Source organism: Ipomoea nil, unplaced genomic scaffold, assembly GCF_001879475.1.
Source record: "Ipomoea nil cultivar Tokyo-kokei standard unplaced genomic scaffold, Asagao_1.1 scaffold2159, whole genome shotgun sequence".
Lineage (NCBI taxonomy): Eukaryota > Viridiplantae > Streptophyta > Magnoliopsida > Solanales > Convolvulaceae > Ipomoea > Ipomoea nil.
Genome location: NW_017618587.1, coordinates 4213199 through 4275848, shown reverse-complemented (window position 1 = coordinate 4275848; position 62650 = coordinate 4213199). Strand labels below are relative to the sequence as shown.

The window sequence follows — 62650 nt, the reverse complement described above, 5'->3', positions numbered from 1 at the left end:
CCCTAGCAGGCGCGCCTGACCATGTTTTTTTTTCTTCTTCCCTTCCCACATTCTCTTCTTCCCTTCCCACATTCTCTTTACATTATCTCCCAATCCCACATTCTCTTTACATTATCTCCCAATTCTCCCCAACCACTGTGGATGCTCTAAAAGTAAGCATTATGAGGTCGTTTGGTTCACGGAATGTCAGATTACCTTAGTGAATGTTAGATTACTAGGAATGTTAGATTCCTGTGTTTGGTTAAAATTGGGGTATGTAATATAATCATGTTTGGTTTAGGGTTATCTTTTATCCACACACTATAATATCCTTAACATATTTTTATATATTTTAATAAATTTGAAAATTAAAATAAATAAATAAGATAACAATATCACATATAATTACATAATTTTAAAATATTAACTAAAATCTTGAACTTGAGAAACAAAATTATTTTATATGCTAACCTAACATAATAAAAATAAAAAATATATAATTACAAAAATAAGTATATATATATATATATATATATATATATATATATATATATATATATATATATATATATATATATATATATGTTTGTGTGTGTGCGTGTGTATATATATAAAATAAACTAACATAACCAAGGTTATTTTACATAACCTTAGAAATTGAAGGGAATCACATTCCCTTCAAAATCCTATGCGGAGGGAATGTGACATTCCTTGGGAATGTTAGATTCCCTGAGATAATATGAACCGAACAGAGGATGTGAGCTTTGGAATGTCACATTCCCTTGGTTATGTTATATAACCTGAACCAAACGCCCTATAGAATAAAAGAGATAATTCCAGCATTAGTCCTCCGACTATCATGGTTTTTCACAATCCTTGACTTTTAATTTGGACAATTTAGACCCTTGACTATCAAAAAGTTTCCGATGTTAGTCCTTCCATTATTATGTGGTTAAGTGAACGTTAAAATGAAGGCTAAAACTGTCTTTTAACCCCCTAACGTATTTTCCAACAAAAAAACACTTCCTTCTTCTCCGGTCAATCTCCGTAGAATCTGTATTTCTGATTCGGTAGCTGATCTCAGTGTTAGCTATAGCAAACGCCACTACCTATGGTGACAGTGTTGGAGGTGGAGCCGCCGAGTCTGTTGAGGTACGTGATTGGAGCCGCCATCATGATGGCCGGCGTCGTTTTGCCTCTCGGCTACATGATGTTCCGCAACAAGTGTGTATCTTCCTCTTCTTACTCCAAACAGACGTAGGAACAAGGTTTTGATATAGAGGTGTGCAAGAGGAAACTCAGGAAAGTGTCAAAAGCTTCTTTTTTTATGCTTTGATGGGGGTAGCAAAGAGGTGGGAGGAGAGCTCTGCTGCATATTATTGTAAATGCATTAAAATCCATTTTGTAGTGTGTTCAATTGATTAGACATTTCAATGGATATGGGTGTTGATTCCTAGAGTTTTAGTTTGGTTATGTTTTCATGACTGGGGTCACATGATGGCTCTTACTGCTACTGATCAAATAAGAAAGAAAGAAATTATTGATGTTTAACCGTGAAAAAACAAAAACAAAAAAAAAACATCCATAGCGTATGATTTCTCCCGACCTCGCCGCCGGGGAAAAGGAAGCGGTTATGACCATGGCGGAAAAGGAGAGGGAAGAAAGGACGCGTGGGTGATGATTAGATGCGACTGCGAATACGGCGTCAGTGGCGATGTGAAAGAGCCGCCGTCGCCACCCCCAGTGAGGAGAGAGCCCAAGGCGGTGGACGAAGATCTAACATCCATAGCGTATACGCGATTGATGGAGGTCGCTGCTCACTGGAGATGGATGTCGTCGGACCTGCTGCCTTCGCCGGGAAGAGGGCCAACCGCCGTTGCTGTTGACGAGAGAGGGAGGGAGGAGCAAAAACGAAGGTTCAGCAGCCGCCGCCCACCTGCTACGCCGGAGCTTGCCTTCTGTTGACCGATCTCGCCGGAGGAGAAGAAGATGTTGCAGGATCTACTATCATCTCTGTTTCGCCGGATCCACTGCCATCTCTGTTTTTAAACTACTGTGGTTCTCTGTGATTGCTGGCAAGGAAAGAAAATTTAAGGCTAGGGGGAGAAGAAGCTGAGGGGGAGTGAAGAAGAGTGAGGATGGAGGTGGCGATGGCTTTGGTGGCCGTTGATGGGGTTGCCTCTTGCCGCCAAAGAGAGAGAGATGGTGATGGTGGGTGAAGCCGAGGGAGAGAGAGAGCAGATACAAAGGTTTTTTTTTTTTTTTTTTTTTACCGTATATGGAGTTTAATAGTGTATACGGAGGAGATACATATACATGATGTATTATATGCAAGGGACATAAAAAGACTTTTCTAACCCTCATTTTAATGTTTATTTAACAGCATTATAACAGCAGGATCAATATTGAAAACTTTTTGATAGTCAAGGGTCTAAATTGTCCAAATTAAAAGTCAAGGATTAATTGTGGAAAATCATGATAGTCAGAGGACTAATGTTGGAATTAACTCTAGAATAAAATGATTATTGGAAACCTAAAGGTCTCCTACGCATTACTCAATAGCAGCGCTGCTAATCTGCTATGGTACTTTAAGCACTATTGAATGATTTAAACCAAAAGAGTAGTGCAATTATGTGCCTATGTCTACCTAACCCAATCTTGGGAAATCAAAGGTTATAAACCCATGCGCTGCTATTAAGGTTGTAGAAAGACAAAAATTTAATAGTTTCTTCGGGCAAGAATTGTGAGAGAAATAATGTCGAAAAACGTCTCAAGTCAAGACCATACCTCTACTGGTGTTTGCTCTGTTTACTCTATTTTTCCATAATACTTTGTGTATACATTGTTGGAACTACTTATTTGATAACTTTTGTTTTGGCAGATGCAGTCAGTTGGGTAAGAGACATAGCACCCTCACATTATGTACTGAGGATTGAATCATTCTCCAATCTTACCAAGATGATGTCCGAAGGGGATGCCAAATTTTTCAAGTCCAAACCGTTCGAAGCTAGTGGTTATAAATGGTTGAGTTTAATTTTTATTAGTAGTCAAGTTTGTGGTTGTAATGATCTTTAATTTCATTGCTGAAGTGAGTTTCTTTGTGGTGGCAGGATATTCTCTATGTATCCCAATGGTGTTGGTGATAGTAAAGGGCACATTTCTGTGTTTTTGTGTATTAAAGATACAGATGCATTGCCTTTGGGTTGGAAGATATACGCAGATTTAAAGTTTTTTATATTTGATAAGAAGCATGACAAATATTCGGTTTTCCAAGGTTGTTTTTGTGTCTTTCTAATAAATTGGATTTGGTTCAGAGAGTCATTAGTATTGCTAATATTGTTCTTTTTGATATTCAGAAGGGGGTATAAACACGTTTCATTGTTTGAAACCAGAATGTGGTATATCAAAATTGGTACCTCGTGCTGTGTTTGATGATACTGCAAATGGGTATTTAGTTGATGGCATGTGTGTTTTTGGTGTTGAAGTTTTTGTGCTACATTCTAAGTTTGTAGAACAACATCTATGCCCTTCAGTCAAAGTAAGTAAAACCTACACTTGGAAGGTATCAAGTTTTAGTAATATGGACAGCAAAAGTTGTTATTCAGATAAATTTACTGCAGCTTCCTTCCAATGGTAGGTATTTTTATATAGTGTTCAAGATTGTTGTTTCGTAATTATTTTAATTTTAAGTTTTAACATGTTCTTTTATCTTTCAACAATTTTCGTAGGAAATTGAGACTCGATCCTCAGGGACAGAATAGTAACAAGTCTAATGGGCTGAGCCTGAGTTTGTTTCTGGAGCTTGTTGATCCCGGAATTACTTCTAACGGGCTGTTTGTACATTTCATATTACGCATTATAAATCAAAAGTCAGGGAAACATCGCGAGATGCAATGTATAAGTTACATATGTCATATAAGTGTGCCATTTTAGATGTTTGTTTACTTTTTAATGTTTTGTTTAATTTTGTAGATTGTTGTTGCTTTGCTTCTGGATCTTTAACATGGGGCTGGGATGCGTTTATGCCGCTGGCTGATCTTCAAGATTTATCTAATGGCTTCCTTGTTGATGATTGTATTATGATTGGAGCATGTATCAAGAATGTGTCTGCCCTTCTGTAGCTAAACTAATGGTAACTTATTATGCGTGCGGGTTGGGATTAAATTTGGATTGTACTTTGTTTCTAATTTTATGGATTTGGTTTTTTTTTTTTTTTGGTTGAAACTGGTAGTTAAGTTTTGTAACACCACATTGGAGCTTTTGCCATGATTTTGCTATTAAATGTGGTAGCTTTGTGTTAGTATTGTGCCTTGTTAGTGCTTTGGTTCATTATTTTGTGATGCGGTGATGTGCAATTTTGTTGAGAACCCTAATCTAATCTAAAAATTAATTAATAAATATAATTGGAGGTTATATCCTTCATTTATATTTGTTTTTTAGTGCCGTGGTTTAGTGAAATGGACTTGTTCATTTTTTTTTTATTATCAAAGATCAATAGTTCAATTCTTGACTTTGGATATGAAACAATTTTAAATCTGCAGGTCAATTGTCTCACCCAAAAGAGGTGCTTACAATGTGACGGATTAGGTATTTAGGTAATTCAGTTTTTTACTGCAAGCTAGTGAAGAATGAATAATTATTAAATGGTATTTATTTTGGCATTGCATTATTTGAAAACTAACTCTTAATGATATTTTAATTTTACTGTACTATGTAACCTTCCAAAAAAAAAAAGAGCAAAATCTCCTAAATATCGTATCTTCATTCGTGATACTAGTCTAATTTATATATATATATATATATATATATATATATATATATATATATATATATATTACACTTCCCTAATAAGTTTATAATATTTTCATTGTAAATAATCCTTTTTAGTACTAGTGACTTGTGTCTCTGTTATCTATATAGGTACAAAGAGGGAATAGAATTGATTACCTTTCATTTGTGAGAGTCACTTCATGTTACTAGACTCGACTACAATTTTATTGACGCTTTTAAAATATTATTATTCCACATGTCTCATTTTATCTGTCATACTTATTATTTATTGATCAAAACAACTATTTATTCTTTGTTTATTTTCTTTTGTATTATTTACTTATTTTTAATTTTAATTTTTTGTGTTTAATAGTATTTTTAATGTAGTTTCTAAATATATAAATTTTGTATACTAATACTAATTTGAATATTATAAAAATTGAATTAAAAATAACTTCAGTCGAACCTTATTAACCGAATGAGACAGATGTAGTATATTTTTCCTCAAAAGTAAGAGACAATTTATTACATTGGCCCCGACCAATCTCATAGACAAAAATCCATAGAACGGTCTCACACTCTCACATGATACCTCACCCATAATGAAATTAGACTAAATGCCGGTCCTTAGGGTTGGGGATTCAACCTTTTGGGAGAAAATAAGACTAAATGCCTAAAAGATTATTATGATCACTCATACTTCACTTTCATAAAATAAGAGTTTGGAGTGCGATTTAACATATAATTTTTCCTGTGGCAAATAGAAACAAGGATATAAACAAAACCAACACCACTTGCATAAACTAAACCACAAAATAACAAAGCTAAGGCATCACAAATCACAAATATTAACACAGATCAGAGCTAGTTGAAATAACAAAATCATGTCAAAAGCTCAAATATAGCATTAGTTCTTCCCCCTAAACTTAGCAGAAACTAGTACACCACAATATTTCTAAAAGCCTTCCAGAAGATCGAGGTTTAGCTTGTGATGGTGGACACATTCTTGATAAGTGCCTCAATGATAATACAATCGCCAACTAGGAAGCCATTCGATGAATCCCGGAGTTCAGTTAGCGACATAAAAACAGAACTGCCCCAGCCTAAAGATCCAGGAGCAAAGCATCTACAAACTACAATTTTAAACATACATATATGATTGAAGAGAAATCATTCATAAATTAACAAATAATTAGAATGGCACACATACACTACTTCACATACGTTGCATCTCTTTATGTTTTCCAGACTTCTGATTTCTCATGCGTAGCAAGAAATATACCAACAGTCGAGAACAGGTATTTTGTGGATCCAGCATCAGATACACAGCAAGGTTTTCCCCATAGGATTTGCTATCTCCAAGGGAGTCCAGTCTCAACTTCCTGATGAAAATTGTTGAAATTTTTGATAATCATAAATGGGATTACAAACAAAAATATATATAATTAAAAACTTAATTACCATATGAGGGAGCCTGCAGTAAATTTATCGGAATAACGAGTTTGACTGTTTAATTTACTGTACTCAGATACTTTCCAAGTGAAGGTTTTATCAACTTTCAAGGCTGGCTTCAAATATTCTCTGGTAAACTTAGAATCAAGCACGAAAACCTCAACTCCAAACACGCATTTGTTATTAACAAGATAACCGTTTGCTGCATCATCAAACACATCACGAGGGACCAATTTCGTGATGCCACACTCTGGTTTCAATCTATGAAACCTGTTAACTACACCACCTAAAACACAAAATGAACAGTACCATATTCTCCATTAGCAATAATAAAAATTTTGCATTCTGGGCAATATCCAATCCAAAAGACACCAAAAATTAACCTTGAAAGATTGAGTATTTGTCACGCTTATGATCAAATATTAAAAACTTCAAATCTGTGTATATCTCCCAACTCAAAGGCAATGCATCTGTGTCTTCAATACACAGGAAAACAGAGATGTGTCCCTTGCCATCACCCTCACCATTGGGATATAAAGAGAATGTCCTGTTATTAAAAAACACATCTCTTTAGCAGTGAAATTGAACAATATAACTCGTATATATAAACTTCACTACTAATTTAAGTCAGCAGCATTTTAGTTTATAGAATATCTTAATTGGTTCAACAACTACACTACTCAATAACACAATAAGTTAACCATAAATTAAAAGCTCGACTGGGGCAATTTAGGCTGGTTTAGTGGTTTACGTCATCTTTTGCTAGCTAAGATCAAGACAAGTCGGGTTTACTCGGTATACACTCACTAGTAGTGGTTTAGCTTTCCCTAGTCACTAAAAACTATGAATGGCAATGGGTGGGTTGGGTGGAGTTCTATGTTAATTTTGTACATATAGAACCTGAATCCAACCCGATAACCGTGAGTTTACTATTTTAAGACCCCCACTATCACCCAAAAAATTCGATCCATGTGATATGAATTCGGGTGGATATCCACGGGCCAATTGAAATTACTATCCCTACTAAAACAAACAAACAAACAAACAAGAGAGGGGGAGAGAGTTAAGAAGCCAAACCATTTGTAACCACTAGCTTCAAAGATTTTGGACTTGAAAAACTGGGTTCCATTGTCTGTCAGCATCTTAGTAAAACCGGAGAATGATTCAATCTCCAACATGTAATGGGACGGTGCTATATCTCTTGCCCAGCTAACTGCATCTGCATAAACAATAAGTAACCCCAACATTATTATTACATACGCAAAAGAAATGTAAAGGACTGCTCATATTTTCTATAGTAAAATACAGTAAACAGATTATTAAAAAAAAAAAAAAAAAAAAAAAAGAGGCATGTTCTTCACTTGAAACGTTGATTGACATTATTGCTCTTCCAACTTTTTTCAAAGAAGAAAGAAGAGGGCAAGAGGAACTCTCTTGAAACCCAGTGCTCGGATTTTTAAACTGAATACAGTGAAATAGTGAATGAAGTCCTTAAAGCTGCGCTACAGCCTTGAAATGTCAGAAAAAAAAAAAAAAAAAAAAAAAAACCAATAATAATAAAGTCAATAGCAAAAAATATTGTTTTCGTATATTTTTTGTTTTTTTCGAAACCGTTTTTGTACCATTTTATGTGCTTGATTTATTTATTAAAGGAATAAGGGTCAAATAGGCTACTCAACTGCACACTAAAGTGTAATTAGGCTATTGAACTCAAAAAGAATGCAATTAAGCCATTGAACAACACAAAAACATGCAATTTAGTCAAAAATGACTTGTTTACCTAGAGTAACAAGTTACCAATTTCAAAATTAATTTTTTAAAATAATTTTTAATAAATAAATAATTAAAAAAAAAAACAGAAACTGCCGGCCGGAGACGAATCGTCTTCGATCGCCTACGTCTCCGTCGCCGGAGACGGACCTCCATCTCCAGCCATGGAGACGAAGGACGTCGTCTCCATGGTCGGAGACGAATTCGTCTCCATGGCCGGAGACGATTCGTCTCCATAGCCATGGAGACGAAGGTCTTTGTCTCCATGGCTGGAGACGGAGGTTCGTCTCCGGCCATGGAGACAAAGCCTGCCGGAGACGATTCGTCTCCGGCCGGCAGTTTCTGTTTTTTTTTTTGTTTAATATATATTTTAATTATTTATTTATTAAAAGTTATTTTATTAAATTAATTTTGAAATTGGTAACTTGCTATTCTAGGTAAACAAGTCATTTTGGACAAAATTGTATGTTTTTGTATTGTTCAATGGCTTAATTGCATTCTTTTTTAGTTCAATGGCCTAATTGCACTTTGGTGTGCAGTTAAGTGGCCTATTTGACCCTTATTCCTTTATTAAATAGTGTTTTACTAGTACGATACTTAAAAACTTTATATTATTATAAACTAGTATTTTCACCCGTGCGATGCACGGAATGGAATTGTTGTAATATACTAAGAATATTTAAATTGATATATAATTATTTAAGAGTTAATTTTACCAGATGTCGCTTATAGGATTTCTATTACCATCATTAATTATCCCTAATTTACCATAATTAAATAATTTGACCAATTATAAAGAGAGATTATTAAAAAAAATGCACGGGACAATTTTTTAATTAAAAAATTTAAAAATTCATTAATAAAACATAAGGTTCTCATAGTTTTTTCTTAGAAACTATTTAATAAAGCATTTTTTTAGAAAGTGGTGGGCCAAACTGCCTACGGCAGTTTGCGGTGGATATATCTCGAAAAAATACACAATTTCAAAAAAACATTTGTCCAAAACGGACAACCGAGTCAAAAGTTATGCATTGCCGAACTTTTGACACTTCACAGCTTTTACCCAGAATTATTATACGAATGGGAAAGTAGAAATCAATATATTTTATTGGAAAGAGAGATTTTTTAGGAATTGGGCGGGAAGTTAAAATTTCAGGATTTTGTTATTATATATAGTATAGATTAGATGTGCAAAGAGAATTGTATTACACTATTTTATAATTTTAGAATAGAATTTTTACCCAGAATTATTGTACGAATGGAAAAGAAGAAATCAATATATTTTATTGGGAAGAGAGATTTTTTAGGAATTGGGCGGAAAGTTAAAACTTCAGGATTTCATTTTTGTATATAGTATAGATTAGATGTGCAAAGAGAATTGTATTACACTATTTTATAATTTTAGAATAGAATTTTTACCCAGAATTATTGTACGAATGGGAAAGTAGAAATCAATATATTCTATTGGGAAGAGAGATTTTTAGGATTTGGGCGGGATGTTAAAATTTCAGGGTTTTGTTTTTATATATAGTATATATTAGATGTGCAAAGAGAATTGTATTACACTATTTTATAATTTTAGAATAGAATTTTTACCCAGAATTATTGTACGAATAAAAAAGTAGAAATCAATATATTTTATTGGAGAAAATTTCAATTTTGGTCATACGACTATAGGGGCCTTGTTAATTTCAACACCTAACTTTCAAAAGTATCAATTCAGTACCTTGAGTATATAATTTTTCTCAATTTTGATCATTCCGACCAATTTACCGGTCAAATTCGACCGGAAAAAATAATAGGCACAAAACTGAGGGACAAATGAGTCTTTTCCTCCTCCTCTCGGCTGCTTCATCTCGGCTTCATATTCTCCTCCGTCGTCGCCGACCACGACCGCCCTGATCAGCCGCGACAGGTGTGAATGAGAGAATTAATCCAATAGCCCGAATGCAATCGAACACCAAACAAAGTTCTAAGAAAAATGAAAAAAAAAAAAAACATATTAAGAACTTAGTTCACATACAAAAACAGAAAAGATTTTTAAAAAAATGTATACTGAAAGGGTTAAATGAGCGAACACCCAGAACAAGTTTCAATATGCAATCAACCACAAATCCAGAAAACCTCACACCTAGAATCTACTTTAAGAGTGCATAGCATACATAATGACAGTACTAAATGTTGAATATAAAGAGCAATACCCAATGGTTTTGCATAAAGATAGAGAGAAAAAAGTAGTTACCAAGATCTGGTTTGGATTCAGGGTGAGAAGGGTCTTGGTCCGGGGACAGATTATTGGCAGTTTTGGACTGTAAACAGCCCATTTCTTCTTCTTTACATAGACCACACTCACAGCAGCAAACCCACTACACCCTCGCTTAGTGTATACGTTTCTTGCTCCCCTCTTCTCAGCTCTGTATATTTTTTTTTTCTCGAGTGTGAAAAAGGGAAGCGGAAAGGTTGATTCTTTTTGTGGGCTATTGAAGTCAACGGCGGAGGAGAAGATGATCAGGGCGGTCGTGGTCGGCGACGGCGGAGGAGAAGATGAAGCCGAGATGAAGCAGCCGAGAGGAGGAGGAGGAAAAGACTCATTTGCCCGTCAGTTTTGTGCCTATTATTTTTTCCGGTCGAATCTGACCGGTAAATTGGTCGGAATGATCAAAATTGAGAAAAATTATATACTCAAGGTACTGAATTGATACTTTTGAAAGTTAGGTGTTGAAATTAACAAGGCCCCTATAGTCGTATGACCAAAATTGAAATTTTCTCTATTTTATTGGGAAGAGAGATTTTTTAGGAATTGGGCGGAAAGTTAAAATTTCAGGATTTTGTTTTTATATATATAGTATAAATTAGATGTGCAAAGAGAATTGTATTACACTATTTTATAATTTTAGAGTAGAATTTTTACCCAGAATTATTGTACGAATGGGAAAGTAGAAATCAATATATTTTATTGGGAAAAGAGATTTTTTAGGAATTGGGCGGGAAGTTAAAAACAAACTTTATATTATTATAGATTTAAATAAAAATTAGAAAAAAAAAATGTTAAAATGTATAATATATTAATACAATTAAACTTCCATATATTTGAGAGAAAAATTATATATTTTATTAGCATACAAAATTAAAATTTTGTATAGTTAATAGTCTTTTTTTTTTTTTTGTTACAGAGAGAGGGGTCCTAGTTAATATAGTCTTTAATCTTACATATTTAGATAGATTTGTAGATAATATTTAGATAATTAAATTAATTTATTCCTAATTATATTGCATATATATTATAATTCCTACAATATAAATAATACTCTGTAACTAAGAGAATTATATTTAGAAATAAAAAAGTGGAAATTTTAAATTTGTATGAGTGAATTTTAAACTATAATATAATGTATTTCCTTATATGATTGTATAATACGTTGTATATGCACATAATATTTGTTAATATTATTGTTTTACCCGTGCGATGTACGGAATAAATTATATTATTATGAATGAGATCATCATTTTGGTCTTTCAATTATTTTTCAACTGTCAATGTAGTCTATATTTTTCAATTTCAACTAATTTGATGTTCGAATTGTTTAAGATTTCATCAGTTAAACATTTCGATTATCAAATTGAGAAATTTTTACATTGAGAAAATCAAGATTTTGGTCCCTCGAAAAGATTTAATTGACAAAATTTTAAACAATTCGAAGATAAAAATTAGTTGAAATTTAAAATTATTTACTACATTGACAGTTATGAAACAATTGAGAGACCAAAATGGTGATTTTACCTTATTATGAATTGAAATGAATATTTAGAAAAAAAAATGTAAAGATATTAAAAAGTATAATATAATAATATATGCAGTTGAACTTCCATATATTTGATCAAGCATCTATTTTCATGACTTACAAAATTAAAATTAAAATTTTGTATCGTTAATATAATCTAAAATCATGACGATATTTAGATAAATTTATAGATAAAATTTACATTATTAAATTGATTTATTTCTAATTATATTTCATATATGTTATAATTCAACAATATGAATAATAAGTAAAAATAATATTATATTTAAAAATCTAAAAAGATGTAAATTTTAAATTTTGTATGAATAGATTTAAACTATAATATGATGCATTTTCTTATATGATTATATAGTAAAATGAATTCCCTATTATGTAGCGGGAGCGGATTGGTGCACTCTATTCCCTCATGCAACGGTCCATAACCATGACGTCATTACTTCCGACCATTCTGCTATATTTGTTGAAGTCCACAATGTTCGGATGGCGAAGCAGCGACGTACTTTCTTATTTGAAAATGCCTGGCTCTCAGAGGTAGGATGCAAAGAAGTAGTGTTAGGTGCATGGAATGCATCGATGGCAGAAACAATACCAAAGAGGCTTTCTCACTGTGGTGTCTTATTAAACGCTTGGGGTGGTAATTTTGCAAAACAAGCCGAGAAACAAATAGTCCAGGTTCAAGCCAGAATAAACATGCTTCGTAATAGGACTGATTCAGCAGGTTTGACGGAGGTCCGTGAACTAGATGCCAAGCTTCATTCTCTAAATGATCAATTAAACACCTTTTGGCGTCAACGAGCAAAACAGTTCTGGCTAGTTGGGGGTGACAGAAATACCAAGTATTTTCACCTGTATGCCTCGACACGAAAACGAAAGAACCTAATTACTAAGCTCAAGGATGAGAATGATAGATGGGTTGAGGGTGATGCGCTGTTATCACTGGCTAAGAGGTATTTTCAGACAGTTTTTACCTCGAAGGGTTCTACCATTGATAATAATCTGGATAACTTCAGTGCCAAAATATCTTCGGATGATAATGTGAGGTTACTACGCCCGTACACGCATGCAGATGTCCGTGATGCCCTCTTTGCTATGGCTCCAGATAAATCCCCGGGACCCGATGGGTTTAATCCCGCCTTTTTTCAACACTTCTGGGGTGAAATAGGACCAGACGTCTCCCACTTCATCCTACAACTAGTTACGGCCGATGAGTTCCCGAGTGGCCTAAATGACGCTTTTGTGACACTGGTGCCGAAAAAGTTTGCTCCTGCTAACATGGGGGAGTTGCGCCCAATTGCCTTGTGCAATGTTTTATATAAGATTCTCTCAAAAATGTTAGCTAATCGGCTAAAGGAAGTTCTGGACAAGGTAATTTCTTTTTCCCAAAGTGCTTTTCTTCCAGGTCGATTGATCACAGATAATGTCTTGATTGCTTCTGAGTTAATTCACTACTTGAACCGTAAGAGACAAGGCAATGAAGGGTGGTGTGCACTGAAACTTGATGTGGCTAAGGCATATGATAAAATGGAGTGGTCTTTTTTACGGGAGATTATGCTACGAATGGGTTTTGATCCGCGGTGGGTTAATTTGGTTATGCGGTGTGTAACTACAGTGCAGTACAGAATCAATGTTAATGGTGGACTTACTGATCAGATACAGCCAACTTGTGGACTACGCCAAGGAGATCCATTGTCCCCTTATTTGTTCATTATATGCGCAGAAGCTTTATCACACCTGATTATGGAAGCTGCTAGTAATGGTTCAATATCTCCATGTATTATATCTAGAGGAGCCCCGGGAGTGTCTCACATTTTCTTTGCAGATGACAGTTTGCTCTTCTTTAAGGCAACGGTGAGGGAAGCTGAAGCTGTAAAAGAATGTCTAGTTAATTATGCTCGCATGTCAGGCCAAGCCGTCAACTATAATAAATCGTGCATTGTTTACAGTCGCAACACTTGTGAAAACTTGAGAATTGCTGTAGCCAATGTCTTCATGGTCCCTCAAGCAGCAAGTCTAGGGAAATACCTTGGCTTACCTTTGGGAATTGGAAAAAATAAGAAGGAAGTGTTCAGTTATCTGGAGACAAAATTACTGCACCGGCTGAGTGGATGGAAAAAGAAAGTGCTATCCAGAGCTGGCAAGGAGATCTTACTAAAGAGCATTGCCCAAGCTTTACCCACATACTCGATGAGTATTTATTACCTTCCAGTCACGTTTTGTGAAAGAATAGAACGCCTTATGAACAAGTTTTGGTGGGTAAGCAACAACAACAGTGGTGGGGGAGTAAGATGGATGGCGTGGAGCAGACTTTGTGCCCCAAAAATGGATGGTGGTCTTGGCTTCAAAAATTTGAGCAAATTTAACGTAGCACTCCTAGCAAAACAAGGTTGGAGACTTTTGACTAATCCACACTCTTTGGCTGCAAAATTGTATAAAGCTCGCTATTTCCCGCATTCAGATTTCCTTTCAGCGAAAATTGGAGCCAACCCCTCTTACTGCTGGAGGTCTGTACTTGCAGGTCAAGGTTTGTTAAAGCAAGGTTGTGTTCGTCGCGTGGGAAATGGAGCGACTACTAGTGTGTGGAATCATCCGTGGTTACCAAGTATAGAGGACCCTTATATTCATACCACGTGTTCACCTGATGATGAGGATAGAACTGTGAACACGTTGATTGACACCACAACACACGACTGGAACAGACAGTTGATTCATGATACCTTTGATCAAAGAGATGCGGAGCTCATCCTGAAAATTCCAGTTGCTGATCATTTTGAAGATTCTTGGTGTTGGAGGGGTGACATACGGGGTGTTTACTCTGTAAAACTGGGGTACAGACTCCAGACCGACGTTAGCACAATTGCAATGGAAACTCGTGAAGCATGGCGTCGATTATGGAAACTAAAAATACCACCTAGTGTTCAAAACTTTTTATGGCGCTGTTTGCATGGTGTCATTCCTACAATGGTGGCGTTGAGGAGTCGAGGTATTGAAGCTGATATGTCTTGCCCGTTGTGTAGGCAGTCCAATGAATCACTTATGCATCTGTTCTGCGAATGTGGGCTCGTGATTCCTTTGTGGCAGGATATAATGCAGTGCAATTTGCCAGGTACTATTACAGACTTTGCGGCTTGGATGGCTGGTAATATTGCACTCTCTGATAATGCCTCCAACCTTAATTGTATTGCTCTATGGTGGTGTATATGGCGGAGTCGCAATGAGATTGTTTGGAACAATAAATCTTGGCAGCCAGCACACATCAAGTTGGAAGTAGCACGTCTTGTACATGAATGGCAGGAGAGAATGGAAGCTTTGAAAGGTGGTGGCGCAAGGCTGGAAAATACTTCTGCATCAAACACGGTGTCGGCTGATATGTTTATGCTATATGTCGATGCAGCGGTTTTTACAGCCACACATGAAGCTAGCTACGGTGTGGTGATTACACAAGCAAATGGTAACTTTGTCGCAGCGAAGAATGGCCAGGTACAATGCATGGATGATGTTCATTTAGCTGAGGCCATAGCTATCAAGGAAGCTCTCTCTTGGGCTAAGGAGAGAGGTATTTTAAAAGCTAGAGTACACTCTGATTGCCAGATGATATGTAAGTTGCTCAATGGCTCTTTACCAGACTATACCTACGCCGGCTGTATCCTAAGTGAATGCCGAGATCTTCAACGACACTTTGATATAGTGTCTATTCAGTATGTTTCGAGATCAGTGAATATGGCGGCTCATGCTTTGGCTAGAGCGGCACGTTCGCAACCTGATCCTATGATTTGGTCTATTTCTTTACCGCGTTGTATTGAACATTTGTTTTAATGAATTTGAGTTATGTGGTTTTCAAAAAAAAAAATATAGTAAAATGAATATGCACATAATATTTATTAATGTATTTAGGCTAATTCTATGTGAAAGGTGGTGGGTCAAGTCTCGGTGGAGGTCATTATAGAAACATTTTATTATACGTGCGTATCCCTCTTCCTTAAAAAAAAAATGTATTTAGGCTAATTCTATAATATAATTTCCCTATTAATAATTTATATTGCTAGATTTATAATTAAGGTAATTACATTTATAAATTAACACACACACACACACACACACACACACATATATATATATTTATATATATATATATATATATATATATATATATATATATATATATATATATATATATATACACGGATAAAATGCGATGACTTCCTCGTGTAAAAAATATAGTGAGATCTCAACAATTGATTAAATTCATATCAACTGCCCATAATTAGTGAAATTTGAAAAAGACAAAATACAGGGGTTGTTTGGTAAATTTATGTTAGTAAATGTACTTCTTTTTTTTTCGAGCGCACATTTTATTTTCTTTAAGTGCACATTTTTCCTTCTTCGAGTGCACATTTTCTTCTTCTTCGAGTGTATAGTTTCATTCTTTCAGTGCACATTGACACCCCTAGCTTCCAACGCACATTATTCTCCCTTCGAATGCACATTGTTCCCCCTACATTGTCACCCTTTCTATCGAATAACCAATGTTCATCTTGGACACAGCCACACAGGAACCAAACATCCATCGAAATATAATTTAATTTGATTACATTAGAAACTGGTATTGTAATCCAACTCCAAATATTATTCTTTAATCATTATAGTTTATGCAAGATATGCAATACATATAATATATTCCTCTCTCTCTCTCTCTCTCTCTCTATATATATATATATATATATATATATATATATATATATATATATATATATATATATAACTGTTCAGATGTGTATTTTCACTATCATGTGCATTTGTGCACTATTTCCAGTCGTGCACTTTGTTTGATCAGTGGTCAAAGATGCAGTAAATGTTAAAGTGTATATTGTTCTTTCTTTCAGTGCACATCGTTCCTTCTTGTAGTGCACATTGTATCTTATTCTAGTACACATTATTCTCTCTTTCAGTACACATTGTTCAAAACCTCATTTGATTAGCTCAGGATCCCTTATGAACACCATACACATTGGACCCATCCATGCAAAATAGTGTTTACCTACAAAAGACCATCAAATTGAATTGAATTATGGAATATGATGGAATTCACATCAAAATTGAAGGGGAATATGCTGGGAATGATCACGCAACATCATAACTGAAGGATCACACATAGATTGAAGCGCGTTTTTGTATATAAAATTGTGAGTTTACTTTTTTAAGACACACCATCCAAAAAAAGTATGACCGCGAGGGTTAATTTGTAGATATTCGCTTTGCGAATTTAAATTGTCATCTCTAGTCCAGGGGCGGAGCCAGGATTTATGGGTGCGGGGGGCCAATCACAAAAGAGAGGATCCAGTCGTCGCTGCTCGTAGCCTGAGTTCACCGCAATTGACATCATCAACTGAGAAAACAAAAGAGAGAATTTAACTACCATTTAATTACAACATCTAAACTTTTTGATGTGGTGAGGATTGATGAATCCATCTCCAATAAAGAATAGTTCATTTAAAATATCTAAAGCTTTAAAGAATAAAAAAAAATGAAAAATTACCTATAGACTTCAGCTTTGAAATTGAATAGAAATTATATGTGTATCTGTTGTCTGCCTGTTTGGTTTGGATAGTTTGAATATAAAGCATACTCTAGAAGTAAATTATTGTGTGGGCCATGGTCCACACAGTGTTATGTGGACCATAACAGAAAATACATTTTTAATATACTAAATGTACATTATTTTTGTACTGAATTTACATTATTTTACACTATACAAAATATGGTCCACACAATAATAATTGTACTCTAGAAATTTTTTTGAATGGAGAAAATATTTTGATGAGAGAAGCCACAAAATAATTATTATATATTAATATATATATTTTTTGGAGGCCAAGGCCCCCTTGTTGCTCTATACTAATAAAAAAAGAAGAAAATTTTGGGGAGGGGGGGGGGGGGGGGGGGGGGCGGGGGGCAAGGCCCCCTGGAGCACACATGTGACTCCGCCATTGCTCTAGTCTGAACTTAAAGTATATTTTATTCTCACAATGAGGCTCAAACCCATAATGTCCATTTGGGAGGGTCACTTTATGCCACTCGATCACAAGATCATTGACAGAATTTAAAACCACTTGATTATAGGGATGGCAACGAGGCGGGGCGGGGGTGGGGAGTATACTCCCCTCCCCGTCCCCGCTACCCCGACCCCATCCCCATCCCCGTCCCCGTCCCCGTCCTCGGCGGGGACTTGAAAAAATTCCACATTCCCGTCCCCGCGGGAAATTTGGCGGGGACGGGGAATCCCCATCCCCGGTCAACTCATAGTCAAAGTGTGAAACTAGTAGAAATAAAAAGAAAAAAATTGAAATGACAATTAAAATTCAACTTTTTTTAATAACATACGAACTAATAAAGTTCAAATTCCAATCCGAAAGAGCAAATATATACTAAAAATAGTTTAACATTCAAACATTATGAATTATATTGACTTATTGTTGTTATATATACAGTAGTACAGTAGACGTATTATTCCAATGTATACACATTCAAATATTCTATTTCCTAATCCTAAAATAATATTCTATATATATTATTTATTTATTTATTTATTTTTTATTTTCGGGGACGGGGCGGGACGGGGAGCCGTATCCCCGTCCCTGTCCCCGTCCCCGCCGGGGAGTTTGTGAAATTTCCCATTCCCGTTCCCGATCCCCGAAAATTTTCCCCTTCCTCGTCCCTATCCCCTACAGGGGCGGGGATGTCCAACGGAGACGGGGCACATTGCCATCCCAACACTTGAAAAGCTTAATTTGAATAATTTCAAAAATAGAAATTGAAAAGTACAAAAAAACTATAAGAATTAAAAATTTAAATCAGAACTAAACCTTTCATAAATAAAATGCTATAGTTTCAATTCCTTGAAACATAGAAGAATGAATTGACTGTTCTAAATCGGAATCAAACCGCAATCAACGATCATCAATCTATATACTAGGCATTCTTTGGATCGTAATCGTAATTACGAAAAAAAAAAGGAAAAAGAGAAAAAAGAAAATGGGTATCAAATAATTTTCTGTCCGTTCACATATTTTGAAATTCCGGCGTGTTCAAAAATCCCATACGTGAGTGTGACTCTCCTCAAACGCATACACCACTGCTACAACTACTACTCAACTCGTTCAAAAAAAAAAAAAAAACTCGTTCTCTTTTTCAAATCTAATCTACGCTCAGGTTCTGTGCTCGAGGCTCTTCTCCCTGCCGGTACGTTTTCAGTTTAAATTTCTGTATTAGGTATATATATCATTGATTAATCGTTGTTGTCTCTTTGTTTCTGCTAAATATTCGGTTTAGACAGTTGCTTGGATTAATGGGTTTGGTTTTTATTTAACCCGTTATTTGTTGCTGAGAACATTGGAATGTTCAAAAGAATTATTTCGATTTTACTTCTGTTTTAGCAATTCCGTTGGAACAAAAAAAAAAACGAAAATTCCAATAAAGGTCCGAGCTTTCAGCTGGAAATTTAGATTCCCCTGTCTTAAATTTATATTTGTCAATATTTCTGTTGCTGTGGAGAAATTCAAGTTTATTTTCGTCGCGATTGTTCAAGTAATTTCTGAGTGGCACTTTGAATTAAAATTTAGCTCTCCGAGCTTCATTTCTGTAATTATACTTGTTTCTTGTTAATTCTGAAGTTTTTCAATTTTAATGCAATCTAAATTGAAAGGTTTCTAATAGTAATTAGATTACTTCTAGTCCTTTTTGTTTTCATTTTGCTCTGTTATATTTTGCAGGTTTGTAGATCTGTTGCGTATATAATTGGAAGTATTTTCTGTTAAATAGTGATGTCCCTGCTAAGTAGATTTTTCTACAGAAGACCCCCGGATGGCTTGCTTGAACTTGATGACAGAGTATATGGTAAATTAATCTTATGTTACAGTTCTTACTTTTCTTATGCACTTTGTTTTTATGTATTTACCTGAATGTGGACATTTAATTAATTCCTTGATGCTGTGTTTCTGCAGTTTTAGATTCTTGCTTTTCCACTGAAGTATTACCTGAGGAAATTTATCAACTGTATTTGCATGAGATAATTACTGAGCTGCATGAAGAGTTCCCTGAATCATCTTTTCTTGCATTCAATTTTAGAGATGGTGAGAAAAGGAGTCAGTTTGCTGAAATTTTATGTGAATATGATGTTACTGTTATGGATTATCCAAAACAATATGAGGGTTGTCCTCTGTTGCCATTGTCTTTGATCCATCATTTTCTTCGTGGTTGTGAGAATTGGCTTAATCTTGGGAATCATCATAATGTTATTTTACTTCATTGTGAGAGAGGGGGTTGGCCCGTTTTAGCATTTGTTTTGGCTAGTTTCCTGGTTTTTAAAAAATTGCATAGTGGAGAGCGAAAGACTCTTGAAATGGTTTATCGAGAGGCCCCTAAAGGCTTATTACAGTTGCTATCACCATTGAACCCATTTCCATCTCAGCTTCGCTACTTGCAATATCTATCTAGAAGAAATATCTCCCCTGAGTGGCCTCCTCCTGAGCGGGCTCTTTCTTTGGATTGTCTCATTCTTCGAGCTATTCCAAGATTTGATAGTCAAAAAGGGTGTAGGCCTATTGTTCGTATTTTTGGTCGAAATCTACTTAGCAAGGATGGACTCTCAACTCAGATGTTATACTCTATGCCCAAGAAAGGCAGAGGTGTTCGACATTACCGTCAGGTATAAATTACTTTAGCTGAAGTATGCTCCATTCATTTTGTACTTTGCAGGGTCCCAACACTGATGTTCTATGATCTTGCAGAAGGACAGTGATGTGATCAAGATTGACATTCAGTGTTTAGTGCAAGGGGATGTTGTTCTGGAGTGTGTTCATTTAGACCTGGATCCAGAAAGAGAAGTCATGATGTTTCGTATAATGTTCAACACAGCTTTTATTCGATCCAACATTTTGATGCTAAGCAGTGATAACTTGGACATTCTTTGGGATTCAAAGGGGCGCTATCCAAAAGGCTTTCGAGCTGAGGTGGCTTCATATCATATTGTCATTGTTATCTGGTTGCTACTTGAGTAATCTAACCAGTAAATTATCTTTCCTATATTTCACATCTAAGGTGATATATCATATATTTATGTACAGGTTTTGTTTGGTGATGTGGAGAGCATCCCTCCTCCAAGAGCTCCAACTTCTGTTTTAAATTTAGAGGAGAAAGGCGGACTTCCTATTGAAGCCTTTTCAATGGTCCAAGAACTTTTTGGTGGAGTGGAATGGGTTGATCCAAGTGATGATGCTGCTTTATGGTTTCTTAAACAGCTCTCAGTATTGAATGATGTGAAAGATTTATCGTTGCTACAAAGTAGGATGAGTGAATACTCATCACCTTTTGATTCTGAGGAGGAAACCACTGCACATAGTATTGCTGATAGCTTGGATTTTCTGGACTCAGAGAAGGCTAGTAATCTTACGTATGCTAATTCACCTGATGTGAATTTCATAGATGATCCTTTTTCTGAAGATTTTGCTTCAGATGCAACCTCAATGGCCAAAACTTCTGAGGATCCTACAGAGGTTTCTACTGAACCTTTTTGTTCACATCCTGAAAGTAATAATCAATCTGATTTGAGCATGACTTCTGATCAATTGGAAGTAGGGCAAGACCATGATAGGCAATCTTGTTCTCCTCCTTTTGCTTCACCACCTCCCTCCGTTTCTAATACAATTACACCTCGACCATTGGCACCACCACCACCACCACCTCCTCCGCCTCTTTTTGGTTTTCCTAGTAAAGAACTCTCATTCTCACCACCAATACCCCCTAATCATATTAATTACAGTAAAGCACCTCCACCCCACCACCCCCACCACCCCCACCTTCTTATACTTCAATCCAAGGAACTATACCAGTAACTCAACCTCCTGTACCTTCATCTATAAACTCTGTTAAAGGACCTCCACTACCTCCACCACCTCCACCACTACCACCTTCATCAGCTTCCCCTCCTCCTCCAGTCCCCATGCTTTCTACTACAAGTTTCCCTACCCCTCCGCCTCCTCCTCCTCTACCCCCTTCTATATCTTCTAAATGTTGCACTTCAGCTCCCCCTCCCCCACCACCTCCACCTTCCATTTCTTCTAAACAGCCTCCATCCCCACCTCCACCTTCCATTTCTTCTAAACAGCCTCCATCCCCACCTCCACCTCCTCCTGTACCTTTGAAAGGCCCTCTACCACCTCCACCGCCCCCTCCCCCTCCTCCTCCTGTCTCTTCTAAGGGCCCTTTGCCGCCTCCACCTCCACCTCCCCCACTTGTCTCTTCAAAGGGCACTCTGCCGCCTCCACCTCCACCTCCACCTCCCCCTCCTGTTTCTTCAAAGGGCACTCTGCCGCCTCCACCTCCACCTCCCCCTCCTGTTTCTTCAAAGGGCACTCTGCCGCCTCCACCTCCCCCTCCCCCTCCTGTCTCTTCAAAGGGCCCTCCTCCTCCTCCTCCCCCACCTATCTCTTCTAAGGGGCCTCCACCTCCTCCGCCCCCTCCTAAGTCGACTCCATTGCCGCCAGCACCACCTCCACCTCCTTCAGGAGGTCCTCGTCAAGGTTCAAACCCCTCGGCTCCTCCACCACCACCAAAACTTCCTGGTGCCCCACCACCACCACCACCTCCAGGGAGGGGTTCGACACCAGTTCCACCTCCACCTCCTGGTGGGAGGGGCTCTAGTGTGCCACCTCCACCACTTCCATCTACTGGTAGGGGAAGAAGCTCTTTAGGATCAACTACTCATGGAAAAAGTCGACCTACAGGTGGTTCTACTATTCCTCCCAAAAAAGCATCATTGAAGCCTTTGCACTGGGTCAAAGTTACAAGAGCAATGCAAGGAAGTCTGTGGGCTGATACTCAAAAACAGGAAAGCCAATCAAGGTATGCAAAATTAAATTTAGTATGGAAAGTTAGAAATTAGGGAGGTTAAAACTTAGAGGAGTTTTTTTATCAAAATCACCCAACATGGTGATTGAAATATAATGCAAGTGTGAGTTCTGGAGACTGGCTACTTTTTTCACAGTTCTCATATGTAATAAGTTTAGACTGTTTAGTAGACTAATTCAGTAATTCTATAGATAGTGCTGAAACCTTAGCCTACTATTTTCACATAATTCTTGGGAATTTCCCCTTTTGTCACAGCAAAATTCTGATCAGACTCTACAATTATTTGGTAGGGCACCTGAGATTGATATAACAGAGCTTGAAACTCTGTTTTCAGTAGCTTCTGCAACAGATAGCATCAACAAGGCCGGAGGTCGGCGTGGTTCAAAAATTAACAAACCTGAAAAGGTGCAATTGGTAAGTGAATTTTTAGCTGAACTTTTGAAAATTTTCAAAATATGCCACTATCTGTATTAGTGATGGCAAGCTAGTGTTGCACATAAGAGAGCCACACATGAGACTTATAAGCCAAAATGTTTATTATGACAATGATGAGGATATTTGACTTGTATATGTGCATTGCTCATGAAAAAAAATAAATAAGGATTGTAGATTAGTTCTAGTTGGTTTGCACATAATGTTTTTTAATTTCTTCCCGTCCGTCGCAGTTTTCCTCTTTTAGTCTTTTTGGTTGATATTGATTACACTTGTGTCTAAAGATTATTAAGGATCTAAAATCACTTCGATACAATCGGGAGTCAAAGATACAAATCCTGCTGCCAATATGCTAAAATTGATTGGGAATCAATTTAGTTATCTTATTTCCTAGTTTATTTTTAGTTGCCCTTTTTACTTTAAGTAAGCATATTTTAGAATATTGTTTCCTTATGTCTTAAGCTTTAACTCCTATATATAGGGAGAACATTAGATTGTCTTAGGGAGTTGGAATTTGAATAAAATCAAAAGGGAAGTTTCTTCCTCCAACTTCTCTCTCTCTCTCTCTCTCTCTCATTCTGCCTTCCCTTCACCATAGGGAAACCAACTTGTTCTTCTTCTATTAACCACCGACCAGTGATGCGTAGCCAAACATCTGACACATATCAGACGGTATCATATCCATAATAAGAGGCAGTTTTTGATGGCAGAAGTAAAGCTCTGCCTTCTTTAGTTTTGTTGGAGCTGGAAGTATAGCCTTTGGTCAAGATTTGTGTGGTTCAGACGTTCAGTGGCTTTGGAAGCAGTATTGATATAAGAAAATAGAATTAATCAACAAACACAATAGTTATTGGCATCAATGAGTGCTGTGCAAATATGTGATGGAGAGAACTTAAACTAATGGCTAAGGGAGAGTGGTGTTTAAAATCTAACAGTTTTCACTTAGGGTGTGTTTGGAAAGCAGGAAAATAACTTCTGGAAAATGAGTCATTTTCCAGAAAACATTTTCCTTTCCAGTGTTTGGTTGCATTCCAGAAAACTGTCTTGGTGTGTTTGATTCATTTTCTGGAAAATGAGCATAATTATTTTTAATTTTAAATATTTAAAATATACAATGATGGTGGTGGTGGTGGTGGCGGCGGCGGCGGGTGATTGGATGCTCCACTGCTGCAAACGGAAAATGACTTCCCCCCAAAAAAGGGGAAGAAAATCCCCTTTATTTTCCATTGACCACACCCTTATTTTCCATTGACTTCCATTTTCCCCCTCTAGCCAAACACTGGAAACCCGGAAAATGATTTTCAGAAATCATTTTCCGGGTTTCCAAACGCACCCTTATTTGAATTTGATGTCAAGGGCTTCTATGCCAGTCAGGAGAAAAGTTTCAGTTATTTTATTGGCTGCTGGTGACTAGACTGGTCAGTGATAACTTCCCATTTTTCTTTTCTCAGGTTGAACATCGGAGGGCCTACAATTGTGAAATCATGCTTACAAAAATTAAAATTCCTCTGCCTGATATGATTGTGAGTTCATTTTCAAGTCCTCTATTATTTCTTTATATCTGATAGCCTTTTTAGATATACTTAATACTTAATTTAAACTCATTGCAACCAAAATAAAATTTTCTAATTTATGTGAAATTGCAGCATATCAACAATTGACAGGAATTCATATACTAATATTGATTTGTTGGATATCTTTACATGGCTTAAATTCTTTTATTATGCTTTGCCTGGTGCATTGTCAATTGCAAAGAAATGACAATTAAAAGCAAGAGTAAAGCATGATATACAAGCAATAAAAATAACTGATTGTTGCTGATGGCATAATGCCAGTATCTAAAGTTATTTTCTGGGTTTATTGTGAGATCTTTAATGTTTGATTGTTTGAATAGTGTTCACATTGCAATTTGACTGTTGAATTTTTATTTATTTTTTCCATTTAAAGGATATTTTAAATGCCATGCTGTTATCTTCAGAATGCCATTTTGGCTTTGGATTCTTCAACGCTGGATATTGATCAAGTTGAAAATCTGATTAAGTTCTGTCCTACAAAAGAAGAAATGGAGACCTTGAGGGTATCTATTCTTTTCTCTTTCTCATGGCTTTGCATTCTTCTTTCTGGAGACTCAAGTTCTAGAGTTATTTGGTTGGTGCTGTTAATGTCACGTTTTGTGTTTTTGTTTGAAAACAGTGTTCCTGCTTGCTTCTTGTTTTGATCCAAGAAAATGTTTCAATATATGATACTACATTACATATTTTTTAAAAGGGCACGTTCTGTGCCTGAAGTTAGGGCCGTTGCTTTCTTTTTCTTAAATAATCTGGATCCCTCCATGAACAGAGGAGAAACCATGTTACAGTCATTTGGGCATTGATTCACAAAACCTGAACTAACTTATTTTGCACTTCCATGTGTATTTATGCACTGGTGAAATTGTTTGTTTTCTAAAACATACATGCATCGATATTTGCAAAAATTACACCACCAACCTCCTCAACTGTTTTCCAATAAATTCTCAAACTGGGTAGTTCTATATTTAGTATTTCTTTGTCTTGATTTATATATCAATACATGTCCACGTGCATGTAGAGTTTAATTTTACATGATCATCTTCACCCTAACTAGTCACTCTTTAGTCCTTCAGTGAAACTACAGATATTGTGGATTTGTGGGTCTCAACTCTCAATCATCATATTTGTTCGTTCCTTTATTTTGTGTGTGTGCAATTTTCATAGTTATTCTTAAATTGTCATCTCTTCATTTGTCTTTAATTTTCAGAACTACACTGGGAACAAGGAAATGCTTGGCAAATGTGAACAGGTTTTTTTTCCCTCTATGTGAACTTTGGTGTGGTTAATAAAGAAATGCTGTAATTATTAATATTTTACTGTGTATGTCATTCTCAGTTTTTCTCGGAGCTCATGAAGGTTCCTCGAGTTGAATCCAAGTTGAGAGTTTTTGCTTTTACAATTACTTTTTCAAATCAGGTATGTGTTTTGGCATTTTATATCAAATACAAATAACTATAAATTCTGTAATATGGGTTAAGGGTCTAAGTCTAATCTGTTTGATCTGCTAATTGCAACAATTAAATTACCTTTTCAGGTTAATGACTTGAGAAATAACTTGAATACAATAAATGATGCTACCAGAGAGGTACTATTACTAGCACTATGAATTGTTAATGCTAAAACATGTTTCTAGTTCATCCTAACTCTGTTTCAAGTTTTGTTAGGTAAAAGAATCTGCGAAGTTGCGTCAAATAATGCAGACCATTCTAACCCTGGGTAATGCACTGAATCAGGGCACTGCACGAGGTAAAAGTTGTTATGATTAGATTTCATATTCTTTTTTTTTTTTTTTTTTTTTTTTTTTTTGGGTGGGGTGGGGGTGTCTAGTATATCGGATAATTTCTCTATTTTATTTTGTTTTGTGGTGACGACATTGCAGGATCTGCTGTGGGGTTTAAATTGGATAGTCTTCTTAAACTTTCTGATACCCGTGCGAGAAACAACAAAATGACTTTAATGCACTATCTATGCAAGGTAGAAATTTTATAGTTATATGATGCCTTTTTTTATTTCTCTTACATCTTGTGATACTTCTCCGATTTGTGGGTTTGAGATAGTGAATTATAATTTTATTGCTTGTGCTAACAAATGTTGTCTGAATTTCTGTGATGGTAATCTGGTACTATGGTCTTAAGGGTTATATTTTTTGTTTTTAAATTGGGGTGCTACTGTCAATTTGTCCACCAGCTCCTTGCTGAGAAAATGCCAGAGCTGCTTGATTTTGGCAAGGATCTTGTTCATTTGGAAGCAGCCTCTAAGGTTTGTTAACTTTAAAAACTTGTGGTTTTTCTTTGCTAAGCCCTGCTTCCACTTGGGATGTTTCATTCTATGGTTAGTATCTATTTTTGCTAATGCCACACTAAATGATCAGATCCAATTGAAGTCTTTGGCTGAAGAAATGCAAGCAGTGACTAAAGGTCTTGAGAAGGTTGAACAAGAACTTGCTGCATCAGACAATGATGGTGCTATATCCTCTGGCTTTCATAAGGTTAGACTTGATAATACTTTTCTTACTTTCTTTTACGTGCTTGGAATTACAAGGTGAACGAGGTTCTACCTCTGGTTTTTAGCTTGATGTTTCATATGATATGCATAGTTTATTGAAGGTTGCAAAAAAGTCGTTAACAGCGAGCATCTCTTTCTAGGATTACTGGTGTACTAATAATGTTTTCCTTGAAGTCAACGTTTGATTTTCTAAATATGGATGCAACTTGTAAATAATTAAATATATTCTTTGATAGTTATCGAAAATTTTATTTTACTTTTATGTTGGATATTGCAATGCATATCTAGTTTTTTGAACCTGTTTTTTCAGGTCTTGAAGAGTTTCCTTGATACTGCTGAAGCTGATGTTAGGTCTCTAATTACCCTGTATAGTGAAGTGGTGAGCCACCTGCTATGTTTCACCTTTTCTGTTTCTCCTGGTTTTCTTTTGCATATCGTTTTTCTTTATTTGTGTTCACACTATGGTATTTGCAGGGGAGAAATGCAGACTCTCTATCCCTGTATTTTGGTGAGGATCCTGCTCGGTGCCCCTTTGAGCAAGGTTAGAAATATTTAGTATATCTTAAAATTGCACTTTCCCTTGTTCAATGCAAATTCTGGTTACTTTCCAATTTCTCAATTCTATACATCACGGAATAATTTCCTGAAAAATATGACCCTAGACTAGATGATTTCTTTATTTCTTGTACTGATCTCTAGTGTCAAGTCCAACATTTCTGTTCTGCATGCAGTGACACAAACGTTGGCCATCTTCACCAAAATGTTTAACAAATCACGTGATGAGAATGTACAACTGGCCGATGCTGAAAGGAAAAAGTTGGAGAAGGAAGCCTTGAAGGAACAAACAGCTTCCAATTCCTCTGCTAAGAAAGAAGCTGATGCTGAGAAAGATCTTCTTCGTCAAATTAATAATCAGATTCAGAGATCTGCTTCATAATCTTAATCTCGTTGCACTGGTTAAGACATCATAATGCTGGACGCCAGCACAGAAGGCAGATTGCGAACTAGTTTAAGCATCGACTTTTGATGGAGAGCATTAGATTATGTTGTTTCGCTCCTTAATTGATAACAAATGTACATATATTTATAGATTTACTGGCATTTTCATTGCCTTGTAGCTTAGTATTTTTCTTCCATTTACCTCAATTTTTGCATCACAATGGGATACCCAAAATTTTGAGGGTGATCCAAATAGCTCATATTCGAATTCGTATATAGAAATGAAGATTATAGGTCTGCTAAATCCAGAAGGATTTTTTCATAGTTCAGTGTTTTGGTGAAACTATGGATTCAAGTTACTGAATCTTCACACATACTTTGTTTATTAGTAATGTTGCTAAATACATACTTTCTTTGTTGCAGCTGAATTACAATATTGGTACCTACTTGCATCATATGAAAAGAAGTATGATGAATTCCTTCAACTCTTACTTCTAATGTCCAGATGGCTTCTGGGTTTTCAGTGAAAACCAATGCCTTTGTTGTTGTTGCAGATGTATGCGATTTCAAGCCAGATAAAGTGTGATTATGCAGGAGATATTTGGTCTCTCTCTGATGCTTCTTTCCTCTTATCCTTCTCTTTCTCAAGTAAGTATATTCTCTCTGCTTCTGGAATTGCTGAAATGATTGCCTGCAGCTTTGAGTTCAAGTCTTCGACTTTTTCCATAAGCCTATCGTTTGTAAACATGCCAAGAATAACGCTCCGGATAGTTTTCCAGCTCTCCATCAATGGCAGAGCGATAATCACTGCTGAGGCGATGGTACCCCATGCAATGACTATGACTGCCCAGAATGTGAAATACCCTTTACTGAATTGCCCTGCATCGTGTTACAATCCTTTTGTGTTAGCCTTATTTGCTTGTTTATCGTATAGTTAGTTGAAAAGTGAGATTCTGGGTATGAATGACTTACCAGCAGGAAGTGTGAGGGCGGGCCACAACACGACAATCACAAGAGTGAAACCGATGCCCCATTTGATTATCCATCTTTTAGCGCTGACCAGTTTCTCTTCCTTGAACTCTGCAGATGGTAATTCGGTCCTTTCCTTTTCGACGACAGTTATCTGCTTAGTGGTTTCCCAGTCGTAGTTTTGAGGCCTCAGGAAGCTACAGACAGCATGAACAGCTCCACCGGTAAGTATGGAGACTAGATTCCCTGCAAGCATGGGGGCATTTCTCCCCGTTGTGTCGAGATTTACCCTTCCATATTCGATTTTTGTGACTGACAACCAAGTAATGATTCCTAGGAAGCACCCTACTGTTGTTCCAAGAATTGCCCCAAAAGCATTTGCTTTTTGCCATAAAAGCATGAAAGCTATAGGTAGAACTGCTGATCCTATGAAAACCCCCATTGCCAAATACATCCAGCCCAGAGAAACACCAGCCTTGTTCAAGATCACTGCTAGAATACCCATAAAACATCCAAATCCTAGGACAACTGCCCTTGAAACTTTTAAGATCTGCTTCCCAGTTGCATCTGGGTTTATATATGTACGATAAATGTCATACGTACATAACGAGGATACTGCAATAAGCTCTGAAGAACCCGCAGATGTTACAGCCCTGCTCATCACCAAAAAAAAAGGAAATTAGGCCAAGAAAAGTGCGAGAAATGAGGTTGGGGGCAGGGATAGGATGACTCACATAAAAAGCATGGTTAGGAGAAGAACCGATCCTCCTTTGCCCATTAACGCTATAGCTGTTGCAGGTGGAACGAGTCCATGACTTGCTTCGCTTGCTGTTATTGGTAGATCAAGCGCTAGTGCCCCTAAACCGAGTGATGTTGCCAAGGAGAATGGCACAGCAAACCAGACCAACCCACCCAATAAGTAGCCCTTGTGCGTCGAGGATGGTCTTGCAGCAATGGCACTTACCCAGTATCCCTATCAATCCAACAACTTCGTTACTCAGAAAGTAAGTTTTTCGATTTTCACAACTTTCCTGCATTTTCTTCAGTTTATGAATTTATGAATGAACTCACATTGTCAACAAAAACTGTTCCAAAATTGCCAATGATGTTGATGATACCAAACACAAGACCACCAGAACTCAGCATGGTCACATATGACCCCTTGAAGTTCCCGCTAACAGGACCACAAGATTGATCAACATGAGAGAGCGGGTATTGACAGCTTCTTGATTTGCTTGCAACCTCTAGTAGGCGTCTGTACACTACGCTTGGACTACCAAGCTCACTGCTTCCCACGTACACGAGGTAAACAAAGATGACTAAAACAACATGAACTGCACACACAAAAAAACCCAAAAAATTTTTGGTCAGACCACGAGGTGTCCTGAGCAGACCCTAAGTGTAGGAGGCACCTTTAAGCCCGTACTATACTCAGACTAATTCCTGTTTGCACCGGCCCGACCCAATTAGGGGGCAAAGTGCTGGCCAGATTGGTTTTTTCATACGAGAGGGGGTTCAAACTCCCGACCTCTCTCAAGGGACAAGAGTGCACGGCCACTCACGCCAACCAAGCTGGTTAACAACCGTTATTGTACTATGAAAATGAACTGTATCAAGTATAGGACAGCAGACCTATAACAGAATGTATATAGCTGGCCAAGAAAGTGGCCTTTAGCCCTCCAGCTAAAGTATAGACAACTACTCCAAGAGGTATGAGAAAGCTTGCAGCATAGATGTTGACTCCAGTGAGCGCATTGACAACAGCAGAACCGCCGAGGAGAAGCATGGCGGTTACAATAATGTTTGTCAAGAAGCAGAAACATAGGAACACGAGGTGAGCAGAGGTTCCCCATCTGAAGGAACAATAGGATTGCAATAAACTTGTAAGTTTCCAAGGTCTCGTGTTGAGGTTTTAGTTACTAGTGGAGAATGAAACAGACCTTGCTTTCACAATTTCACAAACAGTGTGAGCATTTGGAGCTTTCCTTTTGATCTCTATGGCCATTACACCAAAGAGGAGTACCTGTTCATTAGCAACATTGATGAACATTGATACGAACCCAAACCTTAACTACACCACAAATGCTAGCTCAAAATGTACGTAGCCAAACCTGAATGGTGGCGCCGCTTGCATACCAGAAAGGACCACTGATTCCATATTCCCAGGCAACATTCGAGCTCTGTAAGATCGTAGCTGCCCATGTCCACTGCACAATCAAATGTTTGAGCTTTTGCCTCAGTACTTTGATACCGAATGAAAAAATGTGTTTCGTGACTTTCATCTCATCTAAATCGATAGTTGCAGTTTATCTCAAGAATTGAAAATAATGGCAGAAAGTAAAGAATACAAGATTTACATAGTTCTGCAATGCGCCTACATCTAAACAAGACATACATAACAATAAATTATATGCTCAACAGACAGGGAGGCTAAACATGGTACCTGAGAAACAATCACACTGGCAATAAGACCTGTTTTCACATTCCTCCCAGCTGTGTTGAACCATTCTGAAGTGTGGCGTGAACCCACATATCTCTTTTCCAGCCACACCTTATGATCCCCAGACAAGTAAACATCAAAATTGCATTATTGCATTATTGCAAATTACAAGAAATCCCAGAAACTACCCAAAACTCCAACAAAAAAAATGGGAAATTTATGAAGAACAAGAATTGTAAAATTAGACAGTACGAGAAAAGAAGTGAAGACAGCAAAGAATGCTCCAAATCCAAGAATGACAGAGTAACCAACTCCCTGATTAAGCGCTACTTTGTCCCCAAAAAAGCTGCTCTGCCTCACACAAGTGTTCCCAGAAGCATGGTAATACTGAGCAGAGAACTCAAAAGGTGGGCACTTGGAAGCCATGGATTGGATTATGTGTTTCTTCTACCTTCACACTTTCTTCACACCATTTATGAGTTATGAGGAGCAAAAACTGGGCAAGTTGTAAACTCAGAGCCTAGTTTATTGTGACGGTAAAGTCAAAGCCGCAAGATGGTGCATAAAAGTCTTTGGAATCAAAGGAATCTCCAAGGCTGCAAAGGTAGATTCATGGGTCCCAGGTCACTGTCGTGGCCTTTGAATTTTATACTCTTAACCAGACCCGCAATGGCTTCTCTTTCAGAAATCAAACGATTCCATCAACTTGGGACAAAATGAAAATTTTAATTCCTCGTCCCGAATTGGTTGTCTCATTTTCTTTTTGCATGCTTTTTAAGGAATTAAAGTAAATGCTATATATTTTCCAATTATGTCTTTCACTTTTGGAAATAAAAGAAAAAATCATAAGGGTAATTTAGAAAAAAATAAAATGATGGTGATGTTCAATTTTGGAAAGATGACAACATTTTGGGACAAACAAAAAAGGAAAATAAAACATGCAAAATGGGACGGAGTAATAATTACTATACTTTTTTATTTTTCATTATTTATTTTGTACTAAATTTATTAATTTTTTTTTTAAAGGAGGAGCCTACCTCTCATATATATTTTGTGTCACATTCTTTGTGCAATCGTTATGCTGTGCATGGTGCACACGGTTGCAAACGATGCCGTTTCACTATGGTGGATTAACGATGCCGTTAGTGGCACAGTTTAACACCATCAATCAATTTTATTTTTTTAACTCCAATCGACGGGATTTTCACCATTTTCGGTGTGGATATATAGTTCATTAGTTCTAGATATATAATTCACTAGTTCTGGATATATAGTTCATTAATTCTGGATACATAGTTCACTAATTCTGGATATATAGTTCATTAATTCTGGATATATAATTCACTAATTTTGATTTATAGCTCATTCATTCTAAATATATAGTTCATTCATTCTGAATACACAGACGCAGCGAACTGCCATAAGCCAAAACAAAGTATCAGTAACCGGTGTGGATATATAGTTCACTAATTCTGGATATATAGTTCATTAATTCTAGATATAACACAACATAATACCGTTAACGGCAATCGAAAATAATTTTTTTTTTAAAGTCGAACGCGTCGTTTTTTAATTAAAATGACGTCATTTTTGCAATCGTGTGCACAATGCACCGAATAATTTGCGTTGTTTGTGCAACAAGTAGTTGTCTTTAGCCGCTCAAACGATTGGGTTTATCAGTTTCGCACTATTAAGTTGATTTCCTAATCATTTTCACTTTTTTTTTTTTTATTAAATATCTTAACCCATAATTTTTATTTTTTTTTGTTTAATTAAGAATGACATCCCTAGTTTAATTTCTAGATGATAGCTAAACTCTTTTTTAAAATACTTTTAAAATATAAGTAGAGACATGTAAATTATAGATAAGTTACTAGTGGTGACAGTTATGAACAGTTATACAATGGACTCGAGTGGACTCGAGTGGTGGACCTGGATGGTAGTGGATCTGGTCCAATACACAATTACATATTAAATGTTCACAATTTGAATTGTAAACATATAGTATGTAAATTGTGTATATTTAATATGTAAAATTGTACCAGGACTATGTGGTCCAATGGTATCCGGGTTGGACTTTCATTTGGAAGGTTGTGAGTTCAAGCCTTAGTAGAGGCGTTATTAGCTCTTTGTGTTTCAGTAGGTTGAGAAAGTATATGAACAGATACTACAATGTAATAGAGCTAGTAGCATTCAAAAAAAAAAAAAAATATGTAAAATTGTGAATATTCAATATGTAAATGGTGTATTTTTAGACTTGGGTCCACCTTGCAAGGTGGACCCCAGTCTACAGAATAATTTTGTCGTGGAAGACTCGGATATGAGGCAAATTATTGTGTGGATCATGGTACACACAATGTTGTATGAAACATAACAAAAGTACATTTTTAATATACTAAAAGTACATTATTTGTATACTGAATGTACATTATACAAAATAATGAATTTTCAATACTTAAATAATGTACTTTTCTGGGATACAATGTATATTTTTAATATATTAAAAATATATTATTTGTGTAAAAATAATAATGTTCATTATTTGATAGTATAGTCCACACACCATGGTGCACACAATAATAATTGGTTTTCTACTACATTTTCCGTCGTCTTCAATTATGAACTAAGTAGCTTGTGGTCCACTGGTATCGAATCGTTCCTCTTTGTGAGAGGGGTTTTAGATTTCGAGCCTCAGTAGAGGCATAAATTGTAAAAAAAAAAAAAAAAAAAAAAAAAAAAAACAAATAATGAACCAACTGCTGTTTTGGACGATATTCAACATACTTGTCGTGTGTTCCAAACCATTCCACGTGAAAGACAGTTAGTTGGACACGCTTCCAAACCAACCTCAGGATAATCCCAATTTCCAACTTGTCAACAGCGTTTTATTCCTACTTGAGCACTATTACCTTAGCTTGGCCCCCAAGAAATGCTTTATTAGGATACTAATCCCTTATTCAATTTAATTATCAATTAATTACCTCAATACTTGCTTTCTATATTCATAATTATCTATTACACTACACTGGAAATTAGAAAATACATTTGTTTAATTCCCAAAACGTCCCCACCAAACTAAACCCTTAACAACAGTACACTTGTGTGTATATTATTGAAAGAATTTTGCATCAAGGAATCTCCTTACCAATTAATTAAATGAAGCTAATTAAGCACGGTAAGTGCATGCATGTTTGTAGATTTAATTTGCATACAAATCAAATTTTGTACCATTTGAGCTTCTATGTCGTTATTTAATCAATTTTTGTTAAATCACGTTTCTAGACAGATTAATTTATATGCTCATATTTTAACTTCGTTAATTTTTATTTAGGATTATTCTAATGTATTCCTGACTCTATTTCTGCGTTGATTCATTAATACAATCGTCTGATTCGCTTTAAAAAAAAAATTGTACCATTTGAAATATGTACTATGTCGTACATTAATGGAAGTACGTTTTGTGTGAAGTGAATCGTATATGTACTACCAAACTCGAGAAACTTCTATCCACATGCATGACGTAATTCTGCTTGGCTTTCACGGGAACGGCGAGTTTGACCTGTTGACTGCCTTGCGCAATATATTCTATTTTTATGAACCACAAGATGCGGCCCAGTTTGGTCATTTCATAAAAGTTTAGAATTTTATTTTTTTTAGGGGAAAAAATAAAACTAATTTTCCACCGCCTCATTGCCTTGGGAAGTATATAAAAGCGGCGTTTAAACCCCTTAATACGCACACGAAGAGAGAGAAACATAATTTCTTGTCCCTCAAGCTAAGCTTTCCAAACTTCTTGCAAAACCAAGAAAAACCCTTTCATTCTTAATTTTGTGATTTACAGTTTCGAAATTTCTTTGGTTTGATCGTTTGTTGAAGATGATGAGCCGTGGCGGAACGAAGCTGGCCCGATCGTTGACGGGCCATGTTGCCCCGCGCTATTTTTCGACGGCGGTTCTCCGTCGTCCGGCGACTGCTGCAGCCAGCGAGGCAGGGATGATCGGAGGAGTTTTCCGCGGCGGTGCGGCGGCTTTCTTGCATGGGAATCCATCCAAGGCTTCCGAGGAAGTGCTGGTTGCTTGGACGAGGAGAATGAGCACGGTGGCTGTGGGTGACAAGCAGAAAGAGAAGGACGAGAAAAACGGCGGCGCCGCCACTACCGGCGGCCGAACTGATTCGGCCGTTGCTAGTTACTGGGGCGTTGCTCCTCCTAAGGTTGCCAAAGAGGATGGCACCGAATGGAAATGGCAGTGTTTTAGGGTACGTTACGTTATTTAATATATAATCTGCAGAAAAACATAAAATTCTCTCTTTGATATTATTATTGATTTGATGAATGAAAATCTTGAATGAATTGAAGCCATGGGAGACGTACAAAGCAGATTTGAGTATAGATCTGAAGAAACACCACGTGCCGGTCACATTCTTGGATAAGATAGCATATTGGACTGTAAAGGCGCTCAGATTTCCCACTGATGTTTTCTTTCAGGTATATATATATATTCAAATACAAACTTACAAACTATGTGCATGTAATTGTGTTAATGTGTGCACAAGCTAATCATAGATATTGTTGACAGTATACTCAGTGTGCATGTAAGTATGTTAATGTGTGCACGAGTTTTGATAGATGATTGTGATTTTTCCTCATGCGCTGTGTGCATGTAAGTATGTTAATATGTGCACGAGTTTTGATGGATGGTTGTGATTTTTCTCCCTACGCACTGTGTGCATGTATGTTAATGTGTGCACGAGTTAATCTCAAAAATTGTCGCTAGTACGCCTTGTGTGCATGTAAGTATGTTAATGTGTGCAGAAGCTCAAGTTTGTATTTTAAGGGGTTTGTATTTGAATGCAACCCTATATAGGATTATATATATATATTCCTTAATTGTGACAATTAACATTAATTATGGTCTGAAGATCAGAGCAAGAAATTGATGGTTAAAAATTGATGTTACAGAGGAGGTATGGTTGTCGTGCAATGATGTTGGAGACGGTGGCGGCGGTTCCGGGGATGGTGGGAGGGATGCTGCTGCACTGCAAATCCCTCCGGCGATTCGAGCACAGCGGGGGGTGGATCAAAGCGCTGCTGGAAGAAGCGGAGAACGAGAGAATGCATCTGATGACGTTCATGGAGGTTGCTCAGCCGCGGTGGTACGAACGCGCCCTCGTCTTCGCCGTCCAGGGCGTCTTCTTCAACGCTTACTTCGCCGCCTACCTCGTCTCCCCCAAGCTGGCTCACCGCATCGTCGGATACTTGGAGGAAGAGGCTATCCATTCCTACACCGAGTTCCTCAAGGAGCTTGACAAGGGTAATATCGAGAACGTGCCGGCTCCGGCCATCGCTCTCGACTACTGGCGCCTCCCGCCGGGATCTACTCTCCGGGATGTTGTCTTGGTTGTTAGGGCTGACGAGGCTCATCACCGTGACGTCAACCACTTTGCTTCGGTAAGAATTATTTATTATTATTGTAAAATGCGAAATATTTATTATATATTATATTCGATGCTGATGAATTTGTTGTGGTTGCAGGATATTCATTACCAGGGACAACAATTGAAGGACTCTCCAGCCCCTCTTGGATATCACTAAAAGGAAGAGAAAGTGACGTGGCTTGCAATGGCACTGCAGAGATTTTTTTTTTTTTTTTTTTTTAAATTTTAGTGGAAACTTGAAAAGTATACAGATATGGTATGAGTGGTTGTCTTGTGAGCTTTAACGTGACGTTTAATAAATGGTCAAGAGTCAAGATTGGGTTGCATTGTGGTTTAAACACCTAAGGAGGCTTGCATTATTGTTTCATTTTATATGTATATAAAATTTAATCTCTACACGTTACGTTCCTGTTGTCTCTCCGGCCATATTTGGTTATTGGCGTATCCGCCATTTTTGGCGGTTTGACCATGTCAAACCGCCAAAAAAATCGTTTGGTTAGCCGCAGTTTGGAGTAGTGGTTAGCAAACCGCTGCTTTTACAAACGCTAATACAATATACTATTTGATAACCGCTAATCACGGATAACCAAACAAGCCAGTTAACTTAGTAATTACTTACCAATAGAACTGTCGATACGGGCTAATTACCAAATACTCAATTTAGCTATTTGATAGGTCTCAACCATCACATTTTGATAATTCCTTGGTTTGTGTGTGTGTGTAACAATCTGAAAAATCACTTGTTGAAAAATCAGCATTCAAATAAACAGATATATATTTTGCATGACTTTCTTGCTTGCCTATAATCCCCCAAAGGATCACCCATGTTTAGTTTACATTTGCTCACCATCATTAGTGTCATCTATTGTTAAGAGAGGAGAAGATATGTTGGATTCATCGTTCGAAATGCAAGAACATGGTTCTGTGCATACTTTTCTGCAGGATGCCTGGTAGTTGTGTATTGAGGAAGGTATAGACTGAAGAAAGTTGAAGTAAGCATATTTGATATCGAACCGCATATCATACCCTGTATGTTTCAAAAAACAACCATCTTAGCTCATTTAGGCACAAAGAAATACACACCATGAGAATCTAATACATGAATGGAAGGGAATTTAAGGAGTATTACAGTAGTTTACTGCAATGGTGAGTCCTCTGCTGTCCGGGCTTTGTCTAACATGATGAAACCACATACTTGGCCTGCAGATTTTGAAGCAACTTAGAAAATCCACAATTAATCAATCTCGCAATAACTCCATCTTGATGGAGCCTTAAGGATCCAGAATACACAATTCTATCTATAATTTCTTTAAAAACATAATTCTAACTGGTATGCATTTGTATTCATAACCCTTTCTTTAGCAAAACAAGTTTTGAATCTAATTCTATCCTTTATTACCACAGCACAGCATGGAGGATTTTCAAGCATGTCTATGTTAAGAGATCACCGAGAAAAGCAAGCTAATACAGCAGCAAAGTTAGAGACAACAGATGATTATATATGGTGTTAAGAACATGTAACTAAACAAACCTACGGATAGGAAAGAAACAAGCAAAGATGAGAATTTATGAAATGCTTACAAATAAAGAACCTCTCCAGCCTTTACTGTAACTTCAAATGGCTTAGGCCCATTGAAATATAGAGGAAACTCTGCTTTTTCTTTCTCTTCTGAAGGGTAAGGATTCACACTGCACCATGGCACATGCCTAATTGGTTTCTCAACTTCCAACTCGAACTCCCTCTTCTCCTATATATAATCCAATATTAAAGTAGGACATTACAGAAAATTTACAAATGTATACTATTCTCCTCTTCAATTTCTCTCAACACCATTGCAATGCCTACATATTAGCAGAAAACAAAAATTTATGATATGATAATGATGAGAAGAAACTTAAACCTGGGAATAATGGTATTGAGCAGCCGGATACTCTCTAATATACATCCTGTGGAAATCCGTGGGAGGAAGAAGCAGAAAATGCTTCTCCCCAGTGATCACGGCGTATAGATTTTCATAATGGTCTTTATGGAACGATGTCTCCGACAAATCATTCCCAATCCAGAGGTTCACGGCATCAGGAAGGCATCCCAGGGCCTCGGATGCCCAGGAAAAATGGGGCTCACAGTCCGAACCGAGAGCCTCATACTCCGAACGGAAGCAATCATTCTGTTGCTGCAGGTAAGCGATGGTGGAACCGTTGTCGGATTGGAGAACCTTGGACAGAGCGTCAGGGAAAGGGAGCTGCTCGACATGGGCTGAGGCGAAGCAGAGGGAAGAAGGGGAGGTGGGAAGGGAGGTAACGGAGTCAGCTCGGCCGGTTGGGGTAAGGTGGAGGGAAACGGTGGAGGAGGAGAGGGCGTCGAGGAGGTACTGGGTAGAGTGCCAGCGAGTGGTGGCGGGCCAGTGGTTGATGGCGGAGGAGATGAGGCAAGGCTTGTTGGGGGAAACGTAGTCGCGGAGGAAATGAAGAGGCGTAGGTGGAAAGAGGAGACGGTCGACTTGAGAGGTTGTGCCTAGGCTTAGATCCCGAACTTCTTCCCACAGCTTCTGTAGAGTTTGAGTTTCCTCCATGGGCGCCCGCGGCGGAGAAGCTTCAAACTCGAAAGCGCCCGCCTGGTGTTTGACGTTTTGACCGTGAGAACTGGGCCGGTGTTGAAATTCAGCAGCTCAGTTTGAAATTTTGATTTTTTTCTTTCTTTTGTTTTCCCTATTATAAGTAAATACATAACCAAACCTCAATATTCTCAATATTAATAAAATACCGATTATCATTACCAAATATTTAATTTTGATTCTCATGTATGAACCAAAAACACCATGAATTTGCAAAGCCGAAATTAAAGCTAATCATGAGTTCATATGAGGTATACATCAAATCTTGATTTCCAGTACATTCAACTAATCACAATAAGTGTTCAGACTACAACAATATGACCATTGTCACACTAAAAGATTAATCAAGATCCATTGAGCCTCAAAGAATTAAGGAATGTTGGTTGATGGTGCAATGAACATTCATTTTAGTAGCATATACAGTAAGGACACAAAGCTGTTCAGACAAGGGCAACCATTCAACCACTTTGTAAAACTAGCATTCTGCTAGTGCATTATCCCCTTCATTGTAGCCTTCTCCATCTTGAGGGTTCAACCAAATCAGTGTTATCTTGAAACTGCAGTTTACCATCATTCAACTTCAACCACATCCTCTTGTGCCATAGCCAACAGCTTACAAGGTTTAACGCAAAGTGTTGCAAATCAATCAGCCGGCCATGACAGGAGAAGTAATTGGATAACCAGGACGGATTCTATTTGGTAAAGGCCTTGCAATGAGACTATCAGCCATCCAACCTACTATTTCACTATCGTTCTTGACGTGGCAGAATTCCCTCTCAACATATTCTAAAGACATTTGGAGTCTCCCCTCCGGTCTACAATCACTTCGCACACCACTTGATAGAATTCCCGCATTTCTCTCCAACCAGTAGAGATAGTTAACATGAAACACCGACTTCAGCATGTCTTGTGGTGACGAGTTCTCTTTGAGTACAACCTGCTCAATGCCCAATATTAAAACAAAGCAGAACATTATGAGCAAGAAAATTGGGAAATAAAGCAAAACGGGCAAGTTTTCTTACACAGAATCTGCCTTCATGTTCTGCGAGTATATAACCTTCATTTTTGTAGAGGTCAAGCAGTGCAAGCGCATCTTCCCTACGTTTAACAATGTCAGATAGTTTAGCACCCAGTTGTAACCTATCCACAATATGAGCAGCTGCATTCTTGGCTTCTTGGGAAAGATCCTCTGCTTGTGCCTAAGACTCGTACCAGAAAAACTACCATCAGAGAGTTGGTATCCAAGCTCTGAGAAATAAAATCTTCCATGTATACCAAGCTCTGAGAAATAAAATCTTCCATGTAGCTGACACAAACTATGCATATAGATTACCCTTAGGCAAGTGCAGCTGAGTTTAAACGAAAAATAACTTACTTACCTCATATGCTGGCTTCAAACATAAAGCCGGAAAGACAGGAAAAAGTGGCTCCTCATTGTTCACCTCCTTAACAGAAGGAACTAAGCCACTAAGCAGGTATTCACTAAAAACTAAACCTGCAAGACCACATAAAAGTACTAATAAGCGATCCTCCTTGAGAGCAATTAACAGTATTGAAAGCAACAAATCAAGGGCACCCGGGTTGGACTCCCATATGGGAGGTTGTGAGTTCGAGCCTCAGTGGAGGCATTATTGGCTCTTTGTGTTTCAGTAGGTTGAGAAAGTAGTTATGAACAGATACTACACTGTAATAGAGTCAGTAGCTTTCAAAAAATAAAATTAAAAAAAAAAATCAAGGGCACACTTTAACAATATAAAGGGAACCACCCACACCACCGTAAAATCAGTTGAAAGTCAGTACAAAACTACAATGTCATTTGCTGGATTTGTATGCAGGAATTTTTCTATAGCATGTTACTAATGGATGATACAATATCAAACACAATAAAAGTAAAGGAAAAAGATTTTACTTGCGCGGTAAGGATTTAAAGTCCTTAGCTGAATGGACTGATATGATTTGAGATTACAGAACATGTGAATCCAAGTTATCACGCCAAAAGAAGCAAGAGCAAGAGGCGTAGAAGAACTTGTGTAGTTGGCAAGTGCTATTCCGAGCATAATTCCAATGCCCTTGCTCACCATACCCTGTGCTTCACCCTTAGCAATTACCTGCCATTAGAGAAACCTTAGAAAAAGCATGTTCACACAACTACCTTATATCTCAGAACTACAAGAAATGTGGAAAATAATCAACTGAAATAAAAATCTTTAGAAAGGTATTGTGGACCAGACAAATTGCTTTAAAAACCAAAAGATAGTAACCAAACAGAGGATTCACCTCAGCAAAATTCCTTTGAGCAGCAAAGCCAGCATAAAAACAGCTCCTCGTAGCAGCCTATCACAAGAAAGATATCGAGTGCATTATTGAACAAAACTTGCATTTCTCCAGTGACAATACCCATTTGGTGGAATATATGTGCAGAGAAATACACTTATACCAGAAATACATGACAACTAATGCATGAGGATCCCAACCCATAGCTTTACATAATCCTTAAAACATGGATGAATACATACAAACTCAAAATGAAGGTGCTCCATCTCAACTAAAAGCCTAAACTGATAGTTGGATTGCACATTAATGGCTATAGGCTCTGATACCAAATGAAGCATGTGCTCCATCTAGGCTATATGCTTAACACTCAAGTACAAAAGCCAGATGGAAATGTTTAATAAACCCCAAGCTCTCCTACATTATAGAAAACTTTTCTGACTTGATAGTTTTCAGAAAACAAGTCACGATTTTTAACACTTGGGTTGAACAATTTACCTGTATTAATGCAGCAGCTGATCTCCCCGCTCCAGCAACCGCACCAATATGTACAAACAGATGGGGAAATGCTGGAGTCATTATCTCCAGTCCAAAAGCAGCATTCTCCAAGAGGTCAGCAAATAGCCTCCAACCTTTTGGATGGACATCAAAATGTCTGCCATAGTTTGACAACAAAATCTTGCTAAGATATCCAATTCCATCCTTGAGCACCCAATTCACAGCTGCAGCAGTAGGAATGGCCCCTTTCCCCAATCCAACAGCATAAAGCAAAGCCTATCAAGAATGAAGAATTCCCAGAACCAAAATCAGGTTCTCAACAAACCAAAATGATGGCACTGTCTTGTTTGAGAAGAATTTGTGATGCTACTTTTTCTCTATATAAATGAAAAATGCATGTTTCTCAACAATGGGTACCTGAGTGGCCAGAACGCCGCTCATTTGGGCGGCAACACCTTGAACAGCTCTCCAAAGAGAGTATTCCAAGTAATCACTAGTAACACTCTCGGGAAACCCCTCTGGCAACATCAAATTCATGGCTAAGTTCCTACATTGCATCCACAAATCAACGGTAAAGTCCCTGAAAGAGGACGGTTTTGAATTGGAGCCCACTGTTCTTGGAACAATAAATTCATCTTTGAAGTGATCCGCTACGAGCTCAACCCGCTTTCCTCCTCGAATTTCATACAAAACCTCTGCATCATTCTCTTCACCATTAGTCTTCGCCTGTACTAATGAAGCTAATAGCAAGCCGCAGGTGACGGAAGACGAGACGGAAACGAGTAATAGGAGTAGCGGCTTACACGAAGCGACAGACGCAACAATATTATTTTCATTTGTGAACATACAAGAAAAAGGGAGCAGAAAGAAATGCTTCTTGTCAAAATTGAAGAAATCATCCCACCAATCACCGCCGCCGCCTCCATTTCTACCTCCGCCGTTGTTGTTATTGTCTCCATTGTGGTTGGCGGCGGCGGCGAAAGGTCGGAGAAGAGTGGGACTGCGGCTTGAGAGGGACGAGGGAAACGACCGGAATACTGATTGAACAGAAGATATGGGAAGAAACGGTTTTTGCGGCCAGTGGAAATGGTTCAAATTGGCGGGAAAGAAAGTGGCGGCGGCGGCGGCGGAGGTGGGATTTGGCGATGTAGGATAACGGTGGAGCGAAAAGGGAGGGGAAGCGCAGCCCATGGTGTTGGTGTTGGAAATTCAAGAATTAGGGTGGCGCTCTGAAACTAACGACACTTGGACAAAGCCGTCAACGCCTCAACGGGGGCTTCGGTGCCGCTCTCTCACTTTCTATTTTTCTTTTAATTTTCATATACGAATCGCATATATTTAATAATATACTTTGTTTAGTTTTCAATTTCAGACATGTATGATATCATGTTAGTTAGAGGGATATAGTGTTTTTTTTTTTTTTTTTTTTTTTGTGACATATGACAAAAATACATAAAATATTATGTATGATGGGTTAAACTAAAATAGTATTGGTAAAAAATTTTAATTTGTAATTTTTAAATATAAGAGTTATAGTTTTCAATTCGATCACCTCTTTTGAGATAAAAAATATATATATATGATGTAGAGGTAAGTACTAGTGATAGGGATATACACCCTGTACCCGTAGCTCTTTGCTCGGTATCAGTCGGTGGCGCCGTCCCGACCGACTGGACCATGGGACCGACCGGTCCCGTCGTCCTGGCAACTTCCCGACCGCCATCCTTCGGACCGCTCGTGCCGCAATGGGACCTACCGCGGACCGACCGTCCACCACACGGGCCCCGGTCGGCATGTCTCCGACCTCGTGCCCCTGAGTTGACCAGGGGGGCATCGCCGCGTGGCGAGGTATTACACGACTTCGGTGGCGACCGGTGCATGCTCGCCACGTGCTGGCCATGCCGGAGCCTGTCTCCTCCTCCTCCTATAAATAGAGCATTTATTGCAGCTGAAATGGGACATTTGGCATTGAATTGAACTGGAGCTTCCCAGCCCACTATGGGGACTCCCGAGCTTTAATACTTAGCCAGTAACACCCGCGGGGCACTCTACGTATACCCCTATTTACCATATCAACTAGTTTCATAGTTGAATTTTGAAATTTCTATAATAGTCATAAAGAAGGAATTAAATCTATAGAACTTAAAATCAATTCTTTCGCTATTAATGGTTAATGACCTTGTGATTTCGTGCCATGAAGTGTACCTTCCAAAGAGGAGGTCATAGGTTTGAGCTTTAGTAGAGACGGTATTGACTATTTGTACTTCAGTAGGTTGAAAAAGTAACTATAAACAATAAACAGTATGTAAAACTTAAGTGACCTCATTTTTATCTGAGCCAGTCAATTACTTACCTAATAATATAGACCTCATTATTGACTAAGGTTGTAAGACATACTTAATCCAAAACGCACATTCAGATAATTATGATGATAATTTTTTTTAAGATCCACTCGGAGGGATGGACTCACTGCTTACAAATGACACGATAAAAGTTGTTTTGACTTAAATTTTTACTAAGAAACTGAAAACTTTCCTTTTGATATGATTAAATAAGGTAGTATTATTTGATCTGCTAATTAAATAAAACATGGTTTTGAAAAATGAGAACATGCCTGCTGCAAGCATTTGAAGCTTGCATATCTCCTCGTACATGTCTCTTCTCCAAAACCTTAAAATCAAACATGGCTTAAACAGAAATTTACAGAAGCCAGGTTACAGCCAAAGTTACAATGCTTTCAATGTCAGAACTACTGAAAAGCTTCATTCTCCACCCGCTTTTGCAGAAACAAGTCAAGGAACTGTTAGCCGGCCTTCTTTATGCCCCAACGATTTCCACGAAGATTCAACCTGCATCAGGTGCAGCTTCTCGACGAATGGCTCCAGAACTTCTGCCTCTTCTTCCGGGGCAAACGCCATGCAAATGCTAAGCTCCTGGACTGCAGCCGCATATTCCCTGCCATCATTCATACCCAAATCTGTTTTTACTAATACGCTTCTGGAAAAAAAAACATATCACGTATGGGGTCTTTGTGCTTACCTGCTGTAGTAGAGCATGAGGCCGTGGTCTCTTCTCAGAATCCAGTTGTGTGGCTGCAGAATCAGCAGTCTTTCTGAAGCCATAATAGCCAGCCTAGAAAGTAATGTCATGGTTAAGCGACATTCAAACTAGACAGTCTAAATCCCAAGAACAGGTGTCAGAAAACCCGTGGATATTATCAAACAATCAAGGCAATCTGATACCATAGATTAGCGTTACATATAAACTAGCTAGCAGTTCAGGCTGCAGATCAGACAATAGTCAAATAAAGTAACCAAATATCTCCTGCTTGTTAGATAAAAGCGCAATGCACATATACAAGTAATGTTATGGGAACTTCAACTTTTGAACATCAAAGCGGGGGTAATTAACTGCTCGATTGTAAAATGACAGAGGCTTGTACAAGAATTGAACAGCGGAAATTCCATCGAAGGACTAATAGAATAGTTCCAATGAAGACCAGACGTTATCATTCTCAACAAATTTCTTTCACAATGACCCCCCCCCCGCCCCCCCCCCCCCCCCCCCCCCAAAAAAAAAGAGGAAAATTATCCTTTAGATTTGCCTGTATGAATAATGACACGGAAATATTTAGTTAAAGATAAACATATTTCACCACTTTCATACTAAGAAAATTAACACTTAAATGCAGGGACGCCTATTCTTAAGAGGGGTTCTTGTAGGCTTTGGGGAAAGAGGGAAAAAAGCAGGAAAGTTCAAGCACACCACTAGAAAATTTACGAGTGCTCCAAAAAAGTCTGTTAAGTACTATTGACTCTAGTATCTGCCCCACTGGGGCTCAAACCCATGAGACTTCCCATTTGAGAGAGTCACTTCATCCCACTAGACCACAAGGTCATTGGGAAAAAGGTATATAAATATATACAAATATATAAACTATATATATATATATATAGCATGTAAAAAATATTTAGTTTCAAATTTTATAGTTGAATAGCCTAAAGATGGGAAAAGGGTTACTTTCAGAGTCAAAACTGAGCCATAAGTTGGGGGAAATTATTTATGTTTGTTGTGAATGCTTAAAGCGAGTATGTTAAAAGTGTGGGATGCATGTCTTTTTTTTTTTTTAATTTTAAATCCTTGAGAAAAATGTTATGCTTCCGAAATTCATAAATCTCCATTCTCATGCCAATGTTGCAACTTAGCATCTTGAACCTGTAAGGGACAACAGAAAGTGGCGCCTGTTTAATCAGGAACGGGGAGCAATTCTAGTTGGAATTACGCACAAGAGAGTATAATTAAGATGGGTACCTCAAATCCTGAGGCCGTAACAAGGGGACATTTGAGGCATCAATCTTGCTACATTTCTCATCAGCAATATTAACAGATCTAAGTGGAGAAGTAAGCATCAATCCATGGTTTGCTCTTGAAGCACGTTTCCAGTGAAGCCTCTGCAATAAAAGCGCCCATTTCATTTTAGGCATCGAATACAATCAATGGAGTAGACTGAAGAACCAGCTTGGTTGGGGTGAGTGGTCGTGCACTCTTATCCCTTAAGAGAAGTCGGGAGTTCGAACCCCCTCTCGTATGGAAAAACCAATCTGGCCAACACTTTGCCCCTTATTTGGGTCTGGCCGGTGCGAACAGGGATTAGTCTGAGTATGGTACGGGCTTAAAGGTGTATCTTACAGTTAGGACCTGTTCAGGACACCTCGTGATCTGACCAAAAAAAATAGAGTAGAATGAAGCTTACAATCAAATTGGCCAAAGCAATCCCGATGATATCCCAGTTTGTTGCGATCTCGAGCCCGGGAAGTGAATGGCTGTTGATGTCTGAGGCCTTCGATCGGGGGTCCTCCACACACTTCCCATTGACAGTACCAAATAAACTGTGCCCAGAAGTAATCCTGAATAACTCCTGAAACGTGGCAAACAAACATAGAACGCTTGAATTCAATAGGGTTAGGACTCGGGAGATCTCGAAGGATCGAAATATTCAGTAGCAATGCCAGCCTAGACGTGGCGGTGAAAGAAACACAGAGAGCTGAAACATTATTGTAACGAGTTTAAAAGAAGCAGACCTCGGGGTTTCCTGTTTGGGGCCATATTAAAAAATCTTCCCCAACTCGGGACCCCACAATTGTCAGATTAAGTCGTCGGCAAACTTCAATGTAAATTACACTAAGCAAAATTGCTGTTCATAACGTAACCAAGGCATTAGATGCGTCAAAATTAAAGCAGTCATTAGTAAAATATAAAATGACGGGAATTGAAGAAAATATACCACTACAAGATCCAAAGCATAACCCCGAGTGCAGGTATGAGCACTTCGAATCTACCAATACATGCGACCTTTTGAAACCTCTCGAGTTGAAAAGAACAACGTTCACTGCATCCAAAACCTCGACCAAATCACATCCTATTTCTCTCGAAACGAGCTCCGCCTCAACCTCCCTCGCAATAGCATCCAACTCCTCCAACCAATTTTTCATACTTTTTCCCGCTAGAGGCATCGATTCCACGTGCTTCCAATCCGGAGCATTATCAGATGGTAACAGAGCAGTTCTTCTTTCGCTTTGGAGAGAATAAGAATCCTTCTCTCGATTGAAAGCCATAAATGCCTCATCTTCAGCACCAACATAAAGCAAAGCCTAGACAGTTACATCAGAAATAGCCAAATAGATAAGCACGGTAGCAACATATATAAGCAAAAACTCTAGGGTATAAAACCAATGCAATATTGATTCCCAACTTAATTTGCGGAAGATTCCATTCTCCACGCATCAACTAATGGTTACGTAATCACGGAATGGTGAAAAGGCTCAAAATTGATGATTTCATTTAACACGCCAATTACCAGACATCTAAAGAGCCAAAGAAGAAATACGTAGAAGCTTCACCAAATTAATCCCGTGACTCCTGTCACTTCATTCACTTTGCAATTCATGAAATATTAATGATCCAACTGAACTTGCCAACTACCCCAAACAACAAGAAAAGTATAATATACCTTTGCTAGCGATATATCTTTGTCCTTCAACTGGCAAGATATCTCCTGAGTAAATTTGTCCCTAGCATCTCTTAACAGCTGCCAATATAATCAGTCATCACAAACTCGATCAACCAAAGGCATATAAATCTAGACCACACCACGATTCATCTATTACTATGAAATATCAGCAATGCACTATATATACAACTTCATTGAAACAATAAACAAAGCAACGAGAAAGATTCAAACGATTAACTAGACAGATAAATCATAAGAAAAAGGATTCTAACCTCCTGATAAAACTGGGCACTAGATGGATTTTGGGTTTGGGTGAGACCTGATGAAGCAAAAGGCGAAACTCTCAACCTCGCCTTCTTGGGCGCCTTAGCAGCTCGTTTGTTCAACTTCACATTCTCATTCCCAATCCAACATCCAACACGACCATCCAAATCATACCTGATGATCGTAAAGAACAAAGGGATATTGGGAAATGCCCACTAGTACTAGCACAAATTCTGCTCCAACCCACATATAACTTTACATCATAAAAACCAAGTAGAAATGTATAATAAAACACTATACAACATCAACCCCTCATCTAAAGGAGGATTCAATCAAACCCCATTTTAAATCTTGAAATCAAAAGCTAATAAGAGAGAGAGAAGAGAGAAACAAACTACCTGCTGGAGTTCTCCGGAGAGCCCATCACAATTGGTCGATGAATCAACCCGGGCAATGAAACAGACATCATTCTTGCAAAGAGATGCCTAAAAGTTGCAATCTTTACAGAAAAAAAGGAGAAAAGGGCGATCAAATTAGACTCTCTACTAGCAAACAAAAAAGCAGTAGACAACAAAACAAACAGGAGCTCTATAGGGTTAACAACTGGCTGTCTTTTCCCTCAAGGTGACGGTGATGAGAATAGAATCAGAACAACGCAGAGGAGTATAATTTGGGACAAAAATCGAAGCCTTACAAGACAAACAAGAAAAAGACAACAAGGCAGCTAGTGATGAATTGAAGCAACCACAATCACTAATTCCATTCCTACTATAAGAAATTGAGGAGGAAGAAGAAGAAAAAATGTTAAACTGAAAGATGGAACTATTGCCACTACAAGAATTCCCAAGATCCATGGTATTGGACAAACCCAATTGCAGCAGCAGCAGGAGGAGGAAGGAGCAGCAGCTTTTTAAACCAAACAGACCCTTCACTCTCTCTCCCTGTAGTTTGTATACATATAAATTAAAGTATCCATGAATGGGTGGTATGTATCTGCAGAGAGATTGCTGAATTTATAGAATAAAGTTTGCATCTTTTTCCATTTTGGTTTGGGTCCTTTTCTTTTTGATGATGGTGATGATGTGGGTTTGGCTATAATGGCTAGACAGTGCCAAAATTAAAGCGGGTGTTGAAAAAGATGGACTTTCTGTATGCGTACAAATTTGTGTCAGTCAAAATTTACTCCCTACTTTTTTTAAAGTATGATTGCATAATTCGGGATTAATAAAACTTAAGGCAATTATTGAATGTTATAATAATAATCCTATATAAAGGGAAATGATCCCAGTTGTGTGAAATCGTCTCACCGTTAAAGAGTCAATTTAGGTTAAATTAATACAAAAATGTAATACTAATAAGAAATAAAATGTTTGTTATTTATAATGAAAAGTGTAATAGTTTTATATTTTTATGTAATATTACATTTTTCATAAAAACGGGTTAACACTCTCCCTTTTAAATAATATTGGCAAGTGTTTATTGCTGGGAAAATATGATATTTTTAAATCAAAATGTAAAATTATTTCATATTTCTTCAAAAGTATTACATTTTCCCTTCATGTTTAGTACGGAGTATTATATTTTTAATTTGACCGTGAGACAGTTTTACACAAATTTTTGTCAAAAGAAAAATAATTAAATAGTTCATAAATTTTATAACAAAAAAATTTGTTAATCTTTTTAATTTCAATTTTTTTTTTGTTGAGTATATACGGTTGACTCAATGAAACACAGAGAGTCAATGCCGCACACTGAATTCAAACTTGTGACCTCTCATTTAAGAGAAGCACAATTATACCCGTTCAACCATAAGATCATTGGCTCAAAAATCATAATTGAATAAATTAACTTGTAAATTTGATGTAATTAAACCAAATATTAGGTAATCGATAAAAATGTTGACATAGTAATAAATACATTTAAATGACGAAGAAGGCGAAGGTGGTCGGAGAAACGAATATTAGCCGAAAAAAATTTATTGCAATGATTATTATATTTTTTAAATATTTTTTATTAAAAACTAAAATATCATCATATTTAACATTAAGTTTGTCGGGTAATTAACTTTAATTGTAACAAATTGACAAGTGATCAATTTAATTGCATCAATTGATCAGTTGATATATTTAATTGTAACTTTTAAACATTTAAGAGCTTAACTACTTTTTTCGCATAAAATTTGATAGTTTATTTTATCATTTTTCTCTTGTATAAATATATAGTTTTTTCAACAAATGCATGGAACAATCATGGGAGGAATGTATGATTATATATATATATTTTTTTTTTTTTGTAATATTGTTGTCTTTATTATAGTGTAGTATATGTTCGATTATGTGACATTTCTTTAATGAGAGTCACAGAAATACTAATTAAGCACAAAGTGATTTGCTATAAAATATTGTTAACACCAATATCAATAGTGTACTAAGATATTTATTATATGATTTTATTAGATGCAATTGATATTGGTGTACGTGAGTATTATAGAAACTTGGAATAAGGGTCAAATAGGTTATCGAACTACACACGAAAATGTAATTTGGCAATTAAACTCAAAAAATATGTAGTTGGGTGCATGAACAACACAAAATGATGCAATTGAATCCAAAGTGACATGTTTTACTTGTTAATTTGCTGACGTGGAGGTTATAATATTAAATTTTAAATAACAAAATAATTTTATTTTTTTTAAAGGTGACAAAGACGTCCCTTCTTCTCCGGCATGGAGACTAAGAGACGTCTTTGTATGCTGGAGACGAAGAGATCCCTTCAGGCAGGGAGACGAAGAGAAGAGACCATCTTCGTCTTCAGGCTGCCGGAGACGAAGACGTTTTTTTTTTAACTTTTGTTATTTAAAATTATTTAATAAAATACAAATTTAGTATTGTAATATTATTACCTCCACGTAAGCAAATTAACAAGTAAAACAAGTCACTTTAGATTCAATTGCATCATTTTGTGTTGTTAAGGACTCAATTACATATTTTTTTAATTTAATGATCTAATTATACTTTTATGTAGTTCGATGACTTATTTGACCTTTATTTTTAGAAAACTATTTATAAATAAATAAATATAAAGTACTCCGTATATAACACTTCATAATGTGATTATCACTATTTTTACCGTTATGTTTTTATGAAAGCAGTAAACGTCACTTTAATGGAGTTTACGTGTACGTAATATGATTGAGACGTTTTAGATGTTGAAGCTACGGCATCTCCCAGGTAAAAACCAAAAGTATACACTCGTCATTCAAAAGTGGGGTGTCCCCATAATTATTTGACAACGCCACCCCCTTAAGTATTTGCCAAATTTTTGCATTATTATTTGGAATATTAAAAATAAATTGCACTAAAAAAAATTATATGTGACAAATTTGATAGAGAAGTCGACAAGGTATTTGTACAAATTTAAATTCGTAATATTTATATACGAGAATCATGTTTCATCCATTTGACTATTTTCTTTTGAAAACGTGTACTTTTATTATTTACTTTGGTATTTTGTAGTGTCTTTTTACCTTTTTTTTGTCCGGCCTTGAAGTGTCCTAAGCATATCCTAATTGTATGAGACACCTTTAAGCCCGTATTATACTCAGACTAATCATAATTCGCATTGGGCCGGCCTAATTAAGGGACAAAGTGTTGGACATATTGATTTTTCCATACGATAGAGGGTTCGAACTCCCGACCTTTCTTAAGGGATAAGTGTGTCTTTTTACTTTGATGTTGATAATTGATATAACATATGTTCAAACCCCGGTGGACCTTAAATTCTTTGGGCTGGAAATGTTTGAGAAAGTATATAATACAACATATACAACATTATAAAGAAGGGATAAGGTTCAAATTGGCCACTGAACGTAACCTGAAAATGCAAGGCCACTGAACGAAAAAAAAAAAAAAGTGCAATTAGGCCATTAAACACTAAAAAAATGTGAAATTAGGCCACTGAACTCTCCAAATGTATGCAATTTTACCGGATAACAGGTTACCATCAATTTTAGCAGGTTATCTGCTTACGTGGCAGCTTAGTTGGCATTTTTAATAATTTTTAAATAATTTTTAATAATTAATTTTAATAATAAATTTTATAAAAAAAATTGGAAAAAATTAAATAAAAAATAAAATAAAGTCGTTTTTATTTTTTTAATTTTTTTTAATAAAAAGTTATTATTAAAATTTAATTAAAATTTATTAAAAATGCCAACTTAGCTGCCACGTAAGCAGATAACCTGCTAAAATTGAGGGTAACCTGCTATCAGGTGAAATTGTACATTTTTGGAGTGTTCAGTGGCCTAATTGCACTTTTTTTTTTTTTTCGTTCAGTGGCCTAATTGCACTTTCAGGTTACGTTCAGTGGCCAATTTGAACCTTATATCTATAAAGAATCATGACTATTTAAAAGTGAGGGGGGCTCCTTGTGCAGGGATCGAGTCTCACTAACGGCGGTGTGGGATCGGAGCAACCTCTCAAAGTGATCGAGGAGGGCTCCTTGTGCGCAGTAAGCAAATGTCTATCTTCTGTGGCTCATGTTCAGTTGAGTTACCATTGTTTACATCCTCCCAAATGCTCTGTCGGGCCGGACTGTGGGGGTCCTTAGGTTGGGGTTCAATCTTTTAGAAGAATGACTATTTAAAAAAAAAAACAAAACAAATACTCCATAAATAATACTTTTTATTTTTTCCCTAATCAAGTCAAAATACAACCTCGCATATATGGTGATAATTTTATTTTTTTTGGACGTGCACGTATCATTTTGATATTATTTAGTTAATTAGTTAATTTTGTGGTATCGTAAAATTATTAATAACTCTTGATCACGAATCCATTAGCAGATTTAATGAGGTGCATGAATAAGATCGAGATCATGTGGAAAAAGAGGTTTTATATATTGTAATAAATACAAATAAATATCATGTGTTCATCATCGCAGAGTAGTTATGCTGTGCATCAGTATGCACCATGCATGGTGCATACGGATGCAAAAACGACGTCATTTTATTAAAAGCACGCGTCTCCCCTTAAAAAAAAAATCAGGTTCGATTCCTAGCAACAACATTATGTTGTTCATTTATTCTGGAATTTTAGTTCATAGATTATGGAATTTTAGTTCATTGATTCTTGAATTATAGTTCATCGATTATGGAATTGCAGTTCATCGATTCTGAAATTTTAGTTCATAGATTTTGGAATTTTAGTTTATTCATTCTGAATTTTTTAGTTCATAGATTAGATTCTGGAATTTTAGTTCATAGATTCTGGAATTATAATTCATCGATTATGGAATTATAGTTCATTGATTCTGAAATTTTAGTTCATGTGTTGTTGCTGGGAATCGAACCTGATTTTTTTTTTTTTAAAGGGGAGACATGCGTTTTTAATAAAACGACGTCGTTTTTGCATCCGTATGCATGGTGCATACGGATGCACAGCATAATTTGCCATCATCGCAAGACACTGAACATGAGATCTATATTTACATTTAAAAAATCGTAATGTCATTTTTATGAATATTTAACCAAGCATATATGAATTATTATTTAATTTAAATATCAACTTTGAAAAATAAGACCAAAAATTTTAAATATTCAAAATAAAATTATGATATCACCATAACCCTACCCACGTCCCACTTGCAATGTTAGTACATGTTATCTTTGTGGCAAAACATTTTCCTACAGTGGTACCTAAATATGTTCTAACACTATATAGAACTATAAAAGTGTCAAACACCCTTTTAGGTCGAACATGTCACACAAGATCTTTTTAATATAATTTATTTCTCACATATTTTTTTTTTTTTGAATGCTTATTTCTCACATATAATTTGTAGATTATTACATAATAATAAAATTTATATGATGCACACTCTCAAATCATATTTAATAGGTGCAGATTTTTCTCTCATCATTTTTTAATTATATATATTGCACAAAACAATAAAATAAAAAAGATAAGACCGACCAAATAGGGTCCACGGAAAGACTAAAGTGGGGAATATTATCCGAAAGTTTGGGTACCACAAAGTGGATTGTAATGTCATCACCAAATAGGCAAATATCATCAAATATTGCATTTCGAAGATTATGATTGGTTGATAAGGGTGACGATGGTGATGATAGTAACAACAACAACAATCCAATATTAAAACATTAAATGCAATATATTGATGCTTTCATTAAAAACTTTTAGGGCACGTTTGGTTCACGGAATGTTAGATTACTTTAGGAAATGTTAGATTCCGGTCTGTGTTTGATTTAAAAATAAGATATGTAAATAAGACAATGGTAATAAGATAAACTGATTAAAACGTCCAAAGCTCAACATTAGTAATATGACAAGGGAATGTGAGATTACCTAAGAAATTGGAGGGTCTCTCACATTCTCTTCCAATAGCTAAAAACTTAATCCGGAAGTTATATGAGATTCCCTGAGAAAGTTACCGAACCTGAACCAAACATGAGAATCTTATATATATTACCAAGTAAATATAACCTTGGTTATTTTATATAACCTGAACCAAACGCACCCTTATGGCATTTCATTGTTCCTAAAAGGTTGAATCTCAATCCCAAAAGTCTAGTTATAAATTGTGCATGAGAATTTAGACCACCAATTTTTTACAGTCGATAAGCATACTATAAATACAAATGTAAGGTCAAAAGTTCAAATAATGTAAGAGAGGCCGAATCTGGATATGTATAATATATGAAGAACTTGTATAACAAAAAAAAAAAAAATCAAATTATTATATTGTTTATGCTATGCTATAATATATGCTATAGTGATGCATGTACTATGTCTTTGAGATTATCACAAATGTTGAAGTCCAAATATTATGTCACAATATGCAATTGTTCTAAAAATTCAATGATTAAGTTAAAAGATAATCCTTCATTCTCACTCATTTCTTGAGTTAGATCTTGCTTGGTTTGGTAGCACTTCATTAGGTGGGGCAATATGATCATGGATCTAGCCTTAAATTAATCACGGATTTACAATGAATATGTCAAGTATAATAATGTTGATTCCTCATTCATATCCTTTTGTATGTACAAGACTATGGTATCTTCTATCCAGGCATATATATATATATATATATATATATATATATATATATATATATATTCCTAACTACAAGTTCTCTAATTAGGGTACACTATACTGGAACTTTTCACATCGAGACGCAAATTATTTATGCCTAGTATGACGACCTTAAACGGTGATTGCACACTCCTGCATTCTTAGGATAGAGTTTTGATTATGTTTGAAGATGGTTATATTTAGAAAACTTAAATATGAATATTATTCACTAATAATTTGATATTTGATTCGGGTTTACCGCAACATCAATAACTTTATCACTTTGTTTCCTTCGTTGCAATAAAACTGTTTTAACTAACAAGAAGATTGGTAACCACTTTTACCAGTCTGGGCAGTCTTTAAAATGAACAAACTAGTGCTATAAAACGAATAATTTCAAAACAAAAAATGAAGAAGTTTCATAGCTGTAATCATATCACTCACTACAGGAATTCTATCAACATGTCAGTTGTCACCTTTACCTCGTTCCTTCATTTACAGCCGTCCAATCCAATATGCCTTGTCCATGGTTCTTTTACATATAATTTCTATTCATGTGGCCTATGGGCTAACCCGATCCATGTGTAAATTAAATATGGATCACTGTTAAACAAAATATTAAATTTTGAATAGTGTTAGCAAAGACGTTGTAACTTGTAATTATATTTAATTTCATTCCATTATATAGTTGTTATTATTATATTATAATAGTAATAATATTATAATAGTAGGAGGATTTGAACCAAGATGTTAAGTTGTAACTTGTAATTATATTGAATTTCATCCCGTTACATGGTTATATTATAATAGTTTGAGGTTTTGCATTTGGACCAAGATGTTAAGTTGTAACATCTAATTATATTAAATTTCATCCCGTTATTATATGGTTATACTATAATAGTAGGATCGGAGGTTTTGGATCAACATAATGATTTGTTTGTATGTAAGGGAATTTTATATATCTTGACTCATAATATAAAATAAAATCTATATAAAAGTTAGTACGTGATACAGTGGTAAAAATTTAACATAAATAAAAATATATTGATATAATTAGGTGTCCGATTAACTATTAGATTATATTTTATCTCTTGTATACTCAAATTCTTTGAAATTTGTCTATATTTATTATATTTTATCATAAATTATCCTACTTTATATTGTTAAACATAATAACTTACTTATTATTATGTGTGTGTATATGTATTATACATTTTTTAAAAAGCATACATGTATTGTACATGTTCATAACTAGTGTATTATTTATAAAGGAGATTCTTCATCATCAAATTAATTGGTGAAGTTTATTAATGCATCTGGTATATGTTCTCTATATGCTCTTGAAGTTTTTTTTTTTTTTTTTTCCTTTTATTTTCTTTCACAAAAAAATAAAAATAAAAACGGTGACCAAAAGAATTAGTATATTACAATCATGCTTAGCTTTAAGAAAAACAACCTAAAGAATTATAGTATATTATAGAATCTCAATACCTTGAAGTGACTCCCCAACCCCTCCCTGCCCCACTCTCAGCTTCCAAACACATAGGTGTATTCTGCATGTATATGTATTATATATTTATATTACGTATTAAAACATCTATAAATCATTATTGTGATTACTTGCCGTTGTGGAATTTGAACTAAAATAGGCATAGAGATATTCCAAATTTACTCAAACATGTAAATCATCCAAATTTGAACAAGACAACTAATCACAAATTGAAGATTTCGAAAAATTGGAAGGTCACAAATTGAAGATTTTGAAAAATTGGAAGGTAGTTTAGGGAGAATAGACAAATTCGATAATTGATATTTAAAAAAAAAAATAAATAAATATGGATCAAGCTGACGTAGATTGGTCGGTGTATTATAATATTTCACAAATTATATCGTGGACCAAGATCAACTTTACAAGGTGAATATTGGTTCAAAATGGCACCGTTTTTGTTCAGAAACTCAAAGTTTAGCTTAATGGTCACAAACTCAAAGATTAATGTTCAGAAACTAGACACTATATGGTCATAAACTCAAAGTTTAATATTCATAAACTAATATGTTAAATAATTCAAAACTCAATGTTCAGTACAATGAAACACTGTCCTTTTGAACTAGGGTCCACGATATAAACTATTGTCTATGGTAATGTGGACTCTGGTCCTAAACGACGTATAAGTTGTATATTTTTAGTATTGGAATTGTGAATTTCTAGAATATAAATTGTGTTTTCGAGTCAAAATACATAACTGTAGAAGAGAATTTATGAATAGAATACAGGGTCACCAAATCTTAATATGATCATATTTTTGTGAATGCAGTATTTGAAAAGAACTTGTGAATACCAAACAAGATAATCAATTACATATATGTTAACATTGTTTGTTCGTAGTATACAAATTGTAAATTTTTAAAACGTAAATTGTGAACGTTTAGTATGTAAATTGTGAACAAGGTGGACCCCGGTCCACAGAATAATTTGTCATAATATTTGTATTGGTCCGGCAAGATCTCGTAATGGGATCGTACTTAACAAACATTTATGTGGAAAATTATTGTGTGGACCATAGTCCATAACAAAAATTACATTTTTAATATACTAAATGTACATTATTTTTGTATTGAATGTATATTATTTTACAGTATATAAAATATGGTTCACAAAATAATGATTGCAACCTAAGTTGGGCCGACCCAAATATCATATCAGGCTCATTGGACACGGGCCAATCTGGCCCACGTGACATCTCCGTTCCTCTCATTTACGGAGTATCTTTTTTTTTTTTTTTTTTTAATCGAAACAGAAAATCGGTAGGGTTTCTAATAATGTTTCTACAACCGCCATTCAACTTCAATATAAATTACAGAATTACCAACGCCAAACGTTTACACTATCCAGAACTCGAAACCCTAAAGTAAGAAACGTACAAGGTCTGCCGCTCCCTCTCACAGTTTCCTACACTCTCCGACTCCGGCGTCCGCTCCCTTTTCTCGACTTCCGGCAGAGGTCGACGTCAAGCTCGTCGGGATCTCCGTCCTCGGTTGAAGAATCCACTCCTTCAACGGACGTTCTCCCCAGGTACGGCTCTACGTATTACACAGAGTAAATTGTTTTTTTTTTTTTTTTTTTTTTTTTTTTTAACTGACCTATTTAGGATTTTGCTATGTAGATTTGAGGGGTTTCTGTTTTGTGTGTTGGAAATTCGTTTATTGTGTGCAAGGAGAGCCAGTAATAAGCGATTAGTTTGTTTTAAATTTTTATTCTAACCTTTTCAACTTTGTATTGCTAGTATTCCTAGTAATGTCCCCTCGAATTGATGAACCTACTCAAGATCAGTTTTTATTGCCGGATTTTTTTATTTTTTTATTTTTTTATTTTTATGGATAGCTGTGAATACGAGCTTACATATTGTTGGGATTTTTCTTAGAAATTTGTTCAGAGGAAACAGCAGCTATGGATATATTGTTATTGTCTAATAAAATCTTAACTTGCATATAGTTGGTAGCTATATCAAATTGTTTAGTCTCTGTTTAATTTTAAAATTTTATTTTATTTTCTTTTAAACTTTGTTTCTTTTTACTATGAATTGGAAATACTAATGGGTTTGGGGGCAGTGTTAAATGAGCTTGGTAAGACTTAGGTGGGTTTGAGATGAAGTAATTGGGTTCTGGTTTGGAATTTGTTAAATGGGAGGGTACCCAACCCAGTAACATCCCTAAAGATTCAATTTTTATTTCTTCTTTTTGTAATTGTTGTCTTCATGTGTTGTAGTTTTGTTATGTATCTTTTTCTGATGCTCTCTTTTGGTTTTGGTTTCCAATGCAGTTTATTATTCTCTTAACAAATCTTTGAGACATGGCATCCCGATTTTGGACTCAGGTTTGTACTTTTCACAGATATTGCGGATTCTAACTTTTGAAAGTTTCTAGATTCCTTCTTAACTTTTGAAAGTTTTTTGTCTTTGGAGTAAATGCTTCAACTTGAGTTATTCAGAAAATTGCAGAGTATATGGATTTTTGCCAAAAAAAAAAAAACTCACCTACTTGTTTTAGTATCCTTTTGGTTTTCAATCAATGTGGAATAGCAAAATATGAAAACCTTTATGATATTACAGAATTAGTACTTTTCATTAATGGTTCTTGTCAGTTATTTTTACTATGCTGTTTTATCTATATGCACAAAAATGTACTTGATTTATATTGAGATGGGTTATTTGTGTTATGGTTTTACAGGGGGGTGACAGTGAAAGTGAAGAGGAGGAGAGTGATATTGAGGTTGAAGAACCTGTAGATTCAATTGATGCTGCAAATAAGAGCAAGTATCTTGTATCTGATTCCGAGTCTGATAGTGATGACTCAAATGTGCATCGACGTGTCGTCAAACGTTCTGACAAGCGGTATGAAGAGATGTCTTCCACTGTTGATCAAATGAAGAATGCCATGAAGATAAATGACTGGGTCAGCTTGCAAGAGAGTTTTGACAAGATCAATAAGCAGTTAGAGAAGGTAATGCGTACAATAGATGCAGAGAAGATACCTGATCTCTACGTAAAGGCTTTAGTGATGTTGGAGAATTTTCTTAGTGAGGCCTTTGCGAATAAGGAAGCTAAGAAGAAAATGAGTAGTAGTAATGCCAAAGCCATGAATTCAATGAAACAGAAGTTAAAGAAAAATAACAAGCAATATGAGGAGCTTATTGATGCATATAGGAAGAATCCGCCAAAGAGTGAGGATGAAGGGGGTGAAGATGATTCAGATGAGGAAGATGAGGATGAGGAGGATGACTTTGAAGAGGACCCAACAAAAGCAGAGTCTGAGGAAGAGGATGAGGATGAAGGTCATGATGAGTCAACTGAAGCTGGTACAGGGTGGGAGAAAATGCTGAGCAAGAAAGACAAGCTTATGGATAAACAGTTTAAGGATCCCAGTCAAATCACTTGGGATATTGTCAACAAGAAGTTCAGGGAAATTGTTTCTGCAAGGGGTAGAAAGGGAACTGGTAGGATTGAATTGATTGAGCAGCTCACCTTCTTGACCAAGGTGGCTAAGACCCCTGCTCAGAAGCTTGAGATTCTTTTCAGTGTTGTCTCGGCCCAGTTTGATGTTAATCAAAACCTAAGTGGGCACATGCCTATAAATGTTTGGAAAAAATGTGTGCAGAATATGCTTATCATACTTGATATTCTGACACAGTACCCAAATATCGTTGTTGATGATAAGGTGGAGCCTGATGAGAATGAGACCCAAAAAGGAGCAGATCACAAAGGGACTATTAGAATCTGGGGGAACCTGGTAGCTTTTGTGGAAAGGATAGATGTGGAGTTCTTTAAAAGCTTGCAGGTTATTGATCCTCATACACGCGAATATGTTGAGAGGTTGAAAGATGAGCCATTGTTTGTCGTTCTGGCTCAAAATGTCCAGGATTACTTAGAAAGGGCGGGAGATTATAAGGGTGCGGCAAAAGTGGCTCTTAAACGGGTTGAGCTAATTTATTATAAACCACAAGAAGTCTATGATGCAATGAGGAAGTGGGCTGAGCAAACACAGAATGCTGAGGAAGATATGGAGTCTGGTGAGGAAAACAAGGCGCTTGAGGAGAGCAGGGGTCCACCTGCAATTGTTCCAACTCCAGAACTTGTTCCAAGAAAACCTGCCTTTGAAGAGAACAGTAGGACCTTGATGGACACGCTTGTTTCACTCATATACAAGTATGGCGATGAGCGAACTAAAGCCCGTGCTATGCTGTGCGATATATACCACCATGCTATCTTGGATGAGTTTTCTGTGTCCCGTGATCTCTTGCTGATGAGTCACTTGCAGGATAATGTACAGCATATGGACATTTCCACACAGATACTTTTTAATAGAGCTATGGCTCAGCTTGGTCTATGTGCATTCAGGGTTGGACTTATTGTCGAGGGGCATAGTTGCCTTTCTGAGCTGTATTCTGCTGGCAGGGTAAAAGAATTGCTTGCACAAGGTGTCTCTCAAAGCCGATATCATGAAAAGACACCAGAACAGGTATGACCTTTTTCTATGACATGATTATGGACTCTATATTTTGACATTCATGTGGTCCATAATTTGCAGCTATAGAATCTTAAATTTCATTGAAATGCAGAGAAGGGTGTGACAGAGTTGTCATGGACTTTTCTGTTATTTCATAGGGCATCTCTTGTGTGCTGTTGCATATAAATAATGGGCACTGCTGTTACATTTAGAGTCGTTGTTTTCTTCATGAGATACTATTTATTATAGTGACTATTAGTCTTATTTGATAAATTTTCCAACCAAGTTTCCCCAATTATTCTACCGCTTTTTCTATTCCCCTATAGTACTGATTCTTTCACATGGTATACTTGCACATTAGTGCAGAGGAGTTTTTCAGATTCTTTTTCTGCTTACATCATTATATTTGCATCATACATTTTAATGTGAAGTCATGTTTTGATATTATCAGGAGAGAATGGAAAGGAGGCGTCAAATGCCATATCATATGCACATAAATCTTGAGCTTCTTGAAGCTGTCCATCTTATTTGTGCAATGCTGTTGGAAGTTCCAAACATGGCAGCCAATAGCCATGACGCAAAGCGCAAAGTAATAAGCAAGACTTTCCGGAGATTGCTAGAGATTAGCGAGAGGCAAACATTCACTGGGCCTCCTGAAAATGTTAGGGACCATGTAATGGCAGCTACAAGAGCCCTACGGCAGGGAGATTTCAAAAAGGCCTTTGATGTTATTAACTCCCTTGATGTTTGGAGGCTGCTTCGGAATAAAGACACTGTTGTTGAAATGGTTAGGGCAAAAATCAAGGAAGAGGCCTTGAGGACGTATCTTTTCACTTATTCCTCCTCTTATAACTCTCTTGGCCTGGATCAACTTGCCAAGATGTTTGAACTCTCGGACTCCCAAACTCATTGCATTGTGAGCAAACTTAT

The 62650-nt window shown here is 36.6% G+C and overlaps 9 protein-coding genes across 12 annotated transcripts in view; 4 read left to right on the top strand and 5 right to left on the bottom strand.

The window, feature by feature from the left end:
* Positions 1-2117: 2117 nt before the first annotated feature.
* LOC109149236 lies at positions 2118-4100 on the top strand. The gene is made up of 6 exons (XM_019296896.1): positions 2118-2190; positions 2861-3002; positions 3090-3253; positions 3336-3612; positions 3708-3874; positions 3952-4100. Exons 1-6 carry the CDS (start codon positions 2118-2120, stop codon positions 4098-4100), a joined length of 972 nt encoding a protein of 323 aa, XP_019152441.1.
* A 1472-nt stretch (positions 4101-5572) lies between these two features.
* Positions 5573-7664, bottom strand: LOC109149621 (MATH domain and coiled-coil domain-containing protein At3g58250-like). Its single transcript, XM_019297493.1, has 6 exons — positions 7563-7664; positions 7279-7420; positions 6585-6748; positions 6211-6487; positions 5974-6131; positions 5573-5882 (listed from the first exon to the last, which is right to left on the bottom strand). The coding sequence occupies exons 1-6, from the start codon at positions 7579-7581 to the stop codon at positions 5731-5733; spliced, it is 912 nt and encodes a 303-aa protein (XP_019153038.1). The 5' UTR covers positions 7582-7664; the 3' UTR covers positions 5573-5730.
* Positions 7665-18825: 11161 nt separating this feature from the next.
* On the top strand, positions 18826-28203 carry LOC109149410 (formin-like protein 14). The gene is given in 19 exon segments (XM_019297157.1): positions 18826-19010; positions 19541-19664; positions 19772-20475; positions 20558-20779; positions 20894-21634; positions 21637-22670; positions 22967-23090; positions 24560-24631; positions 25087-25185; positions 25887-25928; positions 26015-26095; positions 26214-26264; positions 26344-26425; positions 26559-26653; positions 26867-26938; positions 27051-27167; positions 27495-27563; positions 27659-27725; positions 27916-28203. Coding segments are annotated over 18 exon segments (3951 nt in total). The 5' UTR covers positions 18826-19010; positions 19541-19591; the 3' UTR covers positions 28122-28203.
* Positions 28204-28367: 164 nt separating this feature from the next.
* On the bottom strand, positions 28368-32219 carry LOC109149404 (urea-proton symporter DUR3). Its single transcript, XM_019297151.1, has 9 exons — positions 31785-32219; positions 31536-31643; positions 31204-31299; positions 31033-31115; positions 30725-30945; positions 30164-30426; positions 29827-30065; positions 29096-29745; positions 28368-29002 (listed from the first exon to the last, which is right to left on the bottom strand). Exons 1-9 carry the CDS (start codon positions 31956-31958, stop codon positions 28710-28712), a joined length of 2127 nt encoding a protein of 708 aa, XP_019152696.1. The 5' UTR covers positions 31959-32219; the 3' UTR covers positions 28368-28709.
* Positions 32220-35254: 3035 nt separating this feature from the next.
* LOC109149409 (ubiquinol oxidase 2, mitochondrial-like) lies at positions 35255-37371 on the top strand. The gene is made up of 4 exons (XM_019297156.1): positions 35255-35789; positions 35890-36018; positions 36493-36981; positions 37066-37371. Exons 1-4 carry the CDS (start codon positions 35409-35411, stop codon positions 37123-37125), a joined length of 1059 nt encoding a protein of 352 aa, XP_019152701.1. The 5' UTR covers positions 35255-35408; the 3' UTR covers positions 37126-37371.
* Positions 37372-37612: 241 nt separating this feature from the next.
* On the bottom strand, positions 37613-39677 carry LOC109149407 (jmjC domain-containing protein 7). Its single transcript, XM_019297155.1, has 4 exons — positions 38870-39677; positions 38550-38716; positions 38098-38168; positions 37613-37995 (listed from the first exon to the last, which is right to left on the bottom strand). The coding sequence occupies exons 1-4, from the start codon at positions 39539-39541 to the stop codon at positions 37802-37804; spliced, it is 1104 nt and encodes a 367-aa protein (XP_019152700.1). The 5' UTR covers positions 39542-39677; the 3' UTR covers positions 37613-37801.
* A 130-nt stretch (positions 39678-39807) lies between these two features.
* Positions 39808-43673, bottom strand: LOC109149405 (protein root UVB sensitive 1, chloroplastic-like). The gene is made up of 7 exons (XM_019297152.1): positions 42770-43673; positions 42353-42628; positions 41861-41917; positions 41493-41691; positions 40963-41078; positions 40606-40782; positions 39808-40520 (listed from the first exon to the last, which is right to left on the bottom strand). The coding sequence occupies exons 1-7, from the start codon at positions 43541-43543 to the stop codon at positions 40230-40232; spliced, it is 1890 nt and encodes a 629-aa protein (XP_019152697.1). The 5' UTR covers positions 43544-43673; the 3' UTR covers positions 39808-40229.
* A 1198-nt stretch (positions 43674-44871) lies between these two features.
* Positions 44872-49677, bottom strand: LOC109149406. 2 transcript variants are annotated; one of them, XM_019297153.1, is made up of 10 exons: positions 49495-49675; positions 49025-49125; positions 48635-48800; positions 48363-48440; positions 47637-48003; positions 47434-47546; positions 47106-47270; positions 46664-46803; positions 45392-45484; positions 44872-45307 (listed from the first exon to the last, which is right to left on the bottom strand). In XM_019297153.1, exons 2-10 carry the CDS (start codon positions 49093-49095, stop codon positions 45145-45147), a joined length of 1356 nt encoding a protein of 451 aa, XP_019152698.1. In that variant the 5' UTR covers positions 49096-49125; positions 49495-49675; the 3' UTR covers positions 44872-45144. The 2 variants fall into 2 exon arrangements, with proteins under 2 accessions (XP_019152698.1, XP_019152699.1); XM_019297154.1 differs by lacking the exons at positions 44872-45307; positions 45392-45484 and adding an exon at positions 46265-46567 and having other exon boundaries at positions 49025-49677.
* An 8914-nt stretch (positions 49678-58591) lies between these two features.
* The window catches only part of LOC109149656 (eukaryotic translation initiation factor 3 subunit C-like), a 4802-nt gene continuing 743 nt past the window's right edge, over positions 58592-62650 (top strand). The window contains exons 1-4 of one of the 3 annotated variants that reach the window (XM_019297560.1): positions 58592-58769; positions 59534-59591; positions 59945-61732; positions 62172-62650. The exon at positions 62172-62650 is cut by the window's right edge and continues 743 nt beyond it. In XM_019297560.1, coding sequence (XP_019153105.1) covers positions 59568-59591; positions 59945-61732; positions 62172-62650 — 2291 coding nt within the window. In that variant the 5' untranslated portion in view covers positions 58592-58769; positions 59534-59567. Of the gene's footprint in view, positions 58791-59533; positions 59592-59944; positions 61733-62171 lie in introns of all 3 variants that reach the window. The other 2 variants (XM_019297561.1, XM_019297559.1) reach the window with 2 other exon arrangements.

Excerpts from the sequence above, each read along its gene's own strand:
- LOC109149236 (XM_019296896.1), top strand. The coding sequence starts at position 2,118 with ATGGAGGTGGCGATGGCTTTGGTGGCCGTTGATGGGGTTGCCTCTTGC. Across the intron at positions 2,191-2,860 it reads AAGAGAGAGAGATGGTGATG|ATGCAGTCAGTTGGGTAAGA; the intron begins GTGGGTGAAGCC and ends TTGTTTTGGCAG. Across the intron at positions 3,003-3,089 it reads GAAGCTAGTGGTTATAAATG|GATATTCTCTATGTATCCCA; the intron begins GTTGAGTTTAAT and ends TTGTGGTGGCAG.
- LOC109149621 (XM_019297493.1), bottom strand. Across the intron at positions 6,488-6,584 it reads CAAATACTCAATCTTTCAAG|GTGGTGTAGTTAACAGGTTT; the intron begins GTTAATTTTTGG and ends TTTGTGTTTTAG. Across the intron at positions 6,132-6,210 it reads ACTGCAGGCTCCCTCATATG|GAAGTTGAGACTGGACTCCC; the intron begins GTAATTAAGTTT and ends AATTTTCATCAG.
- LOC109149404 (XM_019297151.1), bottom strand. The coding sequence starts at position 31,958 with ATGGCTTCCAAGTGCCCACCTTTTGAGTTCTCTGCTCAGTATTACCAT. Across the intron at positions 31,116-31,203 it reads CAAGCGGCGCCACCATTCAG|GTACTCCTCTTTGGTGTAAT; the intron begins GTTTGGCTACGT and ends GCTAATGAACAG. Across the intron at positions 29,003-29,095 it reads CGCCCTCACACTTCCTGCTG|GGCAATTCAGTAAAGGGTAT; the intron begins GTAAGTCATTCA and ends AACACGATGCAG.
- LOC109149409 (XM_019297156.1), top strand. The coding sequence starts at position 35,409 with ATGATGAGCCGTGGCGGAACGAAGCTGGCCCGATCGTTGACGGGCCAT. Across the intron at positions 36,019-36,492 it reads CCACTGATGTTTTCTTTCAG|AGGAGGTATGGTTGTCGTGC; the intron begins GTATATATATAT and ends TTGATGTTACAG. Across the intron at positions 36,982-37,065 it reads ACGTCAACCACTTTGCTTCG|GATATTCATTACCAGGGACA; the intron begins GTAAGAATTATT and ends TTGTGGTTGCAG.
- LOC109149407 (XM_019297155.1), bottom strand. The coding sequence starts at position 39,541 with ATGGAGGAAACTCAAACTCTACAGAAGCTGTGGGAAGAAGTTCGGGAT. Across the intron at positions 38,717-38,869 it reads CTCAATACCATTATTCCCAG|GAGAAGAGGGAGTTCGAGTT; the intron begins GTTTAAGTTTCT and ends GATTATATATAG. Across the intron at positions 37,996-38,097 it reads CACCATTGCAGTAAACTACT|GGTATGATATGCGGTTCGAT; the intron begins GTAATACTCCTT and ends TGAAACATACAG.
- LOC109149405 (XM_019297152.1), bottom strand. The coding sequence starts at position 43,543 with ATGGGCTGCGCTTCCCCTCCCTTTTCGCTCCACCGTTATCCTACATCG. Across the intron at positions 42,629-42,769 it reads GCGGCGTTCTGGCCACTCAG|GCTTTGCTTTATGCTGTTGG; the intron begins GTACCCATTGTT and ends CATTCTTGATAG. Across the intron at positions 41,918-42,352 it reads CAGCTGCTGCATTAATACAG|GCTGCTACGAGGAGCTGTTT; the intron begins GTAAATTGTTCA and ends TTCTTGTGATAG.
- LOC109149406 (XM_019297153.1), bottom strand. The coding sequence starts at position 49,095 with ATGATGTCTGTTTCATTGCCCGGGTTGATTCATCGACCAATTGTGATG. Across the intron at positions 46,804-47,105 it reads TTGCTTTGGCCAATTTGATT|AGGCTTCACTGGAAACGTGC; the intron begins GTAAGCTTCATT and ends CTTTTATTGCAG. Across the intron at positions 45,485-46,663 it reads TTACGGCCTCAGGATTTGAG|GCTGGCTATTATGGCTTCAG; the intron begins GTACCCATCTTA and ends ATTACTTTCTAG.